The 70915-nt window shown below is 39.3% G+C and overlaps 1 protein-coding gene across 1 annotated transcript; it reads left to right on the forward strand.

Annotated features, from left to right (window-relative positions):
- The first annotated feature begins 16139 nt into the window (after positions 1 to 16139).
- Positions 16140 to 32720, forward strand: DR1 (down-regulator of transcription 1). Its single transcript, XM_090269745.1, has 3 exons — positions 16140 to 17082; positions 25319 to 25482; positions 31569 to 32720. Exons 1-3 carry the CDS (start codon positions 16863 to 16865, stop codon positions 31713 to 31715), a joined length of 531 nt encoding a protein of 176 aa, XP_090125871.1. The 5' UTR covers positions 16140 to 16862; the 3' UTR covers positions 31716 to 32720.
- The last annotated feature ends 38195 nt before the right edge of the window (positions 32721 to 70915 follow it).

Raw genomic sequence — 70915 nt, forward strand, 5'->3', positions numbered from 1 at the left:
TTGAAAAGGCAACCACTAAGTAACATTATATGTTTAATTTTTAAATAGTTTTACATATCAAAAAATTAATTCCTGTCCATTATAGTGAAGTTAGAAAATAATGACAGGCAAAAAGAACATTTAACAATCTGGTAAAATCCCTTCCCATCGTTAATTATGCTTTTCTAATACCTTTCCAGTAAATGTATATATGTGGGTGGAGGTGTATAGGTGGGGTGGGAGGGTGAGGAGGGAGTGAGAGTAAGTGAGAGAAGGAAAGAAAAGACCCTTCCCCAATACATTTTGCTCTGTATACTGATTTTTCTTTATTAACAATATATCATGAACATTTATTCGGGGGGAACAAGGAAAGAAATTGTAGTAAACAGCTTATGGCACATATTAATTATTTCCTTAGCATTATTTTGAAGTGGAATAGTTGGTTAAAAGGTATGTACTTTTCAGATATTTTGTCAAAAAGCAATGAAGAATAGATGTAGCATTCTCTCTAACACAGGCTATTATGTTTTAAAATAATCCTTACCAATTAGATAGGCAAAAGTAGTATTTTTATTTGCATTTTTATTACTGATGAAAATGAAAAATGTTATCTTTATTGACCTTTTTCTTTTTTCTTTTTTGACATACCCATAGAAGTCCTTTCCTCATTTTTGTATTTGGCGATTCATCTTTTTCTTATCGATTTGTAAGATGTCTTACCCCTTTGTTCCCTTTTCCCTTCCATTTTGGCATTTTTCTTTTAGCTATTTTGGTGATTTTTGTTCTCTTTCAATTTGGTGTTTGCCACTTAACTTTTTGGTGATTTTTTGAGTCACTTTTATTTTTTTATGTTTTTAAAGAATTGTCCTTTTACTTTACATCATGCAGTATAATTACTACCTCTAAGATTATATGTAAGTACTTCTCTGTATTTTCTTTTAGTAATTTTATGGCTTCATTTTTATATTAAACTCTTTAAACCATCAGGAATTTATGGTACATGGTGTATTTATTTTTCCTTCAAACATCTGGCCAGTGGCTCCTTTACTTATTGTATCATTTATACTTTCCTCCTGAATCAGAAATGCCATTTTTTAAAATCTATTGAATTGGGTCTAAATAACACTGACATTTAAAAATGTTTTATTGATTTTATTTTATTTTTTAAGCTGTTTAATTTGTGTTTAATTTGTTAACACATTCTGTAAAATTGATTAATAAACTTAGAAGACTAAGGGAACAAAAGAAAGAGTGGGGAAACACTTTTTGGCACAGGAGAGCTAGCTCAGTTTAAACCAAAAGAGTCACCACTTCTAATTCTTTACAAAGAAGTGTAAGAAAAATGATAAACATTGATTACTTGCCAGTTAGGCTCCAGCCCATCCACTTAATAAGCGCATGATACCTTGAGTGATAATACGATTCTAGTAATTTGTTTTGGTATAACGAGAAATCATCTTTGGGGATTGCCCTGGACTCAGTGTTTTATAGACGCCTGGTTTCCATGACCTGATATCACCTCTTTGAAGCGCCCCTTGTCCTCTGAACCACTCCTGCAGGTAGGACCTCTGTGGGCATTGCTGGTGTCCCTGGTGTCCCTTTCCAAGACTTAGTCCTGGCCACTGCCTCATCTTCAAGGCTCCTTCACATATTAACTTGACCTTCCTTTGGCTTTTGTGACTTGCTGTTCTGTCTCTGACCAGCTCCTTTCCATCTTCATTGATTCCAATCATTCTGCCAACCCTTTCCATACAGACCTACAAGCTCCCTCTAATATCCTTCCCCTGATAACTCCCCACCCTGTATCTCCATGGGTGGGGCATCTTCTTTGGGACTCCAAACCCTTAGGTCCACAATGGAACCACTTTCCTCCCAGCCCAATCCTGGAGCCCCACTGGTGCTGCATCTGCTTTTGAATTTTCCCATGGTCCTTCTATTCCCACTTCACATCATTCTCCCTCTCACTACTTCATTTGCTCCCGTGGCCCATTAGTTTTCCACCATATCACTTCTGAAATCTGTGTTTCCTTCTTTTTTTTTAAGTATATTTTATTGATTATTGACAGCCTTTGTTCCCACGCCATCCCCCTCTCTCCCCACCCACTTGCAGCTGTCTGGGAGTTTCCCCATGATAGTAGGGTACATCAGCCTGAGCTGCGTTTGGTTTTGATGAGCCTTAGACTCACAGCTGCGAGATAACGACTGAATTCAATACTTTTTTCTTCCCCCTATAAAACAGCCCCTCCTTCCCTAGGACCCTGGAGTCAGGCCATTCGCAGCATGGCTTCCTCCCCGCTTGCTAATTGCCTCAGATAAACTTCTTTCTATCTGCTCGCTGCCTCCTATGGTTCTCTGAGCGACACTGTTCTTACAATTATCTTATTACAGCTGTCCCAAATGTTCCCCCCTGGCCCCCGCTGCTTGGTACCCCCTGCCCCTACAACAATCCCCAGCCCCTTAGTTCATGCTCAAGGGTTGTGCATGTAAGTTCTTTGACTTCTCCATTTCCTATACTATTCTTAACATCCCCCTGTCTATTTTGTACCAACCAATTATGCTTTTTAATCCCTACACCCTTTCCCCCATTATCTTCCTTCCCCATCCTAGCTGATAACCCTCCAAATGATCCCCATACCCATGATTCTGTTCCTATCTATTTTTTTTTGTTGTTGTTCATTTGTTTTTGTTTTTTAGATTCAGTTGTTGATAGTTGTGAATTTGTTGACTTTTTAATGTACATAGTTTTATCTTCTTCTTTTTCTTAAATAAGTCCTTTTAACATTTCATGTAATAATGGCTTGGCGATGATGAATTCCTTTAGCTTTACCTTGTCTGGGAAGCACTTTATCTGCCCTTCCATTCTAATTGCTAGCATTGCTGGATAGAGTAATCTTGGTTGTAGGTCCTTGCTTTTCATCACTTTGAATACTTCTTGCCTGTCTCTTCTTGCATGAAAAGTTTCTTTTGAGAAATTGGCTGACAATCTTATGGATACTCCTTTATAGGTAACTCCCTGGTTTTCTCTTACTGCTTTTAAGATACTCTATCTTTAACCTTTGGCATTTTAACTATGGTGTGTCTTGGTGTGGCCCTCTTTGGGTACAACTTGTTTGGAACTATCTGTGCTTCCTGGAATGTATGTCTATTTCCTTCACCAAATTAGGAAAGTTTTCTTTCATTATTTTTGCAAATAACTTTTCAACTTCTTGCTCTTCCTATTCTTATTCTGACACCCCTATGATTCAGATGTTGGCATGTTTGGAGATGACACAGAGTCTTCTTATATTGTCCTTGTTTTTTTGAGTTCTTGTTTATTCTTTCTGTTCTGGTTGAATGTTTATTTCTTCCTTATGTTCCAAATCACTGATCTGAATCCCAGCTTCCTTCCCTTCATTATTGATTCCCTGTATATTTGTGTTTATTTCACTTTGTATAACCTTCACTTCTTCCTTTATTTTGTGGCCATACTCAATCACTTCTCTGAGCATCCTTATCACCAGTGTTTTGAACTCTGCCTCTGATAGGTTGGCTATCTCCATTTTGTTTAGTTCTTTTTCTGGAGGTTGTTCTGTTCTTTCATTTGGGCTGCATATCTTTGTCTCCTCAATTTGTCAGCCTTCCTGCATTTGTTTCTGTGTATTAGGTAGAGCTGCTTTGACCCTCTGTAAAAGGCACCTATAAATTGTGTGGGTCAGAGCCTTAGGTAATCACCAGTGTGAGGCAACCTGTTTCACCGCTTTTTGGCTCTGTGTGGGGGAAGGGCTCAGAGAGGGGAGTGTGATGTTGCCTTGCTTCTGGGGGTTTTCCTGGCACTCTCCCCATTTCCAGTCACTTCACCCACTCTGGAAGTATGTGACTGTCACCCTTCCAGTTGTTGCCCTATTGTTGAATCCCAGAGTAGGTGGGTTTGCATATATTTTAAGACCACATGAGCCCTTTAAGTGAAGTTTTCTGAAATCCAGCTGTTTCTTCTGCCGCCCCAAACACAAGTGGTTTTTACATGCAGAAGTTATGGGGATTTATATTCCTAGTACTGGAACCCTGGGCTGTTTGGTATGACCTGGGACTGTGATCGCTCACTCCCAAGGTATCCCTCCCGATTTTTATCCATGACACATGAATGTGGGTCCCTCCATGCCTATTTCACTATTGCCATGATCTGTCTGTACCACACCACCTACCCATCTGGATGATTATGGCTTCTTTAAGTCTTAGGTTGTCGGACTTCCACATAGTTCTATTTTCTGACAGTTCAGAGTGTTGTTATAAGATTTAGTTGTAATTCTTTTTGTGGTTGCATGAGGAGGCGAAGCATGTGTATCTACACCTCCATCTTGACCAGAAGTCATAACATTGAATTTTAATAGGGAAATATAAACCTGCCTGATAGATCTAACCATTTACTCTCAATCAGTAATTGTGTAGAAGATGAAGAGATGTCAGTTCAAATGCCAGAAGCATACTAAATGAATCTCAGGCTTTTTTAAAATCAAAGAATGTTATAAATATTTTATAACAATATCATTGCTGATAGATTGGTGTTGTTAGATATTTTGATGTAATCTTTTTATTGCTTTGTTTTGGGGATGTAATGATATTCTTTATTATCACATTTTGCTCAGTAAGTCAATAAGATATTGCTACTGTATTGTTATTTGCATAAATGTACATATTTATCATTCAGAAGCTAAATATTATTTTTGAATTTGAAGTGCTAAAATATGTTATAAAATGTTTGTAACTAGCTATAGATCTTAAAGTTAAATGTATTGGTTCATGTTTTTCTAATAGTCAACATAATTACAGCATAGAAATTGAAATAAACTTTATCCTTTGAATTGAAGCTGCAAACACATAGAAAGGCATCTGTGTGAGAGATGAATTTATCTTTGTACTTTAGATGTCACTTTAGCCTAAACAAACAAAGCAAAAATATGTATTTTCTGATCTAAACAATAACCTTATATTTAGTTTTAATAAAGATGACAGGTTTGATGATGAATACTGTAAATTGTTATTTATTTGGGAACAATTTTTGTCAAATACTTTGCCTGTAATTTAGCCACAATTAAGCCACTTACCATTAGGTGCTCCTGAAAATACTGTAATCAATCAGTTAATTCAGGTACTATCTCATTATGGCAAACATTGGCCTTAACCCCGACAATTATTTAGGTCAAATTACAACATAATGTTCACAAAGAAAAATCTGTAGAATTTATATTACATCACCCTAAGGATTTGAATATATATATTCACTTTTCTTTCCCTACATACATTGTAAGACTATTTTAGAGATATTTTGGTACATTGATAAATATTAAAAGTAATAGTTCCTATCAAAAACCAAGATTAAATCCTGTGAACCTTACCAAAAAATAAAAAAAGAGCTACATTGTGATTACTAAGAATACAACCTGTGAATTGCTTGGACAGAATCTCTAAAGCCTGTTCTTTTCCCCTTGCTCATTTACAGCAAAGAAAACAAGCCAGGTAGCAGAGGAATTTAGCCTGAAAAAAAGGCTTATTTTTCCCAACTAAGAGACAAATTTGACTTTATCTTTGGGTTCATATTACAAAGTGTGACTGTTCTCCAAATAAACGTATGTGTGGATGATTTTCTTTTAATGTTTCTTCCCTTTAATCATGCTTTCTACAATATATTGAGAATATCTACCACTCTATCTCCAAAGGTCTCTCACAGATCATTTCTCATTTCACTTACTAACTTTCTCTTCTATGACGAGAACCTATTGATCAATTTCCTCCACTGTTCTTGTAAAATCCAGACTTATATACTAAGCTTAAGAAAACTAGGTAATAGCTTTCTCTTGGAAGTTTCCCTGATTTTACTCCTGTTCCTTGTCTTGCTCCCTTGTGATTGTTCCAGACTTGTTTTCTTTCCTGATCCATCCTCTTCAGTTCACAATTATTGTTTTGTTCCCCTATATCAGTCCTGGTATTCATAGTCTAAGGCGAGAGAGGCATATATGTGGATCACACATTGCTATTTTCATTTTATGGCTCAGTGCCAATACTCTTTATTGAAAGATCCATGAACACAGGAATTATGTCTATCTTGTACACCACTGTACATGCAGTGCCAACTACGATATGCTGAATAAGTTTTTATTGAGTTAAAAATAGCCAACATTTTATGAATCTATCAAAGTAGCACAAACAGTACTTCCATTGTATAGATAAAAAGACTGATATATAAAAATTAAGTAATTTGTTCTTGGTCACAAGGCTAAAGTTAAAGAGCCAAAACATGACTAAGTCCTGAGTATGGAAGGCCTAGCAACCATATTCAGTCTCCATGCTGAGAGTGCAGAGGCAATATAACAACTCTATAGCAGGGTTTTTCTGGAACCAGACAGCACTGTTTTAGATCCTGAGTGTCCTTTAAGATTTAATCTAAATTCTTTGTGCTTCATTTCATCATCTGTAAAATAGAGACCGTTTATTAAACAAATATTGACTGGTTCCCAGTCATTCAACCTCAGAGTTATTCTCCAATCTGCTACATTTCCTTTGTTTATTTTGACACAATTCATGCTGATGATCCCCAAGTGTTTACATCTCAAGAAATGAAGGCTTAAATCACCCTAGTAGGCAAAGTCCTTGGTTAGCTGTAATATTAGCTGCAAGCAAACAGAGTTGGAATGGGGAGTCATATTTACCCAGTTACAACCTCATTAACAGTAGCAAGAATGAGTAGTCTGCACATATATGGCAGGAATAACTGAACACTGAAGAATTACCCTATTTTTTCCCTTTTGAAATAAAAACTATAACTGTTGTCTTATCCTTCTTTTCTTTCTGTAGCAACCATTGCCACCTCTGGCCCCAACAATTATTTATAGAGTGTAGTGGTAGTAATTACACTTACCAGTTAGTCCTTGGATTTCAATACCACAAGGAACCACATCTAGATGAGCCTGTCAGAACTGGAAGAAGAATGCGCATTTTACTTCCAAAGGTCAGGACTAGAACAGTAACCCCGAGTTGTTCCACCAGTTGGGTATACCTTTGAACTTGGAAAGAGGGCAAGTACAGGGACTTCTGTACTAAAGTCTGGATTAAATAAGCTGGTGACATTTTTGTGATTGTACACACGTGGAAAGGCAACTAAATAATAAAACACAACAGATATCTCTTAGACCAACCACATAGCTTCACAGTGACACCTCCTTCCCCAGCATAGGGGCAGAACAGTTGCAAACTTGCAGTTCAGTCATGGTTGAGTGACATCAGAGTAGAAATCTGACCCAAAGGGCCAAACAGACTTGCTCTCCTGGGAAACAGAAATTTTGAATTGAGAGGCAAAGGGATGGGAATTGTTTACGGCCCACCAAGAGGGCAGCTTATGTATTCCTACTACTGAATTTCCCTGGTTCTACAGCAATTCCCAAAATTCTGTAAGATGCTCCAATATCCTTCTGGTAGAGTCAGCCTAACTAGCTGGAGTTGTTACTAGCAATCAGAAGAACCTTAACTACTAGAGTTCCCTGAACATCTCATGCAACTCCATCATATGTTCCTTTTTCTCTACCAAAATATCGTAGTTCACAAAGAATTCCATGTTCTATCTCACTAAGCTTTTGCTGTTCCCCTGCATGGAACTCCCTTCCCCTTCTCCCTTGGACATCCATTGGGGGAAAAAGTATTACTTCCTCTGTGACACTTAAGATTGTCACTCCATACTTAGCTGTTTTGATTTGGAAGGTCCTTCACTGTACCCACAGGGACTGCCACGCCATAATCATGCACTTACCATACTGCATTGTAGTTCCTGGTTTTCTCGTTTGTCCCTCCCACTGGTTGGCAAGTTCCTTAATAGAAGAGGAAACTTTCCATTTAACTTTATTTCTCTAGGTCCTTGTTACAGTGCCTGACACGTAGGAGACCCATTAAGCAAATGGGTAAATGAGTAAACATTTTCTGCTTCATCATGAGAGCATGCCCAGACCGACTTGCTGGAAGAATGTGAGAAACCATGGGAAAGAACCAAGGCCTTCTAGACCTGATGATAGAAAACTGGTCCAGCCAAAATTAGGAGAGCCACTTGCCCAACCCACACCTGACTCAGAAAATGAGTGAGCCCAGCTAATTCCAAGAGCTGCCCAATTAATAACACCTCTACTCCTACGAAATAATAAAGGTTTATTGTTTTAATCCACTTACCTTTGGGGTGGCTTGTTAGGCAGCATTTTCATGGCAATAAATAACTGGTAACAATATCTGTGAGTTAGATTTTATCTGGGAATCAGGAACTTGAGAACTTTACTAGCTGAATAGAAGATTTAAAATCCAACGACTGCTTTAACAAGTCCGGCTGTGAATGTTAAGAATAGATAGATTTTTAAATCAGTAGAAATAAAATTTCTCACTACTTGTTAATGTTTTAAGATTAGCATAAGATGTTTTAAAAACTAGATTATTTACATTTTAAAAAAAAATCTTTAAGGGAAAATCAAAAGTAAAATAACCAATAACTTCTTTTTTCCAACACAGCCATGCTAATTATTTTATGTTTCTATAACCCTTTACGGATGTGTATATGTATTTTCACATAGTTCTAATAACAATGTTGTATTTTGCTTTAATATGAGAGGATAAGTACCATATTCATACATAATAATTTTAATGGTTACAAAATAGTTTTTTGGTTACACTGAATAATTCTTCAGTTATACTATAATTAATCAGTTCTTTAGTATTTTAGTTAGGTTTTTTTTTTCCTAGTGTCAACAACGTGACAAAATACACCCCCCTCCCTTCTTTGGTATAATTTCTTTAGGTATGAAGTCCACAATGGTGCCTTGTTTAGTGCCACATCCCCAGTACCTAGCAAAGTACATGTTTGACATCCAATAAACATTTGTTGAATGAAAGCAATGTATAAATGAGTAAGTGGGATTTACAGAAGTAGGCTTCCTAGTTCCATTTGCTTCAAATGCTTTTCAAACTGAATTGGTATGGTTGAATTAGATTCAAAATTGCCATCATTTGAAAGAAGTTTTTATTAGCATCAGATATTAAATGTATTACCTATAGAAAAGGGATTTATTATTTACCTTAAAATTTTTGAGGTACTTTCAAAGTTGACCCATGGAAATTTACCAGCTTTAACTAAATACTGTAGCCACAAGAAGGAATCCCAAGGTTTTTGTTCATGAACTGCTTGTACTCATGTCACTGGAGAACACCATCTATTCCCTACCCTGCTCCACTTGACACTTTTGGCTACTTACTTTTCCCAAAGTCTGTCAGTCGGTGTATTAGTTTTATATGACAGTGAATTTATACAACTCTCTTGCTCTTTCTCTGATCACTCCTTTGGCTTTGCCAGTGGTCATTCCCTAAAGATATCCTTACTCTTCTGCTCATCACCTTTTGCAATCACTGTCTATAATTACTTGCCTATAATCTGTCTTCAACCTCTCCTCTCTGTGAAGCATACCCATATCTGTGCATCTAATCCTGATGACTCCATCTGTGCTTCTGCAACCTCATCCACCTTCATTTCCTTAAACCCTTATTTTGCCTTTTTTTTTCAATGTACCCCCCTCTGGCTTTTCCCCTTGAACTACATGTGTCTTCTAGACTGTGCAACTCTTCCCTGACCCTGTTTCTTCCTCAAACTGCCACCCCATTGCTCGCTTTCCTTTTACCACCAAACTTTTTGAAAGTATACTCTATGTTCCTTGGCTCCAGTTCTTTCCCTCATTCTTTTCTTAACTGTTTGCATGTTGACATCTGCTCTCTACTTTTGATCTTTTTTTCCCCTTCCAGAAATTTTATTTTGGCCTTTTTAAAGTTTATGGCATCTTAACATTTGTATAATACAGTTATAATAACAATGTATGGATACAGCGGTGATCATAAAACTTGCGTTAATAAAAGGGCTGCAACACTGTATTGCGATTTCCACTATTCCTGCGGACACTACCTCTGCAAGTTTTCATGCAGGTGATCTTACAAAAAAGTGACAACAGGCAATTTCATACCAAGTCTCTCTGTGCAGAAATAAAAACATGTCACATGCACTAACAGGGATTGTAATATAATCTGAAAAATATAAATACACATTCTAACATTGTTCAAATATAGTGATTAATAAAGAGTTCAAGTTATTTATTTAAGTAGCTATCTTAATAGAGCTGACACTTATGACCCAGATTTTACTTGATTTAGAAGGGCTAAACTCCTCAGAAAGAAGAAGAGATGCAGCTGGTGTGAGAAGCAGCCTGTTATGTTCGGTGGACTGCACATAGTGATTTGAAAATGAGGAGGCTAGCGAAGAGACTGAGGTGGAAGTCAGGGTCTATGTCCTAGCACTGAAAAGGCAAAGGACTTTAATCTTCAATTTTAAGTCATCTTCAGATTAAATGAATGTTGAGTTTTATCGGTACGTAGGCAAGATTAGAAAGGAAAATAAAGATCCATGCATTCTTTTGTGCAATGCAATATAAAAGGTGTGATAGTAAGTGCATATCAAAGTGATTTATTACTGGAGCGGGGCTTTGTGAAGGAGCTGGCTCAGCCAAGAAGCAAGACCCTCATCCTGTCATGCCAGCTACCTGAGGGTGCAACTTCAGATTCAATCTCATTCAAATTTGCAGAAATTATGGGTTTAAAGGAGAGTAACAAGACAAAAGTGAAACACGAGAGAGTGCAATAGCTTTCTTTGTTGTTGTTGTTGTTTTTTAATTTTTTAGTAAAGATCTTATTTATTTTTAGAGAAAGGGGAAGGGAGGGAGAAAGGGAGAGAAACATCAATGTGTGGATGCCTCCCGTGTGCCCGCAACTGGAGACCTGGCCCACAACCCAGATATGTGCCCCAACTGACCGGAACCGACCTGGCGACCCCTTGGTTCGCAGGCTAGCACTCAATCCACTGAGCCACGCCAGCCAGAGCCTTTCTTTGTTTTTGAACTTCATTATAGGAGAGTTTTCTCTGTCACTCTGTGTTAACTAAATGTGAGAAAGTTCACAGAGGGTTAATGAAGATGAATTTCTCATATTCACTGAGACTCAATTGCAGTAGGATTTTATAAAACTGCAGGTAGAGAGCTGTGCATGAAATCTCACATGGCTGGCAGGGTTCAGACTAGAAACGGGACACACAGAGGGGACCCCGTGAAGAACATGGGTGATTCTGTGCTGTATGGGGAGCAGTGAGTGAAGCAAACTGTGGACGGGAAAGATGAGGCGAAGTGTGTTTTTGCCAGAGGAAAGAGCATGTGAAGAGGCCTATGCGCTTGAAGGAAACTGGAAACCATAACTTGTGAAGACATCAGAAGCACACAGGGTAGACCTTGGTAAGACTGCTGGTGAGGAAAAAAAAAAAAAAGTGGGGAATGCACATGATGTTGAGGATTTCTGATTGTTTTGGTCTTATTACTTGAAATGTTTCTCCCCACCTGTCAGGAAGACAGAAAATGTGAGGATGTTCTGCATTACCTGCCTGTAAATTTCAAAATATTATATCGAGACTTTTGTTATTATGTAAGAAATCTGAAGCACAGCCAGGTTAGGAAACTTGCCCAAAGCCACACACACACACACACACACACACACACACAATGGAAGGACTGCAAAATCAGTCCAAGCAACCAGAAAACACAAATTTTATTCTTCAGTACAAAAATCCACTGGCCATTACATGTGAGTAGGAAAAAAAAAGTCTGGAATTTTATTTTTAAAAAATATTTCATTTTTGTTCTATTATAGTTGTCCCAATTTTCCCCCTCCTCCCAGCCTACACCCTGCTCCCACAGTAAATCCCCACCCTGTTGTCCATGGCGATGGGTCAGTCACATATTAATCTTTCACTTCAAGAACACTACATTTGGTCCCCTTCCAACAGTGCCTCTCTGTGGCATCTCACAGTCTTTCAACTCACCCCTCATGGTTTCCTCTACACTTTTGCTTTCTTGGTTCCTATCAAGTACTCCCTGATATATTTTCTTTTTTGTTTTTTGTCTTTAGACTTCTTTTTTATTCTATCATCCTTAAAGGTCCTCATCCACTTCCAGAGTTAACAAATACTTATTAAATGCCTAAAATGTGCCTGGTACTGTGCTGGCCCTGGAGAGGCAAACTAGACACCCATTACACTCTACTTATTTCTCCTATCCCACCACACATACAATTAGAAGCTAAATCCTATATGAGTGAACTCTTTTTCCAAATGCCTCTGATTTCTTCCCTCTATCTTATAACCACTGAGCTCTCTTTGCTCAGGTCTTCCTCATTATCAACTTGCTTTTGCAATAGCCTAATAACTTGTGTCCTTGTCTTTCTCCATTATGGTCCATCCCACATGCAATCCCAGATTAATCTTTTTAAACACGTATGTCATCTCCCGTCTCCAAAATGTTCACTGGCTCTTTCCACTGCCTACAGAAGAAACTCTGGACTTCTCAAAATGATGCTGGAGAGATCTGAAGCTTTGGATCAGAAAGCTTGAGGTGCATTCCCAATCTACCACTTACTCACTCAGTGAACTTGCATATCCTTGCTACATTTTTATTTTCCCACTTACAAAAAGAGATTAATTAGTGATAAAGACCAATTACATGTGAAAGTGCTTTATATTTTTAAATAAATATAAATGTAACTTTTTTTAAATTTAGAGACAGTTACCATTGAAAATAGCCTAAGCTTCAATTAAACAAAAATCTGGTTTCAAATTCTAGCTCAATACTATTATTTGTAAGAATTTGAACAAATTAATAAACCTCTCTAAAACTGTTTTTCTACTTGTCAAAACACCCATTTTGTATGGCTGTTAAATGGTAGTGAATATGAAAACTACTAGCAAAACATGTAATTTATTATAGGCACTGATTTATTATGTTTTGAGCCTAACCTACTTTTCCTGCCGCTCATCCCACTATACCTCTTTACAAACACTATAGAAAGAGCCACTCTAAGCCACTTGATTTTTCCATATCATACAATGTACTTTTGTGTTTCTTCTTCAGCTGCATATCCTTTCCTTCTCTGTCAAAATTCTACTCAACCTTTAAGGCTCAGTTAAAATGCTGAGTCCTCCCTAAAGTCCTCTGTACCTCACAAGTGGTATGTTAATCAATCCTTCCTCTTCACACTCTTAGCTTATATGTTTATCCCAGTATTGTATTTCCTTCTGGTTTATATTGTGATTCCCCCAGCAGGTTGTAGGATCCTTGAAAATTAGAAGAATGTTATAGTTATCTTTATTTCTCCCATACCATATTTAGGACAGTAGACACTCAGGTGTTGAATGAATGTAGGTATCAGATGCTGTCTGTCTTCTTTCTACTGCCTATGTCACTTTCTTAACTGCCTACTGTTGCCTCAAACCCAAATGTGCAAAAGTAAGCACCTCTCCTCTAACGTGCTCCCTTTCAGTTTTGCCATTTTTGGCACCACCCTAATTCCTAACCCAGTTTCTAAGGATAAAAATCTTACAATTGTATTTGAGTAGTCTGTTTCCTTGACTATCTTGGATCCAAACTGTCAGTTTCCTTCAATCCTTTCCGTGAAACAGTTTTTGAAATCACCTTTCTTTTCAATCGCTTTATTCCATTTTTAGGAGCAATATTCATCGGTTAATAATGATTTTTTAAAAACAACTACCACTACTTGGCATTTAAATTCTGGGCTAAATACTTTGTATATATTATGTAATTTGAGCTTTAAAATACCCTGTAAAGTAGGTATTCTTATCTTTATTTCATAGAGAAGAAAAATCAAGACACAGCATAAATACTCTGCCCAAGTTAATAAAGTGGCAGAGTGGGCATCAAACCCAGACCTGAAGCCAAAGCCCTTGAATGAGTTGGGCTCTTTCAAATTGTATAAAAGAAAAAATGGGAATTTTAGAAGAGTAGTATGAAAATACACAGGAAGTAAAGAAAAATAGGAAAATGTTTCATGGAGGTCTATTGTCTCTTTCAAAAGCAAAACAGCCCTGACTGGTGTGGCTCAGTTGACTGAGCGCTGGCCTGTGGACAGAAATGTTGCCGGTTCAACTAGGGGCACGAGAGAGGCAATGGATCTATGTTTCTCTAGTGCTTCCATGTTTCTCTCCCTCTTTTCCTCTCTCTAAAAATAAATAAATTAAATCTTTAAAGAAAAAAAGCAGATACAACACTCTAATGATCCAGTTTTGTTGGGCTGACATTTTGAGGCCTAAAGCTTCTTACCTTTCTTCTATTGCTCCTATTACAACTGACTTCTCTCTCTGCCCCCCTCTCTATTCCTCAGCTTCTATTACTTCATGACTTCTGCTGCCTCATGTACTTGGCTTTCTTACTTCTCTTTCACTACTGTAAACACAAGTGCTTTACTTCAATTAAGGCGATCTCTTCACTGTTCCCAGGACAATTTCTGTCTCCACAACTTTATGTTATTACTTTGAACACAAATATTTTCTTCTTTCCAGTGTCAAAAGCCTAAATTTCAAGGTACCTTCATTACTTCTTCCCAACAATGCCAGTGGATTCTTTAGTGGTTGCTGTGCGATAAGTCCTCTTGCAGACTCAGGATGAACCCATAAAATGAGCAAGAAATAAACCTTTTGAGATTTGGGGGTTATTTGTTCTTGCAACATAATCTAGACTCCTGACTGGTATACTGACTTTAGGGGTTATTTAGCTTCTCCCAGCTTCACTTTTCTTATCTGTAAAATGGAGATTAAAACAGTATCAAATAAGGTTCCTCTGAGGATTAAGTGAGATAATACTTGAGTACTTAAGTAAAAGAATTTAACACAGTGCTAATCACATAAGTACAAAATAGATGTTAGTTACCTTTTTTTTTTTTTTGTATTACCACCAACTAGTCACTGGTGTGTTAGCAATTACAAGTCAGCATAAATAATAGTATTAACTGCTTTTTTTAATGTTAAACTTCAAATTACAAATGTTATGTTATTGTAAATTTAGCTGAAAACCTGGACATTCCTATTTTGAAGAAAAATTTAAGACTGTTTTATCAAAAAAATTTGGTTTAGTTAAACTTAGCTGCATTGAAGAACAAACATCTGCACTTTGGAAATTAAAGAACCCACAAGTGTACTGGAGAAAATGCTAAATGGAAAAAAAAAAAGTGTAATTAACCAAGGTCTCCTCGAGGTGCCACATCTAGGGTCTTTCTTAAATAAAATAGTTTAAGAAAACATTTCAAGCAAGTCAGTTGCTGTCCATTTTATCGAGAACAATGTATCTGATTAACTAAAGTGCCCAAACATTTAAATGGTACCTGGCTTACTTTTTAGAAATTGGAACACCCCACTACTTATAACATACTCTTCCTCCAAATGATAGTATGACAAGCTTAATTTTTCTTTTAAGTAAGGCAATTTTTGTGAAGAACTTGACACGTTGATATTACTAGTCATTCTGGACAGACGCAAAGCTCAGCGCTGCTTACTTTCACACGTTTTTTCCGCTCTCCAGAAGCAAACGTGCGATAAACACACTATGAATAATGGCTAAGACAGAACCTCTTAATGTGGCTCATGATATGCTACATCGTTTCCACTCCGCTGTATCTTGTTTCTAGTTTCCGGTTCAGCCATTAGTAGTGACTGGGAAGCAAGTCACTCCTCTGCATGTTTTGTTTCCCATAAAATGAAACTGTGTTGGACCACTGAGAGCTTTGATTCCAATAACGTCTATTAGGTACCATCAAAAGCTTTTCCTCCGGACTGTGCTGGAACAGGCGGGCACACGGGCTTCTGCTTTCTCCAGAACCCATTCCACAGCCCAGGCCTTGTTCTTCCTCAACCTTAATTCGGGCTCTTTGAGGAACAGCAAAGTTCTTTCAACGAAATCCAGCGCTCCTTTGTCCTGGTACAAGGCTGGGAGAGAGAGGGTCTTGAGGCCTCAGTTGTTGAGGCGATGCACCCACCCAAAGCACAGTCTGGCACGGCAGCCCCAGAGCAAGCGCGTGCTCGGGGCTTTCCGGTACCGCGAGGCGCGCGCTCGCCCGGCTCCTGTTCCGATACAGGCGCAGGATCGCGGGGCGCGTGCCGGGACCCAGGCAGGAGGAAGCTGGGGACCGCGAGGTGCCATGACTCCCGCCGCCGCTGGTGGGGGAAGGGTGACAGTCACACCCGGAACTTGGTCGGGAAGGGAGGGGGCTTGGGGGGTGAGGCTTCCGGTAGCGCAAAGGGTGTCGGGAGAGGCTTCCAGCAAACCTTCTTCTCTGGCCTTTTGAGGGACCAACGTTGCCGCGGTTTCGGCTTCCAGGATCTGCGTTGGGACTAAACGGCCACGGCGGCCTCCAGTGCCCTTTCCCTTGTGCCTGACTCTGTCCGTATTCGTTCCTAGGCGCCCGCCCGGGTTCCGGCAGCTGCTGCGGCCGACATGTTGTGAGGCGGCGGCATGGGTGTCTGAAGGATGGTTTGGCCGAAGCGGCGGCAACGGCTGCTGGCGACGGCGGCAGCGGGGGCTGGGGCTCTGTAGACCCAAGTCCTCTGTGTGTCCGCCCGGTACCGCAGGGAGGCCCTTGTCCCTGGACCTTGCCTGTGCTCCGGCGCCGTTTGGGACCGGTTAGGCGACAGCGCCCTCCTCTCTGACGATACACGAAGGTGGTTCCCCAGTGCTCAAATTCCTGACCACCTTGCTTTCCTTTCCCGACCTGGGCAGTGCTGCCCCCAGAATCCTCAGCTCCCCGATTTTCTTCCCACCATCGCCCTAAATCTCACACACGGGTCTTACCCGCCCTCTAGTGCCAGCTCTCCACCCCTTCATTTTCGGCACCCTCTACTCATAGCGTCCCCGGGATCCCTCCGAGGGCAGCCTTTTGAAAAACCTTTGTGGAGTAGTGGACCAGAACTGGGGAGTTTTTAAAAGTCGGAGCCCGAGAGGCGGGAAGACACGATGGCTTCCTCATCTGGCAACGATGATGATCTGACTATACCCAGAGCTGCTATCAATAAGATGATCAAAGAGACTCTCCCCAATGTCCGGGTGGCCAACGACGCCCGGGAGCTGGTGGTGAACTGCTGCACCGAATTCATTCACCTTATATCTTCCGAAGCCAATGAGATTTGCAACAAATCGGAAAAAAAGACCATCTCGCCAGAGCATGTCATACAAGGTAAGTGTTAACGTGTGGAATTTTGTTTAAGTGAGGGTCTGGGGACAGCTTGCTAGTCGCATCACCCGTTCATGGCAAAGCCTTCATTCCTCTCCCCTGTTCAGTACTGGGAAATGAAATAGCCACGCGGGCATGGAGGCAGCGGATGCCTTAAGAAAATCCCTTGTAGTATTCTCGTGGTACTTTTCATCCAGCCAGTACGAGTAAGGATTGTAAGCATTTCGGTCAGCTAACATCTCCAAAGGTAAAGTTTTTAGTAGTAGTTTCAATTTACCTACAGCCAGGTAAGCCGACGTAACAAGGATTTTTTGCCTGGCTAAAGTGAAACGTAGATCATGACAACTGAGAAAGGGATCCAGAAGTGCTCCCTGGGAAAATTAGAATTCAGACAGGAACTTCAAACATGAGTGGGGACAGCATCCCTTCACCGGTCTTTTCACTATTTAGGAGGAAAAGTTGCACTTTCTGAACGTGTCTGTCTCTTTCCCCACACCTCCATCCCTCTGTCCCTCCCTCCCTTTCCTCTTTCTCTCTCTCTCAATTAAAAAAAAGTTTTTTAAAAATAAAAAGTTTAATGGTCCTAGTTACCAAAAGCACTCCAGTTATATTCTGTAAAAAAAGTGGTGAATATTCTTTTTCTCTTTTATTTATCTTTCTTACTTTCCTTTTCTTTTCCTTCTGTGTATATTCCTTTGTTCTACGGATATAAATTTTCAAAGCTTGTATTAACAGATTGTAAGAGGTTTTTTTTTTTTTTTTTTTTCATGGAACATTTCCCTGTTCTTTCCCGCCACCATTACTATTTAGATGTATGCGCAAGCGCTTCTGAAAGTTTCAACAATTTCCTCTCTCTTAAATTGGAAAGGATTTAGTCCAGTAATAGGGTTTTGAAGACCATATTTTGATTATTTGTTTCAGGGATGGGGAGACATATTTCCTAGTCTTAATGTTTTGGGAAGCATTTAGATATACTGTTATGAAAAAGTTTTATTTAGCTTGAGGTGATAACTTGTCTGGTAATAATCCAGTTAAAATTCTCTCAATTTCTTGATTGCTTTTGAAAAAAACAGTCATGGTTAATTTTAATCATTTGGCAGGCAAGTGGCTGTCTGCTATTTTATTTTTATACTTAAATTTTTAAAGGGTGACTTTCCTGTTGTTCTGAAGTAGAGAACACATCTGCTCATGTTCCCCATATCCAATATTTTACTGTCAATATTGACAAAAGGATTAAATGACTCATTTTTGGTCCTTAATGATGTGTGGAAGGTAAATTTAAAATATACTCTGCCATTTCCATTTTAGTACATAGGGAGAAAATAAATCCCTAGGAAAAAGTATATTTGGTTTTTAAGCTACTGTTTTTTTTCTACTTGTTTGGTATGCTGAATATCCTGACAGGTAAAATCAAAGCCAAATTGTCTATTTTTTTCTCTTGGGTTTTTATTTTTACATTGAATATGTGATTGTTGTCATAAGTCCTTCACAAGATTATACAACACAGATAGCTATAATTTCCTTTTACAACTCATAAAAAAGAAAAAAAGTTCTTTTTATCAATATTGCCGTTCTAATGGAAATTGCAAAAAATGTCTAAAGGTTCTGCCTAAACATTTGTTTATATCACAGAAGTGGGGATTGTTCCAAAAACCTAATAACACATTACACTCTGTCTTCTCGAGTAGTTTATTCTTTTCTAGGATATATTTAGATTTCTGACTGACATGATGGAATTAAAGTGCAGCTGTAGGAAGCAGTGTGTTAAATGCCTCCACTTTGGAGTATGTTAAATTCACTTTACTATATGAGTCATTAAGTTCCAGTGAAAGCATTTCCTTTGTGTACCGAATATGATTTATTAATTTAAAAAAATCATGCATTGACTTGTTATAGTCTTATAAATTTACCTTTTTCCCCCCATGTAACATTGACATTGTTTAGTGGATAAGGATCTACAATTTTTGCCCCAAATTCTCCCCACTTAGGGAAATAGATTTTACCCATTTACAATCTCATATTAGTCTCATATTAATCACTTTAAAGATTTCTTTTGTCTTGAGTGGTTAAAATTTTTAAAAAGATATGTTTAACGTGAGTATATTTTAGGTGTTTAAAGTATGTTTTTACAGACTAACTGGAAAGCTAGGTAAATCATGGTAGATATAACATTTTTTACACTTTCTGTCAGCATTGATTATTTAGGAATGTAGGATATAGCCAAGTGAAATAATGTTTTAGAATAGTTTGGAGTTTTTTAATTAATTTATGTCTTATTTATTTTTAGAGAGAGGGGAAGGGAAGGAGAAAGAGAGAGAGACACACATGGCTGTGTGAGGGAAACATCCATAGGTTGGTTACCTCTCAGAGACCTGCAACCCAGGCATGTGCCCTGACCAGGAATCAAACCCAAGACCTTTTGATTTGAGGGATGATGCCCAACCCATGAGCCACACTGGTCAGGATTGAAGTTTGGAGTTTTAAGTAACAAGTTTAATGAACTAGCTTTTGCTTCAGGGCATTTCACTTGTTGTTCACTTGCCACTTTGCTTTATCTTGTCATAGCAAATTAAGCATTTAAGTCAGTTCTGTAAAATTCAAGTTAAAGTTGAAATAATTTTATTGCCAATAAATCTGTAAAATACTATATAAAGTTGAATTAAAAATTTTTTTCTAAATGTCTTGCTTATTTTGAGTTTAAGAAAGCAGACGTCATCGTATTGACAATCACAGATACACATAAAGAAGGAGTTCTGAAGTGTTTCTTTTATTCCATTGCTCGTTTCAATGAACACATTTTCTTCAATGAGTTTTAACATATTCTGTTACATTGTGGGAAGAATTGACATTGACAGTGAAGAGCTGCAAGTTCTACAGCTGGAAAGTCACCATAGGCGTATTTGTTAAATGTTTTCCCATTTATGTATAAATAATACTTAATGGTTTCAGGTATAACTTGCAATTTATTGAGAATCAGTCAGGGTTGAGAACCTTACGGGAAGTGTTACAATAAATAATAGTTTTTTTAATTCATATAGTGTTTCTGATTAAAATACAAAGCTGAAAGTCTGTTACGTTTAACCTTAAAGTGTAAGTAAGAGTATTTTAAGTGATATTTTCTTTCTGCACTTTAAACCTTTTGCTACATTTTTTTCACATTTGTGAGAGGAGTAACTGAAAGTAGTGAAAGTTTGAAAAAGCCTTTGAGGATTTGCTTCTTCAGCAGTAGAGTTGCTCCAAGCTATCTATGTTAAGTGCCTTTTTAAAAATTCTAGTCCCTCTCATTCTCGTACTTTTGTAAAATACAATAAAAATTGATCACTAGAAAAATAGAAAAAGGTATAAATAAATATTTATATTTTCTGTTGTTACATTCAGTAGACATAAAATTACTTTGTCAAATTGCTATAAAGGTTTTTTTCCCTTTATTGAGATACAGCTGACATATAACAATGTGTAAGTTTAAGTTGTACAATGTGATGATGTGATATATTTCAAATTATTTCACATGTATTGTGAAATGATTACCACAGTAAGGTTAGTTAATACACCCATCACCTCACATAGTTACAGTTTTGCTGTGACGTTTCTTAAGTGCTTACGTTGGTTTTCCATACTTAAGTCATAATAAACCATTACAAGCAATTCTGGCACAAGTCTACGGAATACACTGAGTAACTTTGCTCTAAAGCCTAAGCCACAGTGTGTTTTTGAAAGTGGATGTAAAGTAGTTTTGAAATCAGAGGATCTGAGTGATTGTAGAGTTGTAATAATAATGAGAATGAGAATGATATCGTATTGCCTAAATAATCATCCATACTGATATTTTTTCCAGAGAGACACTTAATTTGCACTACACAACTTATCACATAATCAGTACTTTTTGAATTTAGGAGTTTACTCTTTTTCTTAAAATTGATATACCTTTTATTTTTCTTCTGCTGCCCACCAATTACTTTTGGATACTGCTGTGTACTTTGGCACTGTGCTAGATTCCTGTTCTGCTATCAGTCTCTCATCATCCCAAATTTCCAGGAGTAGTGATACCATAGAGGACATGGTTCTTAAGGGTCTTCAGAAACCTTACCAGGCTAATGAGCCAAAAAGTCACAACATCACATCCCTCCCTTCCTCAACATACAAACGAAATAAAATAGAGAAGTTAGAGAATGTTGTTTTATATAACATTTTCAATGGAAAACATCCATTGTATTTTGAAGTATAAAGTTCATAATTCAAACAAATTCTTGTTATAACCAAACTTTTCAGGATTATATCATTTTTGTACAATAAAATAAGCCTGTATTACAAATATTATTGCTGGTAGAAGTTTTTATATATTTTTTTCTAAGCAGGTATCTTGTTAACATCTCTTTCAAATTGAAAAGTGTGCTAAGTAATTTTTCCCCATGCACTTTTCTGGGCACAGTTTTAAGATAAATGGCAGAAAGTAGCAGCCAGACCTCTGAGGAACAAGTGATATTTTACCCACAAATTTAAAAAAAAAATTATTTTTGGCTTTTACTTTGAGGTCCTTAGATCCAGGGCCATCAACAGTCCATAAAGTCCTTTTGTACATATTAGAAAAAGGCGCTCCTCCTTGAAAATTTTTACTACCATCTGCCAGAAAAGGCACAGATTTTAACATACAAATTATAACATTATATTATAAACATACAGATCTGTGATTTTTACAGTACGAATGGCCTTCCTTAGATATGGTACTGTTGTGCATTGAATAACCTACATAAACATAAATAGTGCCCCTTCTTAAGAGCCATTTCCCTTATCCTTTAAGATTCTCCTTTGTGTAAAGTGGGAATGATTACTATTACATAGTAAGAAATGATTTAAAATATTTCCCTGTTTAGGAGTTTATATCCAGTTATTAATATTTTAGCCAAAGTGTATTTAAAATTTGGATTAAAGGCAATTCAATTTTTTAATTTAAATTTATAGCTGCTCCTATTAAACCATTTTATTGAGAATACAGTACTTATAAATAGCAGATTATTGACTAATATTAAATATTAACCTTGGATTTACTTGCAAAATTTTTTTAAAACAGTGCTCTCAAACTTAGATGTTTTTAAAGGTGAGTTGTCTTTGTTAATTTTTAACCCACATCCTCCATGGTATAAGGTAGGTTGGAATGAATTTTTTAAAATATTTAATCTAGTAATTCATAACATTTCAAAGGGGTAACTCCATTGTGTTCATTTGTTAATTTTGTAAATTTAATGTTTTATATTATAAATATATTTGTTCAACTTGAATTTAGGTTTGATAGTGCATAACTATATATTTATTTAGGTCCTGTATCCTTGTTAGGGTACTCTTTTAAATGTAAGAGAAAAATAAATATGAATAAGACATGGTCTTAAATCAGTTAAGCTACGTCTGTGTACTAGACACTATATTTAATGCCTTAGATTAATTACAGTATTTTTCACTTCATAAGATGCACCTGACCGTAAGACACACCTAGGTTTAGAGGAGGAAAACAAGAAAAAAAATATTCTGAGCCAAATGGTGCACTAAAATGTTTAGTAAAATATAACAATAATATTTCAACCATGTGAAGTGAACAGCAGTCAACAGTGGTATTAAGAAACATCATTACTGTCATTAACAAATGAGGAGAGACTTTAAAGTTCAAATACTCTTCTAGTTCTCTGGGAACCCAAGAACTCATCATCGCTAGTGTCAGAATTTATGAAGCTTAGTTGCTTACAATCACTGATACCACTTTCTTTGCTATCTTCATACTGACCAGACGCCCTGAGATTCAGCAGTAAAATGGGACATTTAAGTGTCCCCAGGGGTTTCGTGTGGGCCCATTGCTTTCTCTTCTAACAGCTGTCGCCACTGCTGACAGGTCAGGTAATACACATCATGGTCTGACGCAATATTTGCTCCATAAGACCCGCAGACATTTCCCCCCCACTTTTAGGGGAAAAAAGTGTGTCTTACGGAGCGAAAAATACGGTACTTGTTGATTCCTACAACCCTAGAACTAATTAAATATAATAGTATTTTATTTTGCTCTTTCTCTGTGCCACCCTCTGTTATAAGTTCTTTATTTATATTAATTCATTTATTCTTCATAGCAACCTGATCTGATGAGATGTAGGTAGTGTTATTCTTATTTTACAGGTAAAGGTGAAGGAACTTACGTAGGGTCACACAGCTAATATGAGGTAGACCTGGGGGTCAGTCCTGGGCAGCCTTAGGGCCTACATGTTTAACTGCTGTACTGTTTCTGGTTCTAGGGAGGTATTATGGAATAAATGCTATTCTCATTTTAGAGATGGAAAACTGAAGCTGAGAGATGTTAAGCAACGTATCCAAGGTCCTACAATACAAATGCAGTGACAACCAAGTTTGAAATTCTACATCTATCTGATTTCAAAAGGGGGAAATTACTTTTGTCTAGGAGGATCAGGAAAACTTAATTTGAAGATAGAATTTGATCTAGGCCTTGAATGCATTACCATCAGCCTGCTGGGAAACACTGAGCAGGCAGATTTAGTACAAGTACGCAGGGATTTAATTGTGGCAGACATAAAGCTGGAAAGGTTGGTGGGGCTAGATCCTGGGGGACTTCGATATAGGGCTAAGGAAGTAAGATTTTCTTTACAATATGGTAGGAAATCCTAAACTATTCACTTGATTTCTTTTGATATTGTCTCCAATCAGTAGTATTGAAAATACACTATTATGCTTGTGCCTTTAAAAAAGAAAAAAGAAAAAAATGTTGGCATCTAGCATTGACACTTAAAAAATAATCAGTCTATTAATTCAAGTAAAAAATGCATTCTGCCTAGTCTTCACTTAATTTCCCACTATATTCCAAGCTCCTTCAGGTCAAGAATTATACGGTGGTTAATTTGATATACAGAGCTCAGAGTAATATGTGTCTGGTTTTCTGGGTGGCAAGGTGGGATCAGTAAGTTAACTTAATCAAAATCCAAATAACAGTGCTCTGCTTGATGGTATCAGATTATTTCTAAAGAAGATTGTTGAGACTAGATTAACATTTGAAATAATTTAAGTTGAAATCATTTATGTCCTAAAAACCATAGCTTACAGTGGGAATGTGGATTTGTAAAGCCATATTCGGCATTTTCCCTGAAGAGCAAATCCCTGAAGTTAGAATTTAGGGCATCTTTACTGAGGGCAGTCTGATTCATCATAATTGTTAAAAGATGACAAGAACTGATGAACTAAATTAAGTTCATTTACTGTGTTTTTCACTACCTCTATTTTATTTCATCATTGGCTCAGAAAGCAAAATATGCCTGTAGGGTCTTAGTCAACATGTAGAGCTATACAATATAATTTCAAATACTATGAGCCAAAAGAAAATTTTATGCCTTGTTTTTCTCAAGTATAGAAAGCATTTAGAGAGTACATCTTCTTGTAAGGTTTGTTCTCAAAATGTGAAAAAAAGAATTCTTTGTTAATGCTTCTTCTATCCTTATAATTGTCCTTTATCCCAGTGTTTCTGCTACACTATTTGAAAAGTTTTAATAGTGCTTCCTGTTAAGTTTTATTTTCAAGGGAAACTTGTTGGCTGAATATAAGTGCTGAACTTCATAAGTTATTTCCACCAGTATTTCTTAACTTGGCAGTTTGAATGTCTTTGCTAAAAATAGTTCCTGCTGGTATATTAGACAAAAGAATTTATCTATTCTTTCAGCCTATCCTCCTGAAATTTAGAGCATGTTACCAAAGCCTACTTTTTCTAAGCCAAATGGCACAAAATGTGCTATTAACAAATGTATATTCCAAATATTTGCTTTTTTTTGTATTCTTTGAGTAAGTGACTGACTTAATGATGTTTGATTTACTATGAGTGGTGTAGGAAAAGTTTTCTTACTAAAACCACATGTTCTTACATTGGACTTTTTTTTTTTATCTCACAGGAAGTGCTTTTTTGAAAAAATTGGAAAGAAAGGGAAAAACGAAGGAAGCTTATGCCTTCAAATGTTAAGTTTTAACTAATTTTCAATCTAAGAAAGTTGATAAAATACTTTGTCATAGCCATCGAGATAATAGCTATGCAACAAAAAAATAGGTAAAATTATTAGAAAACAGCAATGTACTCCTCCTCCTCCTCCTCAAAAAAAAAAAAAAAAAAAAAAAAAAAAGACCCACAAAAACTTTTAAGTACCATAAGTAGAGGAAAAGTTGTGTTCTAACATTCTTCCATGTTTTCATATTTTCATTTCCCTAGCCCTAGAAAGTTTGGGCTTTGGCTCTTATATTAGTGAAGTAAAAGAAGTTTTACAAGAATGCAAGACTGTAGCATTAAAAAGAAGAAAGGCCAATTCTCGTTTGGAAAACCTTGGCATTCCTGAAGAAGAGTTATTGAGGCAGCAACAGGAATTATTTGCAAAAGTAAGTGATGGATTTTATATTATTTTCATCTGAATCATACCCTGTTTGCTAATAGAAATAAGACTGGTTTCTTAAATAATTTCCTAAATCAACATACCTCAGAGGGTTTTATTTCTGGGGTTGATTATTTGATCATATAGTCTGATGTTTAGAGATGGCCAGTTTGACTCTATTAGGCTAGTTATGTAAAAGTAAATATTTGTAGCAACTTGTTTTCTAAGGAGAATGACTCCAAATCACTACTGAGATTTTACTTTGATTTCTTTTTTTCTTTTTTTTTAAACAGAATGACTATTTACAAGAATGAAAAGTATACCGAAATAGTCTTAAGATTTAAAATGATGGGTTGGTGAGAAAATACTTTGTCAAAATTTATGAGTGGCACATAAGGAAAATCTGATTACCATCTACTTTGTACTTAAATTAGATCTTTAAAAACACATTTAAAACCCTCTAATCTTAAAATTTTTTGAAGGGCCAGTGGGAGCAGAGAAAGGGAGAAAACTTCTTTCCTGCTTTGTACAGTTCTGTGAAGCATTAGTACCCAAGTGCTGATATTACCCCATTTTTTTCTTTTTTAAAGAAGGGAAAAGGTAAGGCTGTTTTTTTCCTGCTAAGATCTGGCCTCTCATTTGAAATTGTAAGGCAGTTTTGGGTTGAATAGAAGTAAGATATCCTACCAGTTACTGTAAGTTACCATGAGAACTGGGAGGTCTCATTTTAGGTAACTATTCCAGATTAGCACTTTAATAAGAAAATAAAAGCTTACAAACGTTTATTGAGTTCTAACCATGTCTTAATTATGTTGCCAAGTAATTTAACTGTATTACTTTATTTAATCCTCACAACAAGCTATGAGATAACCTATGAGTGTACATGGTCAAGTCTCTGTGAGCCTGAGGCAGTTTTGAACACATGCTGACAGTGCTATAACCCATCTGAATATAAACTAACAAAGAAGGAGTAATTATTTCTTTTAAAACCCTTAATAGGTATCATTTATTGATTCTTTACTATTGCAAATCACTTAGAGGGAGTCAAGTGAAATATTTGATGAAAGGAAAAAGATGCTCTGCTAGATACTTTTGCAGAGGTTTTTTTTTTCTTTTTTTCTTTAATCCTCACCCAAGGATATGTTTATTGATTTTTTTTTTTTTTTTTAGAGAGAGAGGAAGCTGGCAGGGAGAGTGGGTGATGGGGCAGAGGGAGAGGGAGAGAAAGACATCAACCAGTTGCCTCCCATACACGCTCCAACCAGGGATTGAACCTGCAACCTTTTGGTGTATTCAGGACGTTGCTCCAACTAAGCCACCTGGCCAGGGCACTTTGAAGAGTTTTTATGTATAATATAAATTATAAATTATATTATATCCATTTATACATTAAGAAACAGACTCAGACCTGGCTGCTGTGGCTCAGTGGATTGAACGTCAGCCTGCAAACCAAGTGTTGCTGGTTTGATTCCCAGTCAGGGCACATGACTGGGTTGCACGTCCGGTCCCCAGTGGTGGCACGAATGAGAGGCAACCACACAGTGATGTTTCTCTCCCTCTCCTTCTCCTTTCCCCTCTCTCTAAAAATAAACAAACAAACAAATTATTTAAAAAAAAAAAAAAAAAGGAAAGAAAGAAACAGACTCAGAGATGGAGAAACTTGCATGAGATTATTCATTCATTTGTTCTACAGATACTTAGTGACGTCCTCACTATTTACCAGACATAGTGCTAAGGGCTGGGCTTACAACAGTATGCAAAACACACATAGTTCCTATCATTACAGAGATTAGTTCACTAGGAAGGATCAAGCTAAACAAATAAAACAGGAACATTCATACAGTGAGAAAGTGTTACGGTCTTGATTCAAACTCATATTTTCTCGCTTTAGAACCTGTGCTCTTTCTACAATACCATGCTAATGCTCTAGTCACCATTTTATCTGCTTAAATTTATTTAGGGATTTTTAAGTGGATCATGCTTTCTCCTTTCAAACAGGGCAAAAATATGAATGAAAGAAATAATTGACTACCTGACAAATTTATCTCCACCTCTTTCTCCTTGTCATTTGCTTTTTATTTCCTCTTTCTTGTGACCCTTTTTTCTTGCCCTGATCTATGGGTGAAGATTCTTTGGTTTAGTGAGGAAAGTTAGCAGAGAGGTAGAACTTCCCTAGTGCTTCCCTAGAACACAAAGTACTTAAGTCCTAAATCTGAAAGGAATTGATAAGTAAATACAGCGTCTTTTTCATCACTTTTATTTCACTTCTTTTAGACTTTATTTTAAATACACAACAGTAGCCTTATTTGAGGCTGTCTTTCACTGCTAGCAGCAATTATCTAGAAAGGAAGAAACATTAAGAATCAAGATTTAAGTGAACTATAAATTATAAGTGAGTCATTTTAGTATGTGAAACTGAGAATCTTAAAACATAATGAAAACTTCCAAAAGAAGAAATGAATTAGGAAGTACATGCCTACTTACCTCTCACACTCCCATTTTAGAAAGAAAATACTTGGGATGGATTGGGTAAGAGTCTGAAGGGGAAAAGGAAATTAGAAGAAATATTACTGAAAATTTTAATTTGTGGGAATGAATACAAATACAATTTATCAATCGACAATGATTTTAAGGGCATAGGAATGCTTTCATTTTGGGAGAGAAAAGTATGGAAGCTGATATGGAGCCATGGTACCTAAGAGTCAGTTAAATTTTAAATATAACCAGTATGTGCCTTTGCAGATCATTGAATAAACTGCGAGAGCATGCACCTTTGCAATAAAACCTGTGTAGAGACTTGATATTATTTGAGTTTTTTCTGTGCTATGAAATTATATGTATTTATAGTTGATTAGGCCACAGAGTAGGTATTCTTAAGTTGATAAATTCACATATTTGTTTTGCCCTACAATTTTCTTATGAACTCTTAAAATGTTTTTTGTGAGACACTCTTAAATTATTTTGAACTCTGGGTATTCCTGTCACAAAAGTAAATATGCCTGTGTTAGAATAACTATCTTCCATATTTCTTCATAAAAATGGGGAAAGTAGTTATTTGAGACAATACCTGGTTTGTAATTTCCTAAACAAAAAAAGTTTTTGCAGGGAAGGTATAATATAGGCACACTAATAACTGTAATAGCCCTGGCTGGTTTAGCTCAGTGGATTGAGCGTCGGCCTGCGAGCTAAGTGTCGCTGGTTCGATCTTCCAGTCAGGGTACATCAGAGAAGGAAAACTCTGACTCCAAAAAACCTCCGCTGCCTTGCGGCATACCTCTTCAGGGGAAAGGCTAAGGGAGTAAACCCCGACAGAAAATCCGGAGCCGGAGTCCCTAAGGCGGTTTGATGTTGTGATCAACACCGGCAACTCCTGCGGCGCACCTGAACCCAAGCTGTATCGACTCCGTCTTTCCCTTGGACCCTTCAGCTGCGAAGAGAGGGGGGGTCTGCTGCATGGGCAATAGCAGACCCTCCATATTACCCTGCCCAGGCTCTGTAGCTTCAGCGTCATCGCAAGATGTCGATTCAACACGGGAGGAGACAGATACCATGTCACTCCCGAGTCGGACTGCACAGCCATTCTCGGCGGTGCAGATGGACTCTTAAGAAGCTACACCATCGTCTCTCGAGACGGACGGCTGCCGACGACGAATAACTGTAATATGAGGCTGACTACTATCATGAGGAAGATATAAAGAGAACCCACGTGCAGAGACATCATAGTCAGTTTTGGGTGTAAGGGTGTTGTCTCAGCCTCAAACCCGTCTTTCCATGCTCCACTTTGTGACAGGGCCTAGCATACCCCCAAACAACATTTCCACTTTTCTAGCTGACTGCTGTTAGACTAATGCCAGTAGAGGGCTGTAGAAGGAGATCACCAGGGCTTCTTTCTCTTACTTCCTGTTAATTTTGAGTTTCTTTGAGCAAGCTAGCAATGCATTTTCCTCCTGGCTGCATCAGTTTTTTCCTGAGGCAGTAATTGAATCTAGTTTGCAGTTTCTCTATTACTTACAGAACCAGCTTGACATTCATCTTCTTCCTCAAGGATGTGACTCTCAAGCTTTGGGGCTCTCCTCCAAGCCCAGAGATTCTAGTACCAGTCAATCTATGCCTCTTCTTCAGAGGTCTGAATTTTAGTTCATGGGTTGCTTCTCTAAGCTCCTAAGTTTTAAAAATTCCAGGCTTTTCCCTTGTTCCCCTTGTTTTAGGGTTGGGGGCTGCTCTCTGTAGTTGCTACCTGCATGATACCTTAGCGTTTTTTTCTTGCCTTTTCATTTACCTTGTTAACTTTATAGTTGGTTAACAAATACTACATCCTTTCTGTTTTCCTAACTAGTGTTACTTCTATCTCCTGATTAGATCCTGAATGTTAATGGGAGGAATCGGGAAAAAAACTTAATGGAAAAATAGTATTTCAGTTTGACCTGAAGGAAGAGTGGAATTTTAGTAGGTGAAAATCAGGAAATTTCAAATAGAATGAATATCAGCATGAATAAAGATAGCAAAAATGTGAGGGATGGTGTATTTTTATTTTATTTTATTTTATTTTTTTGTACAAGGTACATGTTACAAAAAAAGATTATAGAGTGATAGGTTGTAGCAGACAGTAATTTGAAGTACCTTGAACTCTACGGGCTGGGAAATTCAGACCTAAATGGTAACAATTAAATGATTTTTAAAAGTATAATAATGACCTGATTAGAATTCTCCTCTTAAAATATTTGGATAATAAATTCATGATAGCTTATTAAGAGAAGTTAGGAGTGTAGAGCTTATTCTGTGCATCAAGGTTTTTTCACAAAGCATTCGCTCACAAAATACGGGGGCCTATGTACTCGGAATCCAGTAATGAATATGAAAACAATTTCTATTCTCAAGTCTAGAGGAGAAAAAAGATATGTACTTAGATAATTAGAGAACAAACTGTGGAAATGCATAGAGAATGATGCCTTATGGGAAATAGAGCAAGAAAGCCTAACTGATTGTGTTTTTCCTGGTGGCTAGGAATTGGCCATGCATAAAGGAGGGTACGAGCCAGGCTTAAGGAACAATTGTGAGAAAAGTCGAGAGGGAGAAACAGCATTGTTTTGATAGTATTTAATGGGAAATTATATGATCTTTTCAAGAACATTTACTTTTTTTCCTTTCTTCATGTGGATTTTCTGCTAATGGATGAAATTAAATTGGGAAGGAGTCTCCGCTGTTATAACAGTGCATGTAAATTGAGAAGGGATATTACCTATTGCCACAGTGCATGTATGGCCTATGTATGCATCCTGTGGTTTTTATAGAGGATAGATAGATATAGTAAATGAATGGATTTTTAACTACCCCATTTAAATTCAGTCCTTGGTGTCTTTTCACTAATGTGTATATGGGAAGGTTGTGTGTGTGTGAGGTGTGCACCTTAGTGTATTTATAGAGGAGGGAGAGGGACAGAAAAAGAGAGGTGTATATATCCAGAGATACATATATATCATTAGCTGTGATAAAAACTTAAAAGAAATATCAAGACAGCTATTGCTTTCATGTATAGTACTTTTTCCTAAGTGTTTGGGGTACTGTAGTAGGGAGATTTTAAACTACCAAAAAAATTGTGGATTGAAAAATGTTTACATCAAAATTGTAAGTTGAGAGGACAGAAGAATCAAGTGAAACAAAAGGAAGACAGAAACACAAGTAAAGGAACCAAAAAGAGAATATTGTGATTTTTCTGTCAACTTTTTTTCAGCTTCTTCAGTTGAAACAAAGGTCGTAAATTATGTGACGTAAAGGGGGGATTATGTATAAGAGAACCAGTCTCATAGAGTTCCTGTTCTCTAGGTGCACAACAATTACACAGGGTGGGCAAAAGTAGGTTTACAGTAGTTCATATGGGAAATAATGCAATCATTAGTAAAAATTAATACAAAAATGAGCTCTGAGTTTTGTGTACTCACAACTGTAAACCCAGTTTTGCCCTACCCTGTCTGATCGTTGGGAATATTCAAATTTGATGACTCATTCTGCAGTTGGTTTAATAATCTACCTTTAAAGTGTGTGTATGTTGTGGGCTTTTAAAAAATTATTCGTTTTTATGTTTTTCGTGTTTAGGCCAGACAGCAACAAGCAGAACTGGCCCAGCAGGAATGGCTTCAAATGCAGCAAGCTGCCCAACAAGCACAACTTGCTGCTGCCTCAGCCAGTGCATCTAACCAGGCAGGATCTTCTCAGGATGAAGAAGATGATGATGATATCTGAAATTCACGAGTTGAGGTTCTGTTTCCTCTATAAATGTTTTTCCCTGCACAAGAAAACAGTGAAAGAAATGCTTATCTGTAATTTTGTATGCATCTTGGTGGACCTGCCACTGATATTCTAGGGATGTCTGCTGTTAACTTTCATCAATTGTGTGCTATTCATGTAAAAACTGTCTCTGAACTGTTGAAAATTTAAAGTTCAGTATAATATCCATTTTGAATTTTTAATGGTGTTTATGAGATTTTAGATAGCAGTGAATCCTCTATACATCAATAAACAGTGTTACAGAAAAACCTCAACTTTATAAAAATATAGTGAAATTTATACAGAAATTCTAAATGTCCATTTTCATTTCCTCTGCCGTTTTAACTGAACTAAAAATTGGGAATTTTAAATTATTGGGTGGCGGGGTGCTGTGCAATGCAGTGGACATTAGATCGGATTGGTGAAAAAAACAAGGACTTCAGTTCTATAGGATCTGATTTTTTTGTCTTTTAAAATGAGTATATATACAGGTCATATATATATACACACACATACACACTCATAAAATATACTTGTTTGAAAAATTTTCAAAATAGGACATGCAAAAACTAGGAAGGGGTATGTTCAATGCTAGTTGTATAAATTTGGTGGGTTATATTTTTGATTTTGTTTTTTATGTAGAGGTAAAAACTACTGTTTTATTATGGTATAATTCATCCTGAGCTACACTATCACATTTCAAAGACTGTCCACTTTTGAGAACTGTCATGATTCTTACAATTTCACTCCGATGATTGTCAATAGTATTACTTGCTTAGTCTATCCATGTTTATTGAAACTTGTGAAACAATTGCCTAATTTGCATCAGTTGAACTGAGGTTAATGAATATTCAAACCTTTGCTGGGGGAAAGAAATGAAAGTTAACGAGCATGCTTGCTGTAAAAGAGGGATTTTTTTTGTAATTTAACTTATAGTTTACTTATTGTTTGTTTTTAGCATTACTCTCATATTTTCTGACTAGATGCTTTCTTTGAAATGGGATCATTGTCTCCATCATAGAGTGAGAGCTTTAAAAAATGATTTGTTTTGTTTTAAAAAACCTGTATTAACTAATCAGCCCTATATGAAGCATAAAAAGTAGTTTCAACCAGCTCATTAAAAAGGGAGGAAGCTTTAATTTGGTTCTAATTAAGTATGGTAGTGATTTTTATAGGAATCCAATGTTGTTGAAGAAATGGCATCTTGTTTGTATTTGGAAACAGAATGGAAAAGCCACTTAATATAGTATGAAGTAATCTGAATTTCTTTGTCAGTTGCCAAATCATTTAAATTTCTGTATTCACCAAGCCCAAGGATAGTTTGTGGCTGCCCAGGATTCCAGTTTTAATTGGAGAGCTAAGTGAAGTTTACAAGTATTAGATTTCTTAACGATCATATTTTGCAGTTTTAGAAAAAGTGAAATGTTATTATACATTTATTACATACAATTTCCCCATACCACAAAAAAGTTAACTTTGCTGAATATTTTAAGTTGAAGTTAATATTCTATCTATAAAGTGCTTTGGACAAGATAGAAGGGATTTTTTTAAATTTAAGTACCAAAGGTAGTCTAGTCTAAGAAACAGTAAGTTAATAAGTGTTGGCTTTTCTAATTTGTACTGTAACATCCTTAACTTGCTACTTTAAGTATAGATCTGTTTCTTAAGTAAACAACTTAGGTATTTTTCCGTATCTTTTTTTTCTGATGCAGAGTTCAGGTTAATTAATATTTTACTGCATCTGATAATGTATTATATGTTTGAAGCCTAGTGACTTTGCATTTGGACATTCTTGTGATTTCATATGCTGTATTCTTCAAGCAATAAAATTCTGATGTGTTTTATAAATTGTTTTTATATTTAATGATCTATATAAATTAATGGCAGATTTCTGTTACTAACATTTTTGTTAGTTTCAAGAATCTTAGGCCCAAAAGACATTTTGATCATTTGGTATGTAACACCTGACTTTCTCCTTTGTTTACTGTTATTTTAGAAAATGTGGTTTTACTTGTATTTTTGTAACTTACAGTCCTAGGGTCCAGGTATAACAAAGCTAATTAAGCATCGTTTTACTTTTAGCTTGTCTTTTTTAGCATTGAAAGTCACTGTTCTGTCTGTTGTTACTTTTTTAATCTTTTAGAGAGAAACAAATTTTTAGCATTCTTGAGAAATAAAGTTACCTTTTAGTGAGTAGTTTTCCCCACATCCTTGAATATGTCTTTTTTAGCAGACTCTCAGATTGTTAAGTGTTGAAAAGACACCAGTTTTAACCTGCGTATACCATACATATAGAAGAATACAAATACACGTAGGGATTTTCACAAATTAAGGATACTCATATTGCCAGCCCTCAGATCAAGACACAGAGCATTATGAGCACCCCAGAAGCCTTCCTCTTGTTCCTATCTTAACATTGTCTTCTTCTTCCTCCCCTGAAGTAACTACTATTCAGACTAATAAAACATAGATTAATTTTGTCTATCTTTTATTTATGTAAATGTATCATATATAATATACTATTTTTTTACTCATATTTGTGACTATACTGGGTTATTTTTATTAGGTATATTTGATTGATTATGCTATTATAGTTATTCCCAATTTATTTCTCTACCTTGCCCCCCTCCGCCCAGTACCCCACTCCCTCCAGCAATCCCCACCCCCCAATTAGTTCATGTCCATGGGTCGTACATATTAAGTTCTTTGGCTTCTCCATTTCCTTTTCTATTCTTAACATCCCCTGTCTATTTTGTACCTACCAATTATGCATCTTAATCCCTGTACCTTTTCCCCTATTCTCCGCCCTCTCCCTACCCGCTGATAATCCTCCAAATGATCTTCATATCTGTGATTCTGATGCTCTTCTAGTTGTCTGCTTAGTTTGTGTTTGTTTTTGTTTTTTAGATTCAGTTGTTGATAGCGTGAGTTTTTTGCATTTTATTGTTCATAGTTTTGATCTTCTTTTTCTTAAATAAGTCTCTTTAACATTTCACATAATAATGGCTTGGTGATGATGAGCTCCTTTAGCTTCACCTTCTCTGGGAAGCACTTTATCTGCCCTTCCATTCCAAATGATAGCTTTGCTGGATAGAGTAATCTTGGTTGTAGGCCCTTGCTTTTCATCACTTTGAATACTTCTTGCCTGTCCTTTCTTGCCTGCAAAGTTTTCTTTGAGAAATCAGCTAATAGTTTTATGGGAACTCCTTTGTGGGTAACTCTGTTCTTTTCTCTTGCTGCTTTTAAGATTTTCTCTATCTTTAGCCTTTAACATTTTAATCATGGTGTGTCTCAGAGTGGCCTTCTTTGGGTCCAACTTGTTTGGGACTCTCTGTGCTCCCTGGACTTGTATATCTATCTCCTTTGCTAAATTAGGGAAGTTTTATTTCATCATTTTTTCACGTAAGTTTTCAGTTTCTTGCTTTTCCTTTTCTCTTTCTGGCACCCCTATGATTCAGATGTTGCCACTTTTGGAGATGTCCCAGATTCTTCTTAAACTTCCCTCATATTTTTTAATTCTAGTTTCTTCATTTTGTTCTGGTTGAATGTTTATTTCTTCCTTATGTTCCAAATGGTTGATTTGAATCCCATCTTCCTTTCCATTACTGTTGGTCCCCTATATATTTTTCTTATTTCACTTTGTATAACTTTCACTTCTTCCTTTATTTTGTGGCCATACTCAAGTCATTTCTCTGAGCATCCTGATCACCAGTGTTTTGAACTCTGCATATGATAGGTTCACTATCTCCTTTTCATTTACTTCTCTTTCTGGAGTTTTGTCTGTTCTTTCATTTGGGCCATACTTCTTTGTCTTCCTCAATTTGACAACCTCCCTGTGTTTGCTTCTGTATTAGGTAGAGCTGCCACACCTGTTATATTATAAGGGGCAGAGCCTTAGGTGTTCAGCACAGGGTGACCATTTCACCACTTTGTGGCGCTCTATGTAGAGGAGGGGTCAGAGAGGGAACAGTGCCACCTGCTTCATACTTACCCCTTTCCCGTCACTTCACTCACTTCCTGTATGCAACTGCTGCCTCTCTAGCTATTGCCCTGGTGATAATTCCCAGAGTGAATGGGCTTGCATATGTTCTTGGGCCATGGGTGTCCTCTAAACTGAATCTCCAGAGAGACAGCAGTTTCTTCCACCACCCCAACACCCACTGATTTTCACAACTAGAAGCTATGAGACTTTATTTTCTCAGTGCTGGAATCATGACATGCACAGTCTAGCCTGGGGCTGGGTTCACTACCCAGGTGTCCCTCACAGCTTTTATCTGCCACATGTGAATGCGGGACCACTTGTTCTACGGGCTGCAGCCTTGCCACTGCCACCCCACTTCTGCTACATCAAGCCCTCCACCCTGGCTCCCCGGCTCCACCCCTCCTACTCATATGGATGAATATCTCTTTTTAAAATCTTTTGTTGTTTGCAGTTTGATTTTCTGGCAGTTCTCTTTTGTTGTTTTGTTTTGAGGTGGTTGTTACCCTTCTTATGGTTGTGCAAGCAGGCAAAGTGTGTCTATCTATGCCTCCCTCTTGGCTGGAAGCTGTGTACTGGTTTTCTGATGCTGCTGTAACAGATTACTACAGACTTAATGACTTAAAACAACACTGATTTTCTTGCAATCGGAGAGATCAGAAGTCCAAGTCAGTTTCATTAGGCCAAAGTCAACATATAAGCACAGTTAGTTCCTTAATCTGGAGGGTTGAGTGGAAAATCTGTTTTCTTGCCATTTTTCAGCTTCCAGTGACTGCATGTCTACTTGGCTTGTGACCCCTTCTTCCATGTTCAAAGCCTCTGCTTTCATTATCACATCATCTTCTCTTCTTCATAGTCAAATCTTCCTCTGTTTCTACATTTAGAACCCACCTCTATAATCCAGGATAATCTGCCCATTTCAAGATCCTTAATTTAAATTCCATCTATAAAGTCATTTTTGCCATGTAAGGTAACATCTACAGATTCCAGGGATTAGCTGTGGGTTATGGGGTGTGCATGTATTCAGTTTTAGTATGTACTTGTCAGTTCTCCAAAATGTTTGGAAGAAGGCAATAATGTGTACCATAATAATGAATCTCTAATGGTCTAACGGCCTTAAGAGTGTTAACGAATTTCTCAGAATACCTAAATTATACCAAATGTGTTATACTCGCTACAGCAGGCCTGTTCTCTTTTTCTTTTTCTTTTTTTAAAGATTTTATTTCTTATTTATTTTTAGAGAGACAGGGAGAGAGGGAGAAGGAAAGGGAGAGAAACATCAGTGTGTGAGAGATACATTGATGGGTTGCCTCTCTCACGCCCCCAACCGGGGACCTGGCCTGCAGCACAGGCTTGCACCCTGACTGGGAATTGAACCAGCGACCTTTTAGTTCGCAGGCTGGCACTCAATTCGTTTATCCACATCAGCCACACCAGGTCTGTTCTTATTTAATATCATACAAGGGAAAATAAAAGCAAAAGTATTTGTTCTTGTTACTGACACAGCAGTATTATGTCGTCGTCGGCAGCCGTCCGTCTCGAGAGACGATGGTGTAGCTTCTTAAGAGTCTATCTGCACCGCTGAGAATGGCTGTGCAGTCCGACTCGGGAGTGACACGGTATCTGTCTCCTCCCATGTTGAATCGACATCTTGCGATGACGCTGAAGCTACAGAGCCTGGGCAGGGTAATATGGAGGGTCTGCTATTGCCCATGCAGCAGACCCCCCCTCTCTTCGCAGCTGAAGGGTCCAAGGGAAAGATGGAGTCGATACAGCTTGGGTTCAGGTGCGCTGCAGGAGTTGCCGGTGTTGACTACAACGTCAAACCGCCTTAGGGACTCCGGCTCCGGATTTTCTGTCGGGGTTTACTCCCTTAGCCTTTCCCCTGAAGAGGTATGCCGCAAGGCAGCGGAGGTTTTTTGGAGTCAGAGTTTTCCTTCTCTGATGTACCCTGACTGGAAGATCGAACCAGCGACACTTAGCTCGCAGGCCGACGCTCAATCCACTGAGCTAAACCAGCCAGGGCCAGCAGTATTATGTACATACTAGGTTATTGCTCCTCAGAAGAAACACAAGTTTTAGATAATCATAAATAGTATGTTGAGTTTATAAATAGTATGTTGAGTTTATAAATAGTATGCTTAGTTGTGGAAAATTCATGGTTTAAATTTTTAATCGAATTAAAAGACTTTTCTTAAAGCCTTATTTAGGTACATGGATATCTCCTCGTATCTATATGGCCTTCATGAAGAATTATCCAATTCAGATAGCATAGGCACTGCCTTCCAGTGGCTTCACTTGGATTTTTTAAATCTGTTTTGTTTGTTTCTTCTCTGTCCCCAACAGCTTGGCCCCCTCAATGTGTCACCCTGCCACATGGTATAGAGTTATCATGGGTAGGGTTGGCCAGGGTGAAAAGAATGGCAGCATAAATAGCCTCCTCTCATCTAACCCCATTTATCATCAAAGCTACTACACTGATCCTTATCCTATTTCCTCAGAATAAAAGACCTACCCTTAGCACATGTGCTTAGATTTGCCATTTCCTGTAAAAGATGTAAATAGAAAAGAAAAGGTAGGGAAGCAAAGGCAATAATTTATTACCAATTTCTACCAGAAATTAGGTAATTTAATAAAACCTTAGAACAGGATTTCTCAACCTCAGCATTATTGACATTTGGGGCCAGTTAATTCATTGTCGTGAGTGGCTATCCTGTGCCTTGTGTGAAGTTCAGCAGCACCATGGCTTATACCAACTAGACGCCAGTAACACATCCTCCCAACCTTGTGACAATGCAAAAATGTCTCCAGACGTTGCCAGATGTCCCCTGAGGGGCAAAATCACCCCCTGTTGAGAACCCCTGCTTTAGAACATCTTAAGTTTTTACTTTTAGGATAGGATATTGGGAAAAGACTTAATTGAACATCTTTTGGAATGAACACGCAGTGGAAAAAGATAGAGTGATTTGGAGAAAATAGACCCAGGATTAAAACGTATTTTCCACAGTCAGATCTTAAAGGTGGCTCTTGACTTTACATCTGCTGATCCCTTCATCTCCTAACTCAAGTCCATTTCTTAAATATCTCCCTACTTTTCACCCAGAGATCCCAGCCACACCCAGTTTAAGTAGATTAGGTATACTGTGTCATTACTATGTGCAATTTTTAACAAGCATGCTATTATTAAAAAATTGTTTTTGTTATGGTTTAATATAAAAGTATCATCTTAAGCATTTAAGTATTCTGTTCAATGGCATTAGGTACATTGATATTGTTGTGCAGCCATCACCATTTTCTCTAGAACTTTTTCATCAGCCCAAATAGAAACACTGTACCCATTAAACAACTCCCCATTCTTTCTCTCCCCCAGCTCATGGTAACCACTATTCTTTCTGTCTCTTAAGAATTACACAATACTTAAGTACTCATATAAGTGGAATCATGCAGTATGTATCCTTTTGCATCTGGCTTATTTCACTTAGCATAGTGCTTTCATGGTTTTTTCACGTTATAGCATCTATCAGAACTTCATTCCTTTTTAAGACTGAATAATATTTTATAGTATGTATGGGCCACATTTTGTTACCTATTTGTCTTCGAATGAGTTGCTTCACCTTTTGACTATTGTGAATAATGCTGCTATAAACATGAGTATGCAAGTATCTGTTTGGTCCCTAACAAGCATGTCTTTGAGTATATAGATTTATTTTTTAATTATATTTTATTGATTATGCTATTGCAATTGTCCCAGTTTTTCCCCCTTTGCCCCCCTCCATCAATCACCCCTCCCACACTCCCTCACACCACTGTTCATGTCCATGGGTCCTAAGTTTAAGTTCTTCGGCTACTCCATTTCCTGTACTGCACTTTACATCCCCAAGCTATTCTGTAACTACCTATTTGTACTTCTTCATCCCCTCACCTCTTGACCCATTCCCCCACACCCCTCTCCCATCTGGCAAGCATCAAAACACTCTCTGTATCCATGATTCTGTCTGTTCTTCTTGTTTGCTTAGTTTATTTTTTAGATTCAATTGTTGATACATAGGCATTTATTGCCATTCAATTGCTCATAGTTTTGATCTTTTTCTTAAATAAGCCCCTGTAACGTTTCATATAATAATGGTTTGGTGATGACGCACTCTTAGTTTGGTAAGCTCTTTATCTGCTCTTCAATTCTAAATGACAGCTTTGTTGGGTAGAGCAATCTTGACTGTAGGTCCCTGCTTTTCATTACTTTGAATATATTTTTAAAATATTTTATTTATTTTTATAGAGAAGTGAAGGGAGGGAGAAAGAAAGAAAGAAAAGAAAGAAGAAAGAAAGAAAGAAGGAAAGAAAGAAAGAAAGAAAGAAAGAAAGAAAGAAAGAAAGAGAAAGAAAGAGAGAGAGAGAGAGAGAGAGAGAGAGAGAGAGAGAGAGAGAGAGAGAGAGAAGAAGGAAGGAAGGAAGAAAGAAAGAAAGGAAGGAAGGAAGGAAGGAAGGAAGGAAGGAAGGAAGGAAGGAAAGAAAGAAAGAAAGAAAGAAAGAAAGAAAGAAAGAAAGAAAGAAAGAAAGAAAGAAAGAAAGAAAGAAAGAAAGAAAGAAGGAAAGAAAGAAAGAAGAAAGAAAGAAAGAAAGAAAGAAAGAAAAGAAAAGAAAGAAAGAGAAACATCAATGTGTAAGGGAAACATCAATTGGTTGCCTCTTGCACATGCTCCATCTGGAGACCGAACCCACAGACCAGGCATGTACCCTGACCGGGAATTGAACCAGCGACCTTTTGTTTTGTGGGACAATGGCCAACCAACTCAGCCACATTGGTCAGGGCTGAATATTTCTTGCCCAGTCCCTTCTAGCCAGCAAAGTTTCTTTTGAGAAATCATCCGACAGTCTAATGGGAATTCCCCTGTAGGTAACTTAACTTATTTCCTCTTGCTGCTTTTATGGTTATCTCTTTATCTTTAACCTTTGGCATTTCAATTATGATGTGTCTGTAAGTAGGCCTCTTTGCATCCATCTTATTTGGGACTTTATGCTTCCTAGACTTGCATGTCTATTTCCTTAACCAAATTAGGGAAGTTTTCTTTTATTTTTTCAAACAGATTTCCAATTTCTTGCTCTTTCTCTTCTCCCTCTGGCACCCCTATGATGTGAATCTTGGGATACTTGAAGTTCTCCCAGAGGCTGCTTACACTATCCTCGTTTTTCTGGATTCTTTTCTTCTTATGGTTCTGATTGGTTGTTTTCTGCTTCCTTAGGGTCCAAATCATTGATTTGATTCTTGGCTTCATCCACTGTACTGTTTTTTCCCTGTAAATTGCTCTTTATTTCAATTAATGTGTCTCTTATTTCAGACTAGATATTTTTAATGCTATTGAGGTCCTCACTAAGTTCCTAAAGCATCCTTATAACCAGTATTTTGACCTCTGAATCTGATAGATTATCTCTATTTCATTTAGTTCCTTTTCTGGAATTTTTTATTTTTTATTTTTATTGTTTTTCTATTACAGTTGTCCCACTTTTTCCCCCATTGCTCCCCCCCCTGCCCACCCCTTCTCCCACAGTCAATCACCACCCTGTTGTCCATGTCCATGGGTTATTTATACTAGTTCCTTTACTAAACCCTTCCTCTACTTACCCCTCTTCTCTCCCGCCCCGCTTCCCTCCTGATAACTGTTACTCTGTTCCTTGTTTACATGTCTCATTCGATTTTGTACATTTGTTTGTGTTCATTGGTCCTCCTGTATCAGGTGATATCATATGGTATTTTTATTTAGTTTCCTGGCTTATTTTGCTAAGCATAATTCTCTCTTGTTCCATCCATGTTATCACAAATGGCAGGAGTTCTTTCTTTCTGCTGCATAGTACTCCATTGTGTAAATGTATCACAGGTTTTTAATCCACTCATCTACAGATGGGCACTTAGGCTGTTTTCAGCACTTGGCTATTGCAAATAGTGCTGCTAAGGACATAGGGTTGCATAGGTTCTTTTGAATCGGGGTTTCAGGATTCTTTGGGAATAATCCTCGCAGTGGAATGGCTGGTTCAAAAGGCAGTTCCATGCTTAGTTTTTTGAGGAAATTTCATACTGTTTCCCATGATGGCTGCACCAGTCTGCATTATCACCAACAGTGCACTAGGGTTCCCGTTTCTCCACATCCTCGCCAGCACTTGTTTGTTGATTTGTTGATGATGGCCATTCTGACTAGTGTGAGGTGGTATCTCATTGTGGTTTTTATTTGCATCTCTCTGATGGCTAGTGATGTTGAGCATTCTTTCATATGCCTATGGACCCTCTGTACATCCTCCTTGTAGAAGTGTTCAGGTCCTTTGCCCATTTTTTAATTGGGCTGTCTTCTTGGTGTTGAGATGTGTTAACTTTTGGAGATCAGTCCCTTGTCTGAGTTATCATTGGCAAATATGTTTTCCCATGTGGTTGGTTCCCTTTTCATCTTGCTGATGTTTTCTTTTGCTGAGCAGGGACACTTTAGTTGATGTACTTCCATTTGTTTATTCTTACCTTTATTTCCCTTGCCTTAGGAGATGTATCAGGGAAAATATTGCTACATACGGTACCTGAAATTGTCTTGCCTGTTTTCCTCTAGGACAGCAGTTCTCAACCTATGGATCGCGACCCCTTTGGGGATCGAATGACCCTTTCACAGGGGTCGCCTAACCATCGGAAAACATATATAATTACATATTGTTTTTGTGATTAATCACTATGCTTTAATTATGTTCAATTTGTAACAATGAAAATACATCCTGCATATCAGATATTTACGTTACGATTCACAACAGTAGCAAAATTACAGTTTTGAAGTAGCAACAAAAATAATTTTATGGTTGAGGATCACCACAACATGAAGAACTGTATTAAAAGGTTGGGCATTAGGAAGGTTGAGAACCACTGCTCTACGACTTTTATGGTGTCACGTCTTACATTTAAGTCTTTGATCTATCTTGAGTTTATTCTGGTGTAAGTCGGTGGTCTAGTTTCATTTTTTTGCACATCCCTGTCCAGTTCTCCCAGCACCATTTGTTGAAGAGGCTCTTCTCCACTTTATGTTCCTTCCCCCTTTGTCAAATATTAGTTGACCATATAGACCCGGGTTTATTTCTGGGCTCTCTATTCTGTTCCATTGATCTAGATGTCTGTTCTTATGCTAGTACCAGGCGGTTTTGATTACAGTGGCTTTGTAGTATAGTTTGATATCAGGTATTGTGATTCCTCCTACTGGTCTTCTGTCTCAAGATTGCTGTGACTATCCGGGGTCTTTTTTGGTTCCATATAAATTTTTGAAGTATTAGTTCTAGGTCTGTGAAATATGTCGTTAGTATTTTAATAGGGATTGTGTTGAATCTATAAATTGCTTTGGGTAGTATGGACATTTTAATGATGTTTATTCTTCCCATCCATGAACATGGTATATGCTTCCATTTATTTGTATCTTCCTTAATTTCTGTCTTCAGTGTTATGTAGTTTTCCAAGCACAGGTCTTTTATCTCTTTGGTTACGGTTATTCAGATACTTTATTTTTCGTGTTGTAATAGTAAATGGGATTTTTTTCTAGTTTCTATCTCTGATTTTTTATTGTTGGTGATTTCTGAATATTGACTTTGTACCCTGCCATTTTGCCAAATTCACTTATTAGGTCGAGTAGTTTTTTTGTGGAGTCTATAGGGTTTTCTATGTACACTATCATGTCATCTGCAAATAATGACAGTTTTACTTCCTTTTTTTCCAGTTTGGATGCCTTTTATTTCTTTTTCTTGTCTGACTGCTGTAACTAGAACTTCCAACACTATGTTGAATAGAAGTGGAGAGAGTGGACATCCTTTGTCTTGTTCCTGATCTCAGGGGGAATGCTTTCAGGTTTTGTCCATTGAGTATGAGGTTGGCTTCAGGTTTCTCATATATGGCCTTTATTATGTTGAGGTATGCTCCCTCTATTCCCATATTGCTGAGTGTTTTCATCATAAATGGGTGTTGTACTTTACCAAATGCTTTTTCAGCATCTACGGATATGATCATGTGATTTTTGTCTTTCATTTTATGTGGTGTATTACATTTATTGACTTGCGAACACTAAACCCTGGGATGAATCCCACTTGATCATGGTATGTGATTTTTTTAATGCGTTGCTGGGTCCAGTTTACCAATATTTTGTTGAGGATTTTAGCGTCTATGTTCAACAGTGATATTGGCCTGTAGTTTTCTTTCTTTGTTGTGTCTGAACCTCGTTTTGGAATTAAGGTAATACTGGCTTCATAGAGTTTGGGAGTCTTCCCTCTTCTTGGATTTTTTGGTATAGTTTGAGAAGGATAGGACTTAGTTCTTCCCTAAATGTTCTGTAAAAGTCTCCCGTGAAGCCATCCAATCCAGGGCTTTTGTGTGCTGGGAGTTTTTTGATTACTGCTTCAATTTCATTAGTTGTTATCAGTCTATTCAGCCTTTCTGCTTCTTCTTGATTCAGTTTTGGAAGATTATATGTTTCCAGAAATTTGTCCATTTTATCTAGGTTGTCCTTGTTATATAGTTGTTCATAGTCATTTCTTACAATCCTTTGTTTTTATGTGGTAGCAGTTGTGATTTCTCCTCTTTTACTTCTGATTTTGTTTATTTGGGTCCTCTCCCTTTTTTTCTTGATGAGCCTGGCTAAAGGCTTGTCAATTTTGTTTATCTTTTCAAAGAACCAGCTCCTGGTTTTATTGATCTTTTAAATTGTTTGTTTAGTCTCTATGTCATTTAATTCTGCTCTGATCTTGATGATTTCTTCCTTCTACTCGCCCTGGACTTTGTTTGTTGTTGTTCTCCTAGTTCTTTTAGTTGTAGGGTTAGATTTTTTATTTCAGATGCGTCTATTATTTTTCGGTAGGCCTGTGTTGCTAACAACTTTCCTCTCAGAACTGCTTTTCCTATGTCCCATGGGTTTTGGGCTGTTGTGTGTTTGTTATCATTTGTTTCCAGAAACTTCTTGATTTCTTCCTTGATGTCATTGTTAACCCATGCATTATTTAATATTATGTTATTCATTCTCCATGAGTTTGAATGTCTTTGAGTTTTTTCCTTGAGGTTGATTTCTGTTTCAAGGCATTGTGATCTGAGAAGATGCTTAATTTTTTCAATTTGTTGAGGCTTGTTTTGTGGCCTACCATGTGGTCTATCTTTGAAAATGTTCCATGTGCACTTGAAAAGAGTGTATATTTTGCTTCTTGGGGTAAAAAGTTCTATATATATCAAGTAAGTCCATTTGATCTAGGGTGTTGTTCAATGATTCAATATTCCTGGTGTTTCTTTGCTTCGAAGATCTGTCCATTGTTGACAATGGGGTGTTAAAGTCCCCTACTATGAGTGTGTTGCTGTCTATATCTTTCTTGGAGTCTTTCAAAATTTTCCTTACATATTTGGCTGCTCCTAAGTTGGGTGCATTTATATTTATGAGGGTTATATCTTCTTGATGAATTGTTCCCTTAAGTATTCTGAAATGTCCTTCCTTGTCTCTTTTTATGGCCTTTGTTGTGAAATCTGTTTTGTCTGATACAAGTACTGCTACCCCAGGTTTTTTTTCATGTTCATTTGCTTGGAATACTTTTTTCCATCCCTTCACTTTCAGTCTGTGTAGATCTCTCTCTCTCTTTTTTTTTTTTAAGTATATTTTATTGATTATGTTGTAACAATAGTTTCAATTCCTTTTTTACCCTTTGCTCCCCTCTGCCCAGTACCCCCCATCCCTCCAGCAATCCCACCCCCCTTAGTTTATATCCATGGGTTGTGCATATAAGTTCTGTGGCTTTACCCTTTTCTAACTTCCCCCTGTCTATTTTATACCAACCAATTATACTCCTTGATCCCTGCACCATTTCCCCATTTCTCTCCTTCTCATCCCAGCTGATAACCCTCCAAATGATCCCCATACCTATGATTCTGTTCCTATTCTGGTTTGCTTAGTTGGATTTTGTTTTTATTTTTTAGATTCAGTTGTTGATAGTTGTGAGTTTGTTGTCATTTTAGTGTTCATAGTTTTGATCTTTTTCTTAAGTAAGTCCCTTTGACATTTCATATAATAATGGCTTGGTGATGGTGAACTCTTTTAGCTTTACCTTGTCTGGGAAGCACTTCATCTGCCCTTCCATTCTAAATGATAGCTTTGCTGGATAGAGTAATCTTGGTTGTAGGTCCTTGCTTTTCATCACATTGAATACTTCCTGCCGGTCCCTTCTTGCCTGCAAATTATCTTTTGAGAAATCAGCTTATAGTCTTATAGGTACCCCTTTGTAGGCAACTCTCCGCTTCTCTCTTGTTGCTTTTAAGATTCCCTACCTTTCACCTTTGGCATTTTAATCATGATGTGTCTTGGTGTGGTCCCCTCTTGGTCCAGCTCGCCCAGGACTCTCCATGCTTCCTGGACTTGTATGTCTATTTCCTTCTCCAAATTTGGGAAGTTTTCCTCCATTATTTTTTCACATAAGTTTTCAATTTCTTGCTCTTCCTCTTCTCCTTCTGGCACACCCATGATTTGGATGTTGGCACATTTAAAGTTGTCCCAGAGGTTCCCAAGCCTCTCCTCATTTCTTTCAATTCTTGTTTCCTCATTCTGTACTGGTTGACTTGTTTTTTTCTTCCTTATGTTCCAAATCATTGATTCAAACCACGGTTTTCTTCCCTTCACCATTGGTTTTGTGTGGATTTTCCTTCATTTCACTTAGCATAACCTTCACTTCATCTCTTATGCGTCTGCCATACTCAAGCATATCTGTCAACCCTGTGAGCATCTATATCACCAGTGTTTTGAATTCTGCATCTGTTAGTTGGCTAGCTCCTCATCTGCTTGGTTGGCTATCTCCTCGTCAATTAGTTCTCCCACTGGAACCTTGATCTATTCCCTCTTTTGGGCCATACTTCTCTGTTTCCTCATCTTGACAGGCTCCTGTGTTTGTTTGCCTCTGTGTCTTAGGTAGAGCTGTTGCTTCTGTTACGTTAAGGGGTGGAGCTTTAGGGATTCGTCAGTACAGGATCACCTGTTTCACCATGTTGTGGCACTGTGTGGGGGGCAGGGGTCATAGAGGGGACAATGCTGCTTGCCCAGCACTTGCTTCTTTTCCAGGCACTTCTCCCACTTCCATATGGGACTGGCACCCCTGTAGCTGTTGCCCTGGCTGTCGTTCCCAGAGTGGGTGGGTCTATAGATGTTCTAGGACTGTGGGGGCCCTTTAAACAAACAATCTGTTGAGAGACCAGCAGTTTCTGCCTCCGCCCAACCCCCACTGGTTTGCACAGTCAGAAATATTGAGGCTTGATTTTCCCCAGTGCCTGGACTGTTAGCTGCGTGGTTTGATTAGGAGCTGGGAACACTCCCCAGGTGTCCCTCCTGATTTTTTAAAACGTGTAACTGCTTTCCGTCGACATGCCGCTGCCGCCACTGCTGCCACCACCCCACTGCGTCCTCTCCATCCCGGCTCCACCCCTCCTACCTGTCTGGATGGGTTTTTTTTTTTTATGTCTTCATTTGTTGGACTTCCATGCAGCTTGATATTCTGGAACCTCTGGTTGCTTCTAGTTTTGAGGTAGTTGTATTCCTTTTTAGTTGTGGAGGGAGATGCAGTGTGTCTGTCTGTGCCTCCGTCTTGGCTGGAAGTCCAGATCTTGTTTTTTTGAGGTGTGTCTCTTGTAGATAGCATACATGTGGCTCATTTTTTCATATCCATTCCGCTACTCTATGTCTTTTGATTGGAGCACTTAATCCATTTAATTTAAGGTTATTATTGACAGATATTTATTCATTTCCCTTTATACCTGTGTTCCTCCCCCTCTCTCTTTCTTTTCTTTTTCTTAAAGCATTCCCTTTAACATCTCTTGCAATGCTGAGTTGGTGGAGATGTTTACTTTTAGTCTAACTTCGGGAAACACTTTATTTCACTTTCCATTTTGAAAGAGAGCCTTGCTGGGTAGAGTAGTCTTGGTTGTAAGTCTTTGTTTTTCATTGGTTGGAATATTTTTTGCCATTCCCTTCTGGCTTGTACTGTTTCTGTTGAGAAATCATTTGATAGTCTTGTCGGAGCTCTCTTGTATGTTATTTGCTGTTTTTCTCTTGCTGCCTTTTGACTCTCTCTTTGTCTTTGAATGTTGCCATTTTAATTATGATGTGCCTTGGAGTGGGCCTTTTTGGGTTCATCTTCATTGGGACCCTCTGTGCTTCCTGGACTTGGATGACTTTTTTTCTCATCAAGTTAGCAAAATTTTCTTTCATTACTTTTTCAATCAGGTGTTCTAGCCCATGCTCCTCTTGTACCCTTATGATACGGATATTGTTTCGTTTCATGTTGTCCTGCAGTTCTCGTAAACCCTCTTCATTCTTTTTATTTCTTTTTTCATTTTATTGCATTGTCTGGGAATTTTTTTCTACATTGTCCTCTAACTCACTGATTTGATCCTCTGTTTCATTTAGCCTGCTTTTGATTGATTCTTCTGCGTTCTTCAGTTCACAAATTGTATTCTTCATTTCTCCCTGGTTCTTTTAGATAGTGTCTATGTTTCTTTTTATGCTGCTGTAGTTCTCAGTAAGTTTCTTGTAGTTTCCCTGGAGTTCTTTGTAGTTTCCGTGGAGTTCATTGTAGTGTTCTTTGAGTTTGTTTAATTCATTGAGCTTCCTCATTACTATTGTTTTTAATTCCATGTCTGATACGATGCTTGCCTCTATTTCATCTACCGCTCCTTCTGGGGATTCCTCCTTTCCTTTTGGTGGGGCTTTATTCCTGTTTGGTGGGGTGGTATTTCGCCTCCCCATTTTGGGTGGCTGGTCTTGTTTGTTTCTGCTTCTTAGATTAATCTGCTTTTATTTTCTGCCTTTGTGGTGTAACCTTCTTGTACACAGTTCTTGAGCTGCTGCCTCCAGCTGATGCCACTTGGAGGGGATCAGTCTGCTTAAGTGATTTCTTCTGTAGCACTGGGGATGATTCTCTACTGGGATCTAATCTGCTGCTCTCCCAGCTCTTTCTCCAGAGCCAGCACCCAATACTTTTTACAAAGTGCCTGTTGTTCACTTCATCCTCCTTTGGCCTCAGCCAGGGGTGAGTGCACTCTCTTGCGCAGGCTAGGAGTGGGTTGACTGGTTGTGCACCAGGGCAGGCGGGTTCAAGGCTTTCTGCACACTGGCTCAGGGCCCACATTGGGTGGATGTTGCGCGTCTGTTCCAGTGGACCAGGGGACCTCTGCATGCCAGCAGACGGGTTGGTTGCACACCCATTGGGGCAGGCCAGGGGCATCTGGGAGCACCGACAGGCAGGTTGGTTGTGTGCCTGTTGGGATGAGCTGGGGGCACCTGGGCATGCTGACACATGGGTTGGTTGCATTCCTGGGCAGGTGGTCAGGGCACTTCTGTGTGCGCGCTTGCTTGACCCAGGGGGCGGTTTGGGGAATGGGCGAGTGCGCTTCTGCACCTGTGTTCCTCAAGAATCTCACCCCACCCTAGCCTCTCCTTCCTTGTCCACAAAAAAAAAAAAAAAAAAAAAATCAAAAGAGAAAAAGGAAAAACACATTCACACACACAAAAAAGTACACTGTTCCTTGCTTCTCAGAGCCAAATGCCACCTGGCCTACTCCTGGATTTGCCAGCAGTCAGAGCCTTGCTCTCCATCTGACTCCTCTTAGGGGAAAACTAGGGTCACTAAAAAATCTTTATGGACTGTCAGCCGCAGCTCTGGGAGCCAAGCCAGTCAGAAATCCCGTCTCATCCCTTTCTCCTCTGCTATCCTCACCAAACTGGTTGCTCCCAGATGATCACTCTGATCCAGCAGTGCCAAGGCTCAACTCCAGCTGTGGAATTCTTTCTGCATTTTGCATCCTACTGGCTCCACGTTCAGTTCAGCACCTGGAACTGGATCTGGTGGCACTTCTTTCTGGAGTTTTAATCTTTTCTTTCATTTGGGCCACATTTCTATGTCTCCTCATTTTGGCAGCCTTCCTGTGTTTGTTTCTATGTATTCAGTACAGCTGCTGTGACTCCATGTCTTGGTAGCAAGACCTAATGTAGTAGGTGTCCTGTAGGGTCCAGAGGTACAGCCTCCCCTCTCACCCAAGCTGGGTACTCAGTGTGTACCCATCTTGTGGAGTAAGTACACCCTCCTCATGTAATTGAGCCTTGATTGCTGTTGGCAAGTCATTGGTAGGGATTTACCCAGGCCAGTCAGCTGCAAGGGCTATCTGTGAGCACTGACCACCAACCTCCACCCTCTGTGGAGGGTCAGCTATGCAGGGGCAGAGTGGTGGTTTTCTGACATGGTCTGTAGCTATCTGGAGGTACTGGCCCTGCGGTTTCCCAGGAGGTGCAGGCCAAGATCAGCCCCCAACTTGTGTTTTGCCTGGGGCCACCCTTCCTGACTATAAAGCAATCTGAGATGGCTGCTACTTGTTCTGGGCTTGGAGATTCCCAGGGGAAGCCAAGCTGTGCATCTAGGCTGGTTGCTGCTACTGCCAGGCCTGGAGCCACTTAGCAAGAGGTATAAGGGCTGGGTGCTCACTGAGGCTGGATGTTGCTTGTTTGAGAGTGTAGGAAGTTTTAAAGCATGAGCCATGACCAGCCATTCATATGGAAAAATCATAGTTAACAGATTGTGTGGGCCCATAAGTTGTGTGGGATGGAGTCTCAGGGAATGTTCAGGGCAGGGCAAAAAGAGTTAGTTAGGTTAATGGAGTCTCAGACAGGGTCTGTCAAGAGAGGGTTCAGAAAAGGGACAATGGCCTCTGCCTGCCTTTCTGTCTGGGAGAAAGCTGTACCCCAGCTCTTGCCTTGATGCTAGACACTTCAGTTCCTCCCAGTATGCCCCTGGTGTCTTTGAAGCTGCTTCTCCGGTGCTGGAGCTCAGAGGGAGTTAGTCTGTGTAGGTGAATCTGTGCATGGGTTCTTTAGAGGAACTTCTTGGGGCTCCCACAGTTTCTTCCACCAACTCAATCCCTGCTGGTTTTAGCAGCCAGAAGTTACAAAAACTTATCTTCCTGGCACTGGAATCCTGAGCTGGGGAACCTAGTGTTGGGCTGGGCCTCCTCGCTTCCTAGACATCCCTCCTGAATTTTTACTCACCACACATGGATGTGGGACTTGCCAGTTTCACATCCTCACCCTTCCTAATGCTCTGGATGGATGTGGTTTCTCTAATTTCATAGTGTCAGACTTCCACTCAACTTGATTTCTGACAGTTCTCGGTGACGGTAGTTCTGCAGTTTAGTTTTAATTTTAATGTGGTTGTGTGAGGAGGCAAGCCATGTTTACCTATGCTGCCATCTTAACCAAAAGTCAATGTTGTTTCTATTAGGCGAGGGCAAAGCTAAATCCAACATGGATGATGGTGCTACAAGTAAACCATCTCTGAATTCTTCACCCAGACATACATGGCTGGACTTCTCTTCATGGCTGTATTTCCATATCAAGTGGACTGATTTACATATTAAGAACTGAAGCAAGGAAAGCAGCATAGTGTGAATGCACACATAAGCACATAATAGAGACTTCCAGCCAACATGGAGGCCTAGGCTGACACGCTCCATCTCCCTCCACAACTAAGCAGGAATAAAACTACCGCAAAACCACAAATAACCAGAAGTTCCACAAAATAAATGGAAATCCAACATATGAAGTTATAAAGAAGTGGTGTTACTCCAGATGGGTAGGAGGAGTGAAGCCAGGGTGGAGAGATCAAGCTGTGCTGGTAGTGGCAGCAGTGGCAACAGCGGCGGGATGGTGGTAAGCACAGACACCCATATTTAAGGGGAGGCGAGAAGCACCTGGGGAGCACCCCCAGCTGCAGACCAGACCCATCAGCTTGCAATTCCAACGCCGGGGAAGACAGACCCCCATTGCCTCGGACTGTGGTACCCAGAGGGGGCGGGGACAGAGAAGGGGGGTCCCGGTCTCAGTGGAGCGTGAATGGCTGAATCTATCTTGGACCCCCGCCCCCGCACGAAACTCCACAGTGTGGTGAGAAGGGGCGCCTGGTTGTTATGAGTGCACGGGGTTCCACCCCCTATAGCGTAGGAGGAGTGTCAGCCCTACCCAGGAAGCAAAAATAAACACAAAACTGTCAGGATGGCACATATCATGATAGAAATCCTGGTGACGCAGCTGACCACACAGCAAATATCTAATCTAACGAAGCACCAGATGTGGTTATAAAAATGCTTACAGACCTAACAGCAGATCTTAAACAAGATGGGGAAGGAATGAAGGCTAGTCCAGCTGAAATGAACAAATACACATATGAAATTAGTGCTGAGGGAAAGAAAACCAGGAATCAAATCAACAAATCAGAACATAGGGAAGTAACAAACAGTCAACCAGTGCAGAAAGAGGAAATAAAAAGTGAAGAAAATGAGGAGAGGCTCAGAAACCTATGAGACAGCTATAAGCAGGCCAACATCTGAATCATACGGTCGACAAAAGGTGAAGAAGAAGAACTAGAAACTAAAAAATTATGTGAAAACATAATGAAGCAGAACTTCCCTAACTTGGGGACGAAAGTAGACTTACAGGTCCAGGAAGCACAGAGTTCAAAGAAAACAACTCAGGGAGAACCACACCAGACACATTGTAATCAAAATGTCAAAAATTAAGGATAAAGAGAGAATCTTAAAAACAGCAAGACAGAAGAAGAGAATTACATACAAAGGGGTCCCAATAAGACTATCAGCTGATTTCTCAAAAAAAAACTCTGCAGACAAGAAGGAACTGGCAAGAAATATTCAAAGTAATGAAAAGCAAAAACCTACAGCCACGAATATTCTATGCAGCAAAGCTGTCATTCAGAACAGAAGGACAAAGAAAGTGCTTCCAGGACAAAGTAAAACTGAAGGAGTCCATCAGATCCAAACTACTGTTATATGAAATGTTAAAGGGACTTGTTTAGGAGGAAGAGGATCAAAACTGAACATTCAAATGAAAACTGTATCACAACAACCAACAACCGAAGCTAGGGAACTGAAACAAAGGCAAACTTAGAGGGCAATGAGAGTGAGAAAAGAATTCTAGGTATGGGGAACATTATGGGAGGAGGCCAGCAGGGAGGGGGAAGGGGGAAAGGGAGGGAGATGGTACAGGAATTAAGAAGCATAGTAGGAGGGAGTGAAGTAGATAGGAAGGTGTTGAGAAGTACTATATGCACAACCAATGGGCATGGACTAATGCGGCGGAAAACTGGAGGGAGGGGTGTTACTGGGTAGAGGGGAACAAAGGGAATAGAAATTGGGACAACTGTAGCAGCATAATCAATAAAGCATATTAAAAAAATACATTATATACGATAAATGTGACATGAACAAAGGTGACTGACAAGTTGTACTAGATCTTTACATATGTTATTTCATTTAATCTTTACTTCTGTGACATAGGTATTTATTGTCCAGGGTGGTAGACAGGTAAAAAAATAATTCTATTTAAGATAATATTAATACAAGATGCAATATTTTGAGATTGGGGAAGATGGCGGTGGAGTAGGGGCACTGTTCTCTGCTCGCTCCTGTTAAGGAGAGACTCCAGGAATGAATGCGGAGAGCAGTGACTGAGTGAGTGTGGATCTCGGATAGCGTGAACAGGGAGGAGAGTGTGGGAGCAGCGTGGAGGGGGAGGAGGGGTTTACCACGCACTGCAGGCTGAGTCATTCTGGGACCCCGTGCGTCTGCGGTACCATACCCAAGGGCTCATTAGCTGAGAACTGCTTGGAGGCTACCCCTGATAGGGGCACACTGACAAGTGAAGTCTCGTATGGAGTTAGGGAGAGGATTCGGCTGAAAAAGCCACAGGAATGGGAGAACAGTGAACAACCAGGACTGGGAGAAACTGTGTGATCTGAGTCTAGAGGGAAACCTCCTCAGTTGCAACCTCAGACTGAAAGCTCAGCATTCTGGGCATGCGCAGCACTTGCGCTAAGACCCTACAGAACAAAGGGACAGTTTTGGGGCAAGGAGACGGGCCACACAGAAAAGCTGCTGCGGAACTCCGGACCAGGGGAGAGCTTCTGAGCAAGAGAGCAATGCATGCCCCCGTAGCTTTGAGCGATTGCGCTAGAATGCCACAAAACAAAGGGCAGGTTTGGGGCTAGGAGAGAGGGCACGCAGGGTGTGTAAGCAGGGAAGCGAGCTGAGACTGTGGCTTGGGAATGCGGATGGTTGTAGGGTGGAGAGAAGGGCCCACGGGAAAAGGCCGCTGCAGCGCTCCAGACTGGTAGAGAGCTCCTGGGTAGGAGAGCGCCTGTTGACTGACCACACTACAGTCCTGCAGAACAAAGGCACGGTGCTGGGGTGGGGAGGGAGAGAGAGCGTGCAGGCCTATAGACAGGGAAGCGAGCGGAAGCTGTAACTCGTGAATAGAGACAGCTTTGGGGCAAAGAGAAGGGCCCAAGTGGGAAAGCCGCTGCAGAGCTCCAGACCAGGGAGAGGTCCTGGGCAGGACAGCGCCACTGGGCCCGGCGCTTTGACCCACTGCACCAGAGTCCTGCAGAACAAAGGGACGGTCTTGAGACAGGGAGAGAGGTAGGGTGCGCAGGCATATAGATGGGGAAGAGAGCGGAAGCTGTAGCACAGGAATAGAGACTCAACTGGAGGCAGGGCGGGGATTGCTGTCAGGCGCAGGCTGGTCCAACGGTGGGAAGCTGTAGCTGGGCAAGCCTGAGGAGGGCTGAGGGTGCCACAGGAGGGGACAACTAAACGCAGCTCATAGCAGAGCGGCGGTAGGCCCACGAATAAAAGGCTAGCAAACCCAGAATCAAGCAGGACCTTCCCACGGCCAGCCAACCAACCAGAAAAGATTTGAAACCCATGGAATTTTGAATAGGGGCGGACCCAGGAAGGAAAAAACAAAAAACGAACAAACAAACAACAACAACAACAACAAAAAACAGAGACTGTGCCGAAAAGTTGAATTGAGTTAAAATCATATCATTCTTTTATTTCTTACTCTCTATTACTGACCCTCCCGTCCTTTCTTATTCTCTCTTCTCTTCTCCCCTCCTCTTTCCTCCCTATTCTTCCTTTAGCATGTCTCCCCTTCATCCTATTCTTTGTTAATTTTTTAATTTCAAGTTCTTTCTCGTTCCTTCCTATTCCCTTCTTCTTATCTCCTTTCCTGCCCCCTATTCTCATCCTCCCTCCGTTGCCTTTCTCTCTCTTTCCTTCTTCCGCGCTAAGCACTTTCAATTTTATTAAATTTTTTTCTTTATTTTGTCCCCCTTCCCTCTCCATTCATTTTTCTTTCTTCCCTTTCCCTTGTTTTCCTTCTCTCCCTATATATATTCTGTCTTTCTTTCTTCCTTCCTCCCTAATCCACTTTATTTTCTGATCTTTTAATTTTTAAAATTTAATTCTAATCTATTCCCCTCCCTCTTCACCATCCCCTTCATACCCTTTTCCTCTTTCCTCCCCATCCCTTCTCTCCTTTCTCTCCCTCTTGTATTTCTCTCCTTCATCCTATCTTTTGTCAACTCTTCAATTTCAGTTTTTTCCCTCCCTAATGTCTCCTCTTCCTCTCAATTTCCTTCCCTCCCCTGTGTTCTTTCCCTCCCTCATCCTCTTCTTTCTTCCCTTCTAAGTACTTTTAATTTTATTAATATTTCTCTTTATTTTGCCCCGCTCTCCCTCTCCATTCATTTATTTTTTCCCCCTTCTCATCTCTTATTTCTCTCTCTATTCTCTCTATCTTGCTAATTTATATCATGTTTCAATCTTCTAATTTTTTAAAACTTTTAATCCATTCCCCTCTCTCCTCCCTCCCCTTTTTCTTTCACTCTCTTTCCTACCCTCCTCTTCTCTACTTTCTCTCTCTCTTTCCTCTCTCCCGTACTGTCTTGCTATTTTCTACTCTGTATTTTTGTTCTTGAAAAATTCTTTCTCAATCTGTTTCCTACCTTCTAACCCCCTCAGCCCTCTGCTTCAATTTTTGGCTGTCTGTCTACCTGGATGTCTGTTGTGTCTTATCCTCCCTTCCACACTAAACATATAGCATATACCTATTATATAATCTTAATACTATACACTTCCACTTCCTCACTACATACTGTAACCCTCTCCTCCTTGTCAAACATACAGTGTAAATGTTAATTTCTGTCTTGCATAGCCTTGATCCCAATTGCTAATATTATTACTCTATCACCTTCCCTCTCAAAAATTACCCTCCCTTCATTTAAAACAACTCCTATCTGTTTCTCCTATGAAATAAGAGTCCAAATATCTCCACAAGTATATTAATACGGGCTCATTTGCAACCTATAGTGAGATTATAGTTGGGGGAGATATTGGAGGGTGTCGGTTTCTTGCCTGGGTTGTGTGATTACGTTTTAACAGCACCTCCACAAAAGATCTCAAGACAAGGTGGGCAGAGTGACTCTCAATCAACTAACCAGAGGAAAAGACCCACGAAAAAGCAGCTGAACTACAACCAGACAGATTAAACAAATAACATAAAGGACAACACAGATGGCAGAGGAGTAAGTGGAAGCTGCACGAACCTCCTCCCAGGACCAGCCTGCAGTTACAACTTAATTTTGGAGAAATCATCTGGAATAACCAAACGAACACAAACTTGAAGGAAGTCTTATAACCAAGGAGAGACAGAAAAGGCCACAACATCACAACGTGACCGGTAGGGAGTGCGAAGACACGGAAGGGCTGGCTGGGCTCCCACAGGTGGAAGCTGAAGGGACTGAGAAACAGCTCAGCAGCCGGGGGTTCCCCCCTGAGAAGGGCAGGGTCTAAACCCCCAGCTGGGCTTCCCAGCCTACAGCAACAGAGTGGAAAGTAAAATAGTATCCAACTGTGAAGAGTGAAAAGCCACGGGGTTTCTTGCTATCCGGAGAGAAATAGCGGGAGAAAAAGAGCTCTAAAGTGAATCACATACAAAAATATTTTGGCCCCCATTTACCCTGGGCTCAATTAGAGGGAAGGCAGAGAGGACTAAAGACACTTGGGGAGAGTTTGACGTGGTAGCTTTGAGGGTAGAACTGGGGGAGCAGCCGACAGGGTCCCAGTGCTGACTCATCCCCAGAACTGCAGGCAGACCATTCCCCTCTGAGTGGTGCCAGCCTGAGGGGAAATAAAAGCCCTGCCTACAGGAATTAAGCTGCCACACACACGGTCCTTAAGCATGGTGGCTACTCATAGATTGAGTAGATTAACAACTAAAAAAGACAGACAAAGGCAGCAGATCCCCGGACGTCTCCAACAGGCTACCTAGGCCCAGACTGATACAGGATCTGACGCCACCAGGGGCAGATCCAGGAAGTGTAGATCATTCTAAGAAGCACCAACAAACAATAGGAGTCACAAAAATGGGGAGAGAGAGAAACAACCCCCCATCAAAAGGAAAGGTAGAATCCCCAGAAAGAGTGCTAAATGAAATAGAGGGGAGCAAACTGTCACATATGGAATTCAAAACATGGATTATGGAGAAGCTAAATGAGCTCAGCGGAAACTACGAAGAACTCCAGGGAAACTACAAGGAACTCCAGAAAAACTACAAGGAACTCCAGAAAAACTACAAGGAACTTACTGAGAATTACACCAGAATGAAAAAGGACATAGAAGCTATCAACAAGAGCCAGGAGGAAATGAAGAATACGATCTCTGAACTGAAGAACACAGTAGAAGGAATTAAAAGCAGGCTAGAGGAAGCAGAAGATCGGATCAGCGAGCTGGAGGACAACGTACACAAAAACTCCCAGACAGTGAAACAAAATGAAAAAAGACTGAACAACGCTGAAGGGGTTCTAAGACAGCTGCAGGACAACATGAAACGTAATAATATCTGTACCATAGGAATTCCAGAAGGAGAGGAAGAAGAGCAAGGGATAGAAAATCTCTTTGAAAAACTAATGACAGAAAACTTCCATAACATGAAGAGAGAAAGAGTCACACAAGTCCGGGAAACAAAGAGGGTCCCAATGAAGATGAACCCCAACAGGCCCACTTCAAGACACATCATAATTAAAATGGCAACATTCAAAGACAAAGAGAGAATCCTAAAAGAAGCAAGAGAGAAACAACTAATAACATACAAGGGAGCTCCAATAAGGCTATCATCAGATTTCTCAGCAGAAACACTACAAGCCAGAAGGGAATGGCAAAAAATATTCCAAGCAATGAAAAACAACGGCCTACAACCAAGAATACTCTACCCAGCAAAGCTCTCATTCAAAATGGAGGGTGAAATAAGGAGTTTCCAAGACAAAAGAAGGCTAAAAGAATACATCTCCACCAAACCAGCATTTCAAAAGATGCTAAAATGTCTGCTCTAAGAAGATAAAGAAACAGAGAGAGACAGAGAAGAACACAAGTACAAAGGGGGAAAATGACAATGAATAAGTACTTATCAATAATAACCTTAAGTGTAAATGGATTAAACGCTCCAATTAAAAGACATAGGGTAGCTGAATGGATTAGAAAGAATGACCCACATATATGCTGTCTAAAAGAGACCCACCTTAGAACAAAAGATCTACACAGACTAAAAGTGAAGGGATGGAAAAAAGTATTTTGAGCAAATACACATGAAAAAAGAGCTGGGGTAGCAATACTTATATCAGACAAAACAGATTTCACAGCAAAGTCCATAAAAAGAGACAACGAAGGGCATTTCGTAATACTTAAGGGAAAAGTCCATCAAGAAGATATAACCCTCATAAATATATATGCACCCAACTTAGGAGTACCCAAATATGTAAGGAAAAATTTGAAAGACTCCAAGAAAGATATAGACAGCAACACACTCATAGTAGGGGACTTTAACACCCCATTGTCAACAATGGACAGATCTTCGAAGCAAAGAAACACCAAAGATATTGAGGCACTGAACAACACTCTAGATCAAATGGACTTAGTCGATATATATAGAACTTTTCACCCCAAAGAAGCAAAATATACATTCTTCTCCAGTGCACATGAAACGTTTTCAAAGATAGACCACATGGTAGGACACAAAACTAGCCTCCACAAAGTCAAGAAAGTAGAAATTATATCAAGCATCTTCTCAGATCACAACGATTTAAAATTGGAAATCAACCTCAAGGAAAAAATTCAAAAACATTCAAACTCATGGAGAATGAATAACATGCTACTAAATAATGAATGGGTTAACAATGACATCAAGGAAGAAACCTAAAAGTTTCTGGAAAATAATGATAATGAACACACAACAACCCAAAACCTATGGGATACAGCGAAAGCAGTCCTGAGAGGAAAGTTCATAGCACTACAGGCCTACCTAAAAAAGCTAGAAGAATCTCTAATAAAAAATTTAACCCTACAGCTACAAGAACTAGAGGAAGGACAACAAGCAAAACCCAGATCAAGTAGAAGGAAGGAAATCATCAAGATCAGAGCACAGTTAAATGACATAGAGACTAAACTAACAATTCAAAAAATCAACATAAGTAGGAGCTGGTTCTTTGAAAAAATAAACAAAATTGACAAGCCTTTAACCAGGCTCATCAAGAAAAAAAGAGGAGGACCCAAATAAGTAAAATCAGAAACGAAAGAGGAGAAATCACAATAGATACCACAGAAATACAAAGGATTGTAAGAAATTATTACGAACAACTGTATGGCAAGAAATTTGACGACCTGGAGGAAATGGACAAATTCCTGGAAACCTATAGTCTTCCCAAACGGAATCAAGAAGAAACAGAGAGTCTGAATAGACCAATAGCAGCTAGTGAAATTGAAGCAGTAAATCAAAAAACTCCCAGCACACAAAAGCCCAGGACCGGATGGCTTCACAGGTGAATTCTACAAAACATTTAGGAAAGAACTAACTCCTATCCTCCTCAGACTATTCCAAAAGATCCAAGAAGAGGGAAGACTCCCAAACTCGTTCTATGAAGCCAGTATAACCCTAATTCCAAAACCAGGTCAAGACACAACAAAGAAAGAAAACTACAGACCAATATCGCTGATGAACATAGATGCTAAAATCATCAACAAAATATTGATAAACCGGATCCAGCAACACATTAGAAAGATCGTACGCCATGATCAAGTGGGATTCATCCCAGGGATGCAAGGATGGTTTAACATTCGCAAATCAATAAACGTAATACATCACATAAACAAAATGAAAGACAAAAACCACATAATCATATCAATAGATGCTGAAAAAGCACTTGATAAAGTACAACACCCATTTATGATGAAAACTCTCAGCAAAATGGGAATAGAGAGAGCATACCTCAACATAATAAAGGCCATATACGAGAAACCTGAAGCCAACATCATACTCAATAGGCAAAAACTGAGAGCATTCCCCCTGAGATCAGGAACAAGACAAGGATGCTCACTCTCTCCACTCCTATTCACCATAGTCTTGGAAGTTCTAGCCATAGCAGTCAGACAAGAAAGAGAAATATAAGGCATCCCAATTGGAAAAGAGGAAGTAAAACTGTCATTATTTGCAGATGACATGATAGTGTACATAGAAAACCCTATAGATTCCACAAAAAAAAAACAAGTGAATTCGGCAAAATAGCAGGATACAAAGTCAATATTAAGAAATCGGGGGGCGGGGGCCAAGATGGCCGCAGAGTAGGGACAGTGTTCTCAGCTCGCTCCTGTTAAGGACAGAATCCAGGAACAAATTCGGAGAGGAGTGAGTGTGGATATCTGATAACGTGAACGGGGAGGGGGAGGAGATCATGGGAGCAGCGTGGAGGGGGGTGGAGGGGTTTATCACAAACTGCAGGCTGAGTCATTCCGAGACTCCGTGTGTTTGCAGTATCAAGCCGGAGGGCTCACTAGCCGGGAGTGAATTCTTGTAGGGAGTTAGGGAGAGGATTTGGCCGAAAAAGCCAGAGGAGGGAGAGAACAGTGAACAACCAGGACTGGGAGAAACTGTGTGATCTGAGTCTAGAGAGAAACATTCTCAGCTGCAACCTCCGACCGAAAGCTCGGCACTCCAGGCAAGCCCAGCACTAGCGCTAGGGCCCTACAGAACAAAGGATCAGTTTTGGGGCAAGGAGAACCGCAGCACAGAAAAGCTGCTGTGGAACTCCGGACCGGGGGAGAACTGCGTTCTTGAAATCAGTGTTTGCTCTTTAGTCGTGCTAGAATCCCACAGAACAAAAGGCCAGTCTGAGGCTAGGAGGGAAATAGGACGCGCAGGGTGTGAAAGTAGGGAAGAGAGCGGAGGCGGAGGTTCTGGAGGGGAGACGGTTTTAGGGCAGGGAGAAGGGGCCGCAGGGAAGGGCTGCTGCGGAGCTCCAGACTGGCAGAGAGCCCCGGGGTAGGAGAGTGCTGCGCTGACCGACCACACAAGAATCCTACAGAACAAAGGGACGGTGCTATGGCGGGAAGAAAGATAGAGTGCGCAGGCCGATAGGGAAGCCAGCGGAAGCTGTAGCTCGGAATAGAGAAAGTTTTGGGGCAAGGAGAAGAGCCCACGCGGGAAAGCCACTGCAAAGCTGAGACTAGGGGAGAGGCCCTGGGCAGGAAAGGGCCACTGGGCCCGGCACTTTGACCGACTGTGCGAGTCCTGCAGAACAAAGGGACGGTCTTGAGACAGGGAGAGAGGTAGGGCGTGCAGGCATATAGACGGGGAAGAGAGCGGAAGCTGTAGTCGGGAATAGAGACACGACTGGAGGCAGGGCGGGGATTGCTGGCAGGCGCAGGCTGGACCAACAGAGGGAAGGAGTAGTTGGACAAGCCTGAGGAGGGCTGAGGCTGCCTCAGGAGGGGACAACTAAACGCAGCTCACAGCAGAGCGGTGGTAGGCCCACGAAAAAAAGACTAGCAATCCCAGAATAAAGCAGAACCCTCCCACAGCCAGCCAACCAACCAGAAAAGATTGGAAACTCATGGAATTTTAAATAGGAACGGACTCAGGAAGGAAGCAAGGAAAAACCAAAAAACAAACAAACCAAAAATACCCAGAGACTGTGCATAAAAGTTGAATTGAGTTAAAATCCTCATTCTTTTATCTCTCACTCTCTCTCTAACTACCCCTACCGTCAGTCCCTTCTTATTCTCTCTCCTTTTCTCCCCTCCTCTTCCCTCCCTTCTCTCCCCTTAGCATGTCTCCCCTTCATCCTATTCTCAGTTAATTTTATAATTTTAAGTTCTCTCCCTTTCTCACCCTCTCCTTTCTCTGCGCTACGCACCTTCAACTTTATTAAATCTCTTTCTTTATTTTGTCCCCCTTCAGTCTACATTCGTTTTTCTTTCATCTCTTGTCCTTGTTTTCCTTCTTTCCCTATACATATTCTCTCTCTCTCCCTATTACACTTTATATTCTAATCTCTTAATATTCAAATTATAATTCTAATCTACCCCCCTCTCCCTTTACTCTCCCATTCTTACCCCTTCTCTTTTTCTACCCCATCCCCTCACTTCTTTCTCTACCTCTTGTATTTCTCTCCTTCATCCTATCTTTTGTCAACTCTTCAATTTCAATTCTCCCCTCCCTAATATCTCCTCTTCCTCCTGATTTCCTTCCCTCCTCTGAGCTCTTTTCCTCCCAAATCCTCTTGCCTTCCTATCTCCTATTCCTCTCTCTATATTCACCCTTTTTCTCTATCTTGCAACTTTATATCATGTTTTAATCTCCTAATCTTTTTTATAACATATAATTCAAAAAAGAATTTTAATCCAGTCCCCTCTCTTCTACTTTCCCTTCTTCTTTCGTTCTCTCTCCTACCCTTTTCTTCTCTACTTTCTCTCTCTCTTTCCTCTCTCCCTTCCTGTCTTGATATTTTCTACTCTGTATTTTTATTCTTAAAAAATTCTCTCTCAATCTGTTTCCTACCTTCTAACCTCCCCAGCCCTCTCTTTCAATTTCTGGCTGTCTGTCTACCTGGATGTCTGTTGTGTCTACCCTACCTCCCACGCTAATCATATAGTATATACCGATTATATAATCCTAATACTATACACTTCCACTTTCTCACTCCACACTGTAACCCTCCCCTCCTTTTCAAACATACAGTGTAAGTGTTAATTGCTCTCTTACATAACCTTGATCCCAATTGCTAATATTAATACTCTATCAACCTCCAGCTCAAAAATTACCCTTCCTTCATTTAAAACAACTCCTTTCTGTTTCTCCTACGAAATAAGAGTCCCAGTATCTCCACAAGTATATTAACACGGGCTCATTTGCAGCCTATAGTGGGATTGTATTTGGGGGAGTCATTGGAGGGTGTGGGTTTCTTGCCTGGGTTGTATAATTATGTTTTAGCAGCACCTTCACAAAAGAACTCAAGACAAGGTGGGCAGAGTGACTCTCAAATCAACTAACCAGAGAAAAAGACCCACCAAAAAGTAGCTGAAATACAATCAGACAGATTAAAGAAATATCATCAAGGACAACACAGACGGAGATCCAGGAGGGCGGAGGAGTAAGTGGAATCTACACTAACCCCCTCCCAGGACCAGCCAGTGCTGACTCAGCCCCAGTACAGCAGAGAGACCATTCCCCTCCAAGTGGCGTCATACTAAGGGGAAATAAAAGCCCTGCATACAGGAATTAAGTTGCCACACCCACGGTCCTTAAGACTGACGGCGAACCACAGATTGAGTGTAGTAACAACTAAAGAAGAGAGACAAAGGTAGTAGATCACTGGAAGTCTCCAATAGGCTGCCTAGAGCCAGTCTGGTACATGATCTGACGCTACCAGAGGCAGATCCAGGAAGAACTGATCATTCTAAGAAGCACCAACAAACAAAAGGAATCACAAAAATGGGGAGACAGAGAAACAACCCCCCATCAAAAGGAAAGGTAGAATCCCCAGAAAGAGTGCTAAATGAAATAGAGGGGAGCAAAATATCAGATACGGAATTTAAAACATGGATTATGGAGAAGCTAAATGAGATCAGCGGAAACTACAAAGAACTCCAGAAAAACTACAGTGAACTCCAGAAGAACTATAAGGAACTTACTGAGAATTATACCAGTATCAAAAAGAGCCAGGAGGAAATGAAGAATACAATCTCTGAATTGAAGAACACAGTAGAAGGAATTAAAAGCAGGCTAGAGGAAGCAGAAGATCGGATCAGCGAGCTGGAGGACAACGTACACAAAAACTCCCAGACAATGCAACAAAATGAAAAAAGACTGAACAAGACTGAAGAGGTTCTAAGACAGCTGCAGGACAACATGAAACGTAACAATATCTGTATCATTGGAATTCCAGAAGGAGAAGAAGAAGAGCAAGGGACAGAAAACCTCTTTGAAAAGCTAATGACAGAAAACTTCCTCACATGAGGAGAGAAAGAGTCACGCAAATCCAGGAGGCACAGAGGGTCCCAATGAAGACGAACCCCAACAGGCCCACCTCAAGACACATCATAATTAAAATGGCAACATTCAAAGACAAAGAGAGAATCCTAAAAGCAGCAAGAGAGAAACAACTAATAACATACAAGGGAGCTCCAATAAGGCTATCATCAGATTTCTCAGCAGAAACACTACAAGCCAGAAGGGAATGGCAAAAAATATTCCAAGCAATGAAAAACAACGGCCTGCAACCAAGAATACTCTACCCAGCAAGGCTCTCATTCAAAATGGAAGGCGAAATAAGGAGTTTCTCAGACAAAGGAAGACTAAAAGAATACATCTCCACCAAACCAGCAATGCAAGAGATGCTAAAGCGTCTGCTCTAAGAAGATAAAGAAACAGAGAGAGACAAAGAAGAACACGAGTACAAAGGGGAAAAATGACAATGAATAAGTACTTATCAGTAATAACCTTAAACGTAAATGGATTAAACGCTCCAATTAAAAGACATAGGGTAGCTGAATGGATTAGAAAGAATGACCCACATATATGCTGTCTAAAAGAGACCCACCTTAGAACAAAAGATCTACACAGACTGAAAGTAAAGGGATGGAAAAAAGTATTTCAAGCAAATGGACATGAAAAAAAAGCCGGGGTAGCAATACTTATATCAGACAAAACAGATTTCACAGCAAAGTCCATAAAAAGAGACAACGAAGGGCATTTCATAATATTTAAGGGAAAAATCCATCAAGAAGATATAATCCTTATAAATATATATGCACCCAACTTAGGAGCATCCAAATATATAAGGAAAATTTTGAAAGACTCCAAGAAAGATATAGACAGCAACACATTTATCGTAGGGGACTTTAACACCCCATTGTCAACAATGGACAGATCTTCAAAGCAAAGAAACACCAAAGATATTGAGGCACTGAACAACACTTTAGATCAAATGGACTTAGTCGATATATATAGAAGTTTTCACCCCAAAGAAGCAAAATATACACATTTCTCAAGTGCACATGGAACATTTTCAAAGATAGACCACATGGTAGGACACAAAACAAGCCTCAATAAATTCAAGAAAATTGAAATTATATCAAGCATCCTCTCAGATCACAATGGCTTAAAATTGGAAATCAACCTCAAGGAAAAAACTCAAAAACATTCAAACTCATGGAGAATGAATAACATGCTATTAAATAATAAATGAGTCAACAATGACATCAATGAAGAAATCAGAAAGTTCCTGCAAACCAATGATAATGAACACACAACAACCCAAAACCTATGGGATATAGCGAAAGCAGTCTTAAGAGGAAAGTTCATAGCAATACAAGCCTACCTAAAAAAGCTAGAAGAATCTCTAATAAAAAAATTTAACCCTACAGCTACAGGAACTAGAGGAAGAAAAACAAGCAAAACCCAGATCAAGTAGAAGGAAGGAAATCACCAAGATCAGAGCAGAATTAAACGACATAGAGTCTAAAGTAACAATTCAAAAGATCAACAAAAGTAGGAGCTGGTTCTTTGAAAAGATAAACAAAATTGACAAGCCTTTAATCAGGCTCATCAAGAAAAAAAGAGAGAGGACCCAAATAAATAAAATCAGAAACGAAAGAGGAGAAATCACAACTGATACAACAGAAATACAAAGAATTATAAGAAATTATTATGAACAACTGTATGGCAAGAAATTTGACAACCTAGAGGAAATGGACAGATTCCTGGAAAACTATAGTCTTCCCAAACTGAATCAAGAAGAAGCAGAAAGTCTGATTAGACCAATAACAGCTAGTGAAATTGAAGCAGTAATCAAAAAACTCCCAGCCCACAAAAGCCCAGGACCGGATGGCTTCACAAGTGAATTCTACAAAACATTTAGGAAAGAACTAACTCCTATCCTCCTCAGACTATTCCAAAAGATCCAAGAAGAGGGAAGACTCCCAAACTCGTTCTATGAAGCCAGTATAACCCTAATTCCAAAACCAGGTCAAGACACAACAAAGAAAGAAAACTACAGACCAATATCGCTGATGAACATAGATGCTAAAATCATCAACAAAATATTGGCAAACCAGATCCAGCAACACATTAGAAAGATCGTACACCACGATCAAGTAGGATTCATTCCAGGGATGCAAGGATGGTTTCATATTCGAAAATCAATAAACGTGATACACCACATAAACAAAATGAAAGACAAAAACCACATGATCATATCAATAGATACTGAAAAAGCACTTGATAAAGTACAACACCCATTTATGATAAAAACTCTCAGCGAAATGGGAATAGAGAGAGCATACCTCAACATAATAAAGGCCATATATGAGAAACCTGAAGCCAACATCATACTCAAAGGGCAAAAACTGAGAGCATTCCCCCTGAGATCAGGAACAAGACAAGGACGTCCGCTCTCTCCACTCCTATTCAACATAGTCTTGGAAGTTCTAGCCACAGCAATCAGACAAGAAAGAGAAATAAAAGGCATCCAAATTGGAAAAGAGGAATTAAAACTGTCATTATTTGCAGATGACATGATAGTGTACATAGAAAATCTTTTAGACTCCACAAAAAAACTACTCAACCTAATAAGTGAATTCGGCAAAATAGCAGGATACAAAGTCAATATTAAGAAATCGAAGGCATTTTTATACACCAACAATAAAAACTCAGAGATAGAAACTGAAAGAAAAATCCCATTTACCATAGCAACAAGAAAAATAAAATACCTAGGAATAAACTTAACCAAAGAGATAAAAGACCTGTACACAGAAAACTACATAACACTGAAGAAAGAAATTAAAGAAGATACAAATAAATGGAAGCATATACCATGCTCATGGATGGGAAGAATCAATATCATTAAAATGTCCATACTACCCAAAGCAATTTATAGATTCAATGCAATCCCTATTAAAATACCAGCAACATATTTCACAGACCTAGAACAAATACTTCAAAAGTTTATATGGAACCAAAAAAGAGCCCGAATAGCCACAGCAATTTTGAGGAAGAACACAGTAGGAGGAATCACAATACCTGATATCAAACTATACCACAAGGCCACGGTAATCAAAACAGTCTGGTACTGGCATAAAAACAGACATATAGATCAATGGAACAGAATAGAGAGCCCAGAAAGAAGCCCAGGTTCATATGGTGAACTAATATTTGACAAAGGGGGAAAGAACATCAAATTGAGTGAAAAGAGCCTCTTCAACAAATGGTGTTGGGAGAACTGGACAGGGATATGCAAAAAAATGAAACTAGACCACCAGCTCACACCATACACCAGAATAAACTCAAAATGGATCAAAGACTTAAATGTAAGCCGTGATACCATAAAAGTCCTAGAGGAAAAAATAGGCAGGAAAATTTCAGATATCCCACGTAGCAACTTTTTCACTGATATATCTCCTAAGGCAAGGGAAATAAAGGAAAGAATAAACAAATGGGACTACATCAAACTAAAAAGTTTCTGCTCAGCTAAAGAAAACATCAGCAAGATGAAAAGGAAACCAACCATATGGGAAAATATATTCGCCAATGACATCTCAGACAAGGAATTGATCTCCAAAATATATAAAGAACTCATACGACTCAACACCAAGAAGACAGACAACCCAATTAAAAAATGGGCAAAGGACCTGAACAAACACTTCTCCAAAGAAGACATACAGAGGGCCCATAGACATATGAAAGTATGCTCAACATCACTAGCCATCAGACAGATGCAAATAAAAACCACAATGAGATACCACCTCACACCAGTCAGAATGGCCATCATCAACAAATCAACAAACAACTTGTACTGGAGTGGATGCGGAGAAACGGGAACCTTGGGGCATTGCTGGTGGGAATGCAGACTGGTGCAGCCACTGTGGAAAACTGTTTGGAATTTCCTCAAAAAACTAAACATGGAACTGCCTTTTGAACTAGCAATTCCATTGCTAGGATTATATCCAAAAAATCCTGAAACACCAATTCAAAAGAACCTATGCACTCCAATGTTCATAGCAGCACTATTTACAATAGCCAAGTGCTGGAAACAACCTAAATGCCCATCTGTAGATGAGTGGATCAAAAAACTGTGGTACATTTACACAATGGAATTCTATGTAGCAGAGAGAAAGAAGGAACTTCTACCATTTGCAACAACATGGATGGAACTAGAGAGACTTATGCTTAGTGAAATAAGCCAGGCAACAAAAGAAAAATACCTTATGCTGTCACCTATTACAGGAAACTAATGAACAACACAAACAAATGAGCAAAATTGAACCAGAGGTATGTAAACAAGAAGTAGACTCACAGTAACAAGGGGGGGGAGGAAAAGAAGGGTGTAAGGGGAAGGGTCAAGTAAAAAAAAATATATATATATATGAATGACCCACAGACAGGGGTGACTGAGTGGAGACTAAATGTGGGGGAAGGGAGGGACAGGGTGCAGGGAAGCAAGAGGGCTAAAAAAGTGAGACAACTGTAATGGAAAAACAAACAAAAACAAATTTTTAGTGGGGGAAAAATGAAAATATGAAGAATGGAAATGCCAGTTCAGTGAATATTAGGACAAAGATTTTCCTTCACGTTGTATATTTTTCTCCCTATTTGATCCCTCCACAGTTTGGCATTCTAAACAAGTAAGTAATGACATAGGTTTCTTTGCATAGAACTAATAAGACCAGTTGTCAATAGAGGTTCCTTTTTTTTTTTTTTTTTTTTGACCAAGTCTTTGACAGGAATGTCAAGCCTAAAGGAAACATACTTGGGCTCAGTTTGTTACCAAAAAGCCCTGAGGAACTGGGAATGACTTTCAAAGGTAATAAAAGCCCATGAGATAAAAAGCCTGGTACCATGGTTGGCTGTGCGGTCCACAGCAATCTTTCCAGGGAAGGAACGATGGTTGTTTTCCTGAAAGATGGCTAGAAGGGACCTTAAGGAGCAATGAAAAACCAGAAAGACTTGGAAAAAACAGATGTGTACAGGCAAGGATGAATACCAGATATGTGGCTCAGCTTCTGTGACCTGAAGAACAGACTGAGGGTCACCCCAAATATTCCTTGGGTAAGTTCCAGCAGAGCAGAACAAAAGATCATAAGTCATCATTTGCTGCTCTTGTTATGTTTATGCAAACAAACAGGATAAATTAAAAATGGACTTAATGTAGTCCCTTTAAAGACAAGGAGGGTAACCTTAGGGAGAAAAATTATTATTCAAGGAAAATCACAATGATCAGTAGTAGAGTATAAAATAGGGCAACTAACCGTCTTAAAAGTTTCTTCTCATTTAAAATATGGTTTCACTTGAAAATTAAATCATGTCTGTGATATCATCAAAGATATTCAAGTTGCAGGCAAATAGAATTTCAAGTACCTTGCAACTGGATGTCTTCCCAATAAGACAGTCTTACAGATTTAGAGACTTGTTTGTGGGTTATGTTACATAAATTAACATGTGTTTTCTGTTTTCAAAGGGCATAAGCCTATGACCGCATTACCTGAGTGATTGTCTGTATGTATAAGCCTCACTTAATCCTCTCTGCAGCGCTGCCTCCCGAGACTCAACGGTTTGGCTGAACTAAATGGCTGGGTTGGTGAAGAATGGGGTGGTCTGTGGGCTTCACTTTAAAACTGGTTTCTCTTTTCTATCCTAATGGCTTGGACAGAAAAGGCCCAGAGGTCTGAGAGGGGGAAAACCTAAACTATTTCCCTCAGCCCAAACTAAGTATAATGGGCAGAAGGGTTTTGGACAGGTGAGATGTGCCTAAAACACCTTCTTACAAAGAAGCCCCCCCTTTTTTTTTTTCCTAATATGGAACATTGAAAAATTAATCCCTACCTTTTGTCATCTAGTAGTTATGGATTGAATGATGTCTTTTAACCCTTTTCGCCAAATCTTTTGCCCCCAGAACACAACAAGGACACCAGCCTGTTAAACCAAACACGCTGTTGACCAGAGACAGCCAACTGACCTGGAGTCTGCACGATCCTTCCCCATGTGGGAAGGCCATGCTCCCCTCCACAACCCCACTCTTATTAGGGTTTTCTGGACCCAAGGGTAGGTAGGATGACGACCATGTCCAGCTTGAAGCAGCTAGAGGAGCTTGAGACCTTCGCCCATTGTCCTTTACAAGATTACAAAGGGTCCTAATATTTGAGAGGGGGGTGATAGTTAATTTTTATGAACCAGGCGTATGGACTAGGGGGGGATTGCTGGGGGAGGGGGGTGCTGGGTGGAGGGGAGCAAGGGGGAGAAAATTGGAACTGTTGTAACAATATAATCAAAAAAAACATTAAAAAAAAAAGAAAAAGAAATCGATAGCATTTTTGTGCACCAACAATAAAAACTCAGAGACAGCAACTGAAAGAAAAATCCCATTTGCCATAGCAACAAGAAAAATAAAGTTCCTAGGAATAAACTTAACCAAAGAGGTAAAAGACCTGTACTCAGAAAACTACATAACACTGAAGAAGGAAATTAAAGAAAATACAAATAAATGGAAGCATATACCATGCTCATGGATGGGAAGAATAAACATCATTAAAATGTCCATACTACCCAAAGCAATTTATAGATTCAATGTAATCCCTATTAAAATGCCAATGACATATTTCTCAGACCTAGAACAAATACTTCAAAAATTTATATGGAACCAAAAAAGAGCTCAAATAGTCACAGCAATTTTGAGGAAGAAGAACACAGTAGGAGGAATCACAATACCTGATATCAAACTATACTACAAGGCCACGGTAATCAAAACAGTCTGGTACTGGCATAAGAACAGACATATAGATCAGTGGAACAGAATAGAGAGCCCAGAAATAAACCCAGGTTCATATGGCCAACTAATATTCGACAAAGGGAGAAGGAACATCAAATGGAGTGAAAAGAGCCTCTTCAACAAATGGTGTTGGGAGAACTGGACAGGGACATGCAAAAAAATGAAACTAGACCACAAACTT

The sequence above is a fragment of the Furipterus horrens genome, unplaced genomic scaffold, assembly GCF_987537825.1.
Source record: "Furipterus horrens unplaced genomic scaffold, mFurHor1.1.pri manual_scaffold_3, whole genome shotgun sequence".
In the NCBI taxonomy this organism is placed as follows: domain Eukaryota; kingdom Metazoa; phylum Chordata; class Mammalia; order Chiroptera; family Furipteridae; genus Furipterus; species Furipterus horrens.

Excerpts from the sequence above, each read along its gene's own strand:
- DR1 (XM_090269745.1), top strand. The coding sequence starts at position 16,863 with ATGGCTTCCTCATCTGGCAACGATGATGATCTGACTATACCCAGAGCT. Across the intron at positions 17,083-25,318 it reads GCCAGAGCATGTCATACAAG|CCCTAGAAAGTTTGGGCTTT; the intron begins GTAAGTGTTAAC and ends TCATTTCCCTAG. Across the intron at positions 25,483-31,568 it reads AACAGGAATTATTTGCAAAA|GCCAGACAGCAACAAGCAGA; the intron begins GTAAGTGATGGA and ends TTTCGTGTTTAG.